We start from the raw sequence: 72,089 nt of genomic DNA, 5'->3' as shown, positions 1-72,089 counted from the left end.
ACCACTCAGATTCCATATGGAAAATTGAAATTTCAAATCAATGTCGATCCTTCCCATCGACCGTCACTCCTATTTAATTCAACTTCCATATTTGTTATAGGAAGTGGCTAAAGATTCCTACGATATCCGATGATCAACTTTCCACCTTTGTAGCAGGTTTTACACTTAAGGCAATTGTATATGCATCCTTATCTGTATCTGTTCACCAAAATTGACATTTGATGTCATGATGTACCTTCTAACCGTTTGATCACACCAAGAAAAATTATAAATTTTCTAGCTCAGTCGCCCGACCGTCATATCATTATTTACAGAAATTACGAAATCCTCCTTGAGTACCTTAAACTCCATCTGAGTAAGGTAACACCGTCTCCAAGGTCAGCTTTAATATTCAAAGTTGACCATCTCAACTACTGTAGTAATAACAAGTGTTATTATTACACCTGCTATAAATGCATCTAATAACTCAACAACTAACCGAAAGATTTAAATATTCTATCATTTGTTGAGAGCATCCATTTACATCATTGCTTCCACCAGATGGAACTTGATATAAAGTGTGAATCACCACTGTAATCCATTTAAACCGTCTCGTGATCCATTCTATTCGTATGAACTAAAGTCCTACCAATTCGAAATAGACAAGAATCAAGTTGACCTAATGTATCAGTCAACCAATATCCCATCCAGAATCCTGACCCTTGTGTAAAATCAGAAATCTCGTAACTAAATCTGTAAAATGCTCTCTCATTTCCACTTTAGTATAGGAAATGGCTGCAAAGGATCTAGTGATCTTTGATGGTCCATCTCTACTATCTAATAAATATTACAAGAGCTAAAAGTTGTGAAACTCAGTCCGTGCATCCTCTATCCAATTTGTCTATAGAAAGTACCGTTAGTCCAGTACCACCAGCTTTCGTCTGTACCCAACGTTTAAATTGGAGCGTCTTCAAAAGCAAATTCTGTAACTAAATCTATCCACTACTGATCTATGATAAATTTGCCGATATTAAAAAATCAATCAGTAATTCCATTTATCAATAGTCAACTATGACTTTAATTCAACAAAAGTCAACAAATTACGACCTTTCCATGCATACCATGCATCTCATCTTTATAAAGGTGTTTGGTCTCACCATCTTGTTTTTGACACACCCTGCTTCTTTAAAACAAGTTAATGACAATCCGACTTCTTTGTCTAACTTCAAAAGAATATGAAATCCTTCCATCCTCTACATAAGTTATCAATTTCCTAGCAACAGCTAATTGTTGCAAATTGTGACCTAAAAAAAAAAAATTCAATATTATTTATGCAAGTGAATAAGACTTAGTTTCCTCCTCTATATGCAACACCGGCAACTCCTCCTAATGACACGCCCTCACGAATAAAATTCTTGATTAAGAATAGACTGATGAATATTTATTTAGTCTACTATCCTCAATCGGTGTCATTCTAATAAGTACCTAAACCCGTACTAAATCCTCCTTTCAACTTAGTAACAACTTCCGAAATTTTTCAAGAAGATGTTCAGCAAATACACACCTCAGATAAATCATCGTGGTGTTACAGTGATCTTTATTTACCACCATCTTACGCATCCCAAAATATTAACAACCACCATTATCATGGTGTTGTAATATGACACAAATCCATACTTAGAGTAAAGTAAATCAAACTAATCATACTAGATTATTTGACTCACAGTGATGGTTTAACTATCCCATCCCAAACAATGTACTAGAATGACGCATGTCCAGGTCTAATAGATTGGCTAGAATTATGTGTATCTATCATATCCTACGACCGCATGCTCACAAATCTAGCGTAAATAGCACTATTACTCCATATTATTAAAAACAATAGTTGGCTGATCACATACTTGTGTCCCCAACTAAGCCATATATCATTAACCGAAATAATCAACGAAAATAAAACACGTATGACAAACACACTAGCACAAAATATACTCCTATTTAGGACATCGTTCTTTTTAGAAAAGAAAGTCTCATTTGAAATCAACACTACCAAATTGTTTCACAATTTCCTTTTATAGTTCGTAGGTAATCATTCAACCTCGAAACATATTCTTTAAACAGAGCTTAAAAGCAACATATGTTTGCCTAAGCAAATACTAAGAGCTTAACCCTCATCTTCCCTACATGCTGAATGTAAACTATCTAACTTGGCTTTATAAAGCGAATTAGAACGTCACAACATAATACCAATACCTTCCTGAATGTGATACAAAATCATACGTTTCGTTCTGATAAGAACTCCATCAAATCCCCAATCTTCTGAAGAGTACTTCTTATATATCTCTTTTAGAGATGATAAGACAGTTTAATTATAGTAGATTAATCAATACCAATTCTACAAATAACATTAGCTATATAAACAGCAAACAAGATCACCCTCGCGCGATCATCCATCTTCCAGATGTAGTACCCTCTCTCTTGGATACACTGAAATCTCCTCCATTAGGATACTCTTTGGACTCTTAATCCCCGCTTGTCTCCTTTTTGAGATCAACTGAAGTCGTATCGGCTCCGATATACGGTGACCTATCATGCACATCTAAATCTTTCCTTGGCTTATACTTTAAAGTAGCTCCAAACGAACTTAAACCTTTGATCCCTAATTCTGCCTTCGGGCAATGAAATCAATACCGTACTCCTTTACTCCTTTGGATCTTTATCGCTGTTGCCTTGGACCCCATCATTTTCCTAGTGCCAACCATTCTGTAACTACAGAATCAAATTGACATCAGTTCCTCCTAACGAACCGTAAATAGAGTACAATGAATCCTAATACGGGCTCTAAGTTTTAAGAGACGTAACGCAGAAGTCACATAATGAAAGACACTCTTAAGGACACTTAAACCTAGAGTGCTCTGATACCAACTGTGATACCCCCCGGATTTCCGAATGCGAGTTGGCCAGGCCTATGCCCGAATACCCGAGGATATCAAAACAAATTGATAATAAACGAACACAGAGTACAAAAGAATGAAGAAGAATAAATAAAATGCTGACAAGAAACTAAAATAATAATCTAATAATAAACCTCAGAATATATTTCCATTAATTAATAAACTCTTCTGATACAACTGATCCTCCAAAATACAACTCAGGAATCCATACTGTGTGGACCCCTAGAAAATCCAAACTAAACAAATGACAGCAATAACTGTCTAAATCAGGAAACTAAATCATAAAGAAACTCCTATGTAGCAACGGAAGAACGAAGTAGACTGATCCCTGCTCAGCACGAACAACCTCTACTCTTGACGAATACCTGAAAAATAATGGTGGGTCAGGCCCACAAACAAGTTTTACTCTACTACAGTCCAAGAAGAGATCCGATACACGTATACATCCTAGTCAATCCAACAGTAACTAGTAGTCCGTATATATATATATACACACACTAAAGGAACCTCACTAGACTATAGGGTTGTCTCAACCTGAATAGTAGGCAACATGCAAAACGCACATATAGTGGGCATGAATACCTAGACCTACCAGGGTATACAACTACACTATATCTAGCTACACATCCTTAGCGATATACGCACCCTAACCACTGATCCTGAGACTCAAGCTCATATCATGGCACTATACTTATATATATATATAATCTAGTAACCATCATATCCGGTATAAATTAATCCTCCATAAGTCATTCAACTTGTTCAGTTGACCTGACTTGAATATAAGCAGGACTTAACATTTTACTTAATCCATTCCCTTATATAATAAATTAATCATCCATAAGTCATTCAACTTGTTCAGCTGACCTGACTTGAATATAAGTAGGACTTAACATTTTAGTTAATCCATTCCCTTATATAAAATAGGTAGGACTTAACTGATAAGTTAATCCGTCCCTAGAATGCCACCGTCCCATACCGGTGCATTAAATCACACAATTCAACAATTGATGTAACGATTAAGGAAATACATCAAACAATCCAGAAATAACTATGATAATATGATATCAAGTTATCACAAAATAGGATGACTTATTATTTATTTAAGTTTCCTATATCATATGTCCTACATAAACTGAATCTTATACATATGATGATATTTTATTATACCGTCAAATAAGCATTCTCCATATCCAATTCATCCTACACATTTAATCTCAATTGTTAAAACATATTAAAAGATTAAATTCATTCGTTTGTTTAAAACATTCAAATAGCAAGCATCATTATGATTGAGTCTATTTAAATTTATTTAAACCCAAACCTAGTTCCTATTTAATGTTTAGGAATCCTAGGCATGTTTCTACGTTCCATCATTCCACAGATATGAAATATACATAATTTAAACATGTAAAAATTCACACCGAAAATCAAATTAAAATCATGCATTTATCAATTCATAACACAAGAACAGATATGAACCAAATTCATAAAACCTATGTTCTAATCCAATTAAACATGCATAATTATTTAATTTTATGTGTTTAATAAATCCTGAAATTTCCTAGGCATGTATAGAAACACGAATCAAAGGGAAAGAGATAGAAGAAGAACTTGCCTTAAACTTTCGGATTGAAAGTTAAACTTCTTCTTCCTTGATCTTCTTTTTAAAGGGTTTTCTCCTCCTTCCTTCCTCTTTCTCCTTCTCTCGCTAACTCTCTCTCTCTAAAATATATTACGTGATATATTTTCATTCCTTTTTCAACCTATAGTTGTGTATTTATAGGCTAAATAATAACCCTATTCCTTTTCCCCATCCAAGTCAACTTAATAAAGAAAAATTAAAAATGAAAATATTAAAAAGGTAACTTAAAATATGTTACGTATATAATATATGTATATCCATATTAATTAAATAAAATATATGCATTAGATTATTTATTAATACTAAAGTTACCATAATATTAAAAGGTAACTTAAAACATGTTACGTATATAATCTATCTGTATCCTCATTAAATAAATAAAATATATACATCAGATTATTATTTATACTAAAGTTACCATAATATTAAAAAGGTAACTTAAAACATGTTACGTATAAAATATATGTTTATCCTTATTATATAAATATATAAAATATATACATTAGATTATTTATTAATACTAAAGTTACTATAATATTAATAAATTACTTTCCTTTTTATATATATCTATATATATATACATATACAACTATTCATGGGTAATTATCCATACCCATCCAACCTCCTATCTAAGTAGTCCACGGGACCCAATTAGTTAGTCCATTACCACTAACCATAACCATAAAATAAAATAAAATAAAACATTTAATCATTTAATTTACAATTAATTACAATTAATCAAATACATCATTTAAGCACACAATCTAATTAAACAAATAATATAAATAACACCTAAACAAAATACAAATAACACATAGATAAGTAGCCAATTAATCAAGTAACACTTAATTCAATTAAACACATAAACAATTAGTCAAATAATCAATTAAACAATTAAAAAAATACAATAAAAATAAATAAATAAATACCGAGACTATCCTTTTAAAATTAGGGGTATTACACTTTATTCTTAACAATTTCAGGACACAGGAAGGAGGTGGCAAATGATAATTCACCACAGGCTTAGACCGGATTGAAGATAGTAATTAGTTATATTTTGTATGAAAACACATACCATATAATTTTTGTAAAATTTTGCAATCATTTTGTATAGCTTTCAGCTGGGGTTTTGTAATATGAAAAATCTGAACCACTTGATGTATAAATGTTTACTTTCACGTAAATGACTTTGAAATTATGTAAAAGTTATGTAAACTTCATGTTTTAAATGTATAAGATGTAGTTTACAATTTTGTAATGGGTTGACACAAGTTTTGGATTAGTTTTAAGGTCTCCATTGAGGCCATTTTTCATTCATGATCAAAATAGCTTAGTTGCAGTAGTTCACACTTTGCAAGGTCATTTCGGTCGACAGAAATGGGCATTTCAGTGGACTGAACATTCCAGTACCTTCAGCTACTATTGGGGTCACAACCAGCCGACTGGAATGGCTATTTCTGTCGACTAGTACATGAGCCATTTCGGACGACCAAAGCTCCACTTCGGTCGGCCAAAATGCTATTGATTTGTGAACCTTATTCCATTTCTTGATATAATTAGCCCAGAGCCTTGTAACCTTGTCTTGAGTCCTCGTGAGGTATAAATATGACTTGATAATGATGTATTGACCCTGGAATTGAAGTTAATTACTTAGGTAACCTCGGGTTCGGGTAAGGATCAACCCGGCTAGCGGTTCAAACCTACGGGTTCGGGTCGTTACATAGACTATCTTCGATTGGCATAAACCATCTACCTAACTACTTTACTCTAGGGTGTAGTATGGTCTATCTTTTCTAGGCATAATCCATAAAATCTTTAACATTATATTCAGAGAAAAACTCATTGTGTAATCATCTTATTCACAACTACAAGAAGTGAATGAGTCGTGTTAAATCACAAGATTCAAATATCTAAGATAAGATATAAAAATATTTGTAATTGAATTAAAATTTTAAAACCGATTTTTATTTAAAAATCAATTAAAAATCCTATAGTTTACACAATCATGCATGATAATAATTATTCTCCAATAAATAAATAAAATCAAACCAATTGTACTAAGCTAGGGCTACATCACAACCCTAGCAAAGCGTTTAGCCAAGCATGATTAGAGTGGAATTCTTCATGGTTGAGGAAGACATTTTCACTACCATGGATTGATCTCTTCTTTCTTCTGAATGCTTCTCCTTTGATCTCTGCTTCAAGCTCCTCTATATGATGCTCTAATGATGTAGAGAACTCTCTTTAAATAAGAGCCGAACAGGCCCAAAGTTCCCTTTTCCATATAGAAGACATATAAGGAAATTTTGCCAAACAAGGACTCCAAAATTCGTATAGACTTCCAGCCCAGTTTTTACAAAGTAAACAACTGTTTTATGAAATCCTTGTGAAATACAAAACTGTAACTCTTTAAATTTCCTTTTAACCTTTGTTGGAATTGAGCTGTTTTGACACTCGAGGAGAGAGATACATACAGATTACCAAAATGGATTCAAATTACCAACTTTGGAGAAAGTTTCCTAGTTGGAGAAGGATTCTTCATTTTCTTCTTCTTTCCATTCTCATCAACTTATTGCTTCTCTTGGACTCTTTTCTAAGTTTAATTAGACTCGGATCTTCAACATTGCTTGGTTCCATGGAATGTTATTTTTTAAAACTCGGAATCACTAGTCTCGACTGATTTTACAATAAAAGTCCTAAAATAAATAAAAACAATAAAACAATGTAAAATCACGAATAAAACTACTACTAAGAGAATAAAACATGCAAGTTAAAGGGATCAAATGTATAACATTCAACGCTTAACACCACCGGGGATGGCAATGTCAACTTATTCATGCTCTGCATCTACCCCCAAGATCTTCACAAATCCACCCTACGTCATCTGACAACTGTGCCAATAGTTGTGCCACGTCACTTACCACGTCAGTTGTCACGCAACAGAGGTGCAAGCAATAGTGCCAAGTCACCTGCCATTTCAATTGACATGTCATCAACCACGTTAGTATCGGTGCCACGTCAACTACAACAGGGTGAAAAGATTGTCTTCAAGCTCAAGATGGCTTCATATAACCCACCTTGACTTTGAGGGACTGTTAGAATATATTGTTACCATATATAGGTTTACCATATAAGGTTTAGGTTTACCATACAGGATTTAGGATTAGTTGCTCTCCACACATATCATCTCCTATATAAATCCCTATGTATTCTTATGTTACATATCAATACAATACAAAGTTTTATACTCTCTCTTTATTTCTAACACATAAGAACTCCAACAAAAGGTTGATCTTAGGTTACACATGCTCCTATTTGATTTGTTTTCCCAAAGCCTTGTAAAGACCCCCAAAAAAAAAAAAAAAAATTAAAGGCCAGAGTAAACTTAGAGATACACAGCTCTTGCAAACACCTTCAACCTTGACTACCATTTTTTGTTGAAAACAGAATCATACAATACACTAACACTGAAAAGGAAAATCCCTCAAAGCAAGCGACATGATGTGATCCGGAATATGCACGAGCTCCACATCACATCAAACATGGCCTTTGGAATGGAAAATTTTGCCACTATATTGGCTACCTCATGATTAATACTGGACAAGAAAATACTCCTAAGCCCCTTTTTGAATATGCACGAGACGATGCCCCTCCTTCCTAACAGCGTCACATACTACCAATGATTTTCTGGTCCTTCAAATTTGTCAATGTGGTCAAGCAGATATTGTTTTACTGACTCACCACTGTCAAAACCTTTGCCAAAAGTTTCATCTGGTCAAACCAACACTCTTCCCATTTGCCATGCCCACTGCATACACTTTGTTAATGCTTCCCATAGGAGCCATACCAACACTGCTCTTGGACACGTACACAACAAAGGACTCAGAGATTCAGGTCCACCATCTCCTTTTTTGTTTTTCTTTTTTCTTCTAACTTATGTAACACTGCTACTTGTTCATTCAAACACCACAAAAAATGTTAAAACATAGGCTTTACCTTCAGACTCCAAAACCCCAGCTCTTTGCATATTACATTCCCTTTCCCACCTTCTAAATTCTTCAACATCATCTCTTTTGACTCTTAAAGCATTCTGATAGCAATTTTGACAGAAAAATCCAATTTTTAGCAAAAAGTCACGCGCCTGTCCTCAAAACTAGAAAAACTGGTTGGAATTTGCAAAAATAGAAAGCACAATCCTTTCGAATGCATGAAAAGCTGTTTTATTAAATCCGCTTTCCATTTCCTTTGCTGTTGATCAATCAACTCAACCAACCACCTTGTAAATTGTAGGAATATGAGGTATGGGAGTCACAAAATGAGGAGTATTCTTATCTGTGATCCACCTATCCTCCCAGCACTTAACTTGTTTACCATCTGCAATCCTCCCTACCAAACCTTTCTCGAGGACCTTTTTGGCTGCAAGAAAGCTCTGCCAAGCCCCGGAAGGATTACAACCCACCCATAACTTCTAAAAATGGACAATGTTGAAATTACTTTCCTTAGAAAACATGGTAAAACAAACATTTTCTTTCAACTTCCATGTCCCTGAACCCTAACCTTCCTTTAGCTTTAGTTTCTGTTCATTGCTTCCACCCCTCTAAAATTTGTGTGGTTGAGACTTCTGAGTTAACACCCTGTACTCAGAAATGCCAAAATGATATATTTTTCATTTCCTACTAATACTATCCGAAAAACATTGGAGAGAAATTCATAAGGTCCTAGAGCCTTTAAAGAATCCATTTCAAATAGAGCTTCCTTTTAACTCTTCCTCAATCCTCATCAGTAATAATTGAATTTGGTGAACAAACAGATCAAAATCAATATTATGAGAGACGACCTATAAAGCCACTGAAAGTAATCCTCAATAATTTCCTTTACTTGATGTACATTTTCCGGTATCTCCACTCCCATGATTGCGTTCTTCCTCCTCTACTGCTGGGCTTTAGCATGAAAGAACCTTGTATTTCTATCCCCTTCCTGGAGCCAATTCACCCGGCTTTTTTGAAATTTTCATTTTCGAAGCCTGGATTCCTAGATGCCAAACACAACATGGAATGGAAAAGTGCACTAATGAAAAACAACCAAATATATATTGAATGAGCTGTGAGGTAGGCAGTGAGAATCTTATTAGTTACCACATTGTTCTTATATTGATTAAACCATCAAAATCATCACTCAGAAATAATTGGTTCAAAATTTAAAATCTGATAGCAAACAACAAAATCTCTCTAATACATATGAAGGAGCACCTCTAAAATAGTTCTCATCCTCTCTCTATATAGACATATATCTAACTAAGTTGCTGGCTTTTCTCAAGTTCATGCAATTAACTCAAAGCCAAAAATCGAAAAAATAAAAAAATAAAAAATTCTGCAAGTGCTTGGTGAGTGTTAAGACCAAACCAAGCCTGGTTTATTTTTACCTTCACAAACTCTGTTCTAGAATCTAAACACAGATTATCAGACCATTCTGCCGAAGGCATAGCATTTAATTTCCTATTATTCCAACACAAATATATCTACCGACTCCCAAATTTGCTCATATCTCATATGTCATTCCAACCTTGAGAAGCCTACTCCTTGGGATCTCCATTCCTTTCCCTCCATGGTTAAAGTTCTTCCTCAGGAAATCATAGAGGTAGTTTACAACAATCTTCTTGAAAACAGTTGAATTCCTTTTCGCTTGCACTTCTGCTTCTCCCAAGAGATAAACCACACCATCTTCCATCGCCTTGTCCACGAATCGTATCTCTTCTTCAGCTGCATCCAAAGTTCTCAAAGAATTAGGTTCTATTTCACGTCTCAGGTGTTCATGCCTGATGAATTCTTTCAAGTTCTCAACCAACTGGTGCTCAAATTCAGTGGCTTCGTCAATGTTGTCATTGTATCCGTATCTCACCACACAGCGGAACATCCTATACTCTCTTGGCTCCACTTGACGGAATAAGAACCTCTCCTCCTGTGCCACTTTGCTGATGGGAATGGACTTTATCGACACAAACACGAGCACGGAATGAATGGAGGGTATATTGGAAATGAAGTGAGGAAATATTGGAGGAATGCCCTGCACAAGCTCAGAGTATAGAAGTCCAATTCCGGGCACCCTGTTGATGTTTGGTCTCTGGACTAAGTCCCTCACGAATTCATTAGAGACCTCGTTCTTGAGCTCAAACATGTATCTTTGTTTGTGCACATAATACCATACTCCCATAATTGCCATCAAGAAAACAGAAAAGGCCAGTGGAAGATAACCACCTTCAATGAATTTGGCCAGAACAGATGACAGATACAACGCCTCCACGACGCCAAATACTACAAAGAAAATAAGTATTTTCCAAATGCTTATCTTCCATATAACAAGCATGATAAGAGTGACCAGACAGGTTGTCAAGAACATTACAAAAACCACAGCAATTCCTGCACCAATAAAAAAATAATAATAAAAACAAATTCATAGTTCTTAATATATTCAAACTGTCAATTATTCATTGCTTATCCAATGGTAATAAAACAATGTCAATAGGCCTTGACTAGTTCACAAGTTTCGTGGAATTGATAGATCAGAGACCAGCTTCAGGAACCGAACCCTATAATTTTACATCCTAGACCTAAACAACAAAATGCAAGACCTTTATGTTTCGAAAGTAATCTGTGAATTTGAAGCGCTTTAAATGAGAGAGCTTACCATATGCATTGCTGAGATTTTCTGTGGTCTTGAAACAAGCAGTGACTAAAACACAACAAATCATAAGTAGGTAATTGATCTCCGGAATATAAACCTGACCCTCGTACTTGGCAGAAGTGTGGACAACTTTAACTCTCGGGAAGCAACCAAGGTTAAGGGATTGGGAGATAATCGCGAATGATCCGGATATCATAGCTTGGCTGGCAATAATGGCAGCAAGAACAGCCACAACAAACATCGGCCAGTAGACCGGACCTTTCATATACAAATAGTACCATTGATGATCAATTCAAATGAAACATAAACAATTGTGTAAGACTGGTAATTTGACAGTGTCTATATATCTCGAGACTTACTTGGAATAGAAGAATAGAAAGTATCAGGCGCTTTGTCAGGGTGTTTGGTGAGGTATGAAGCTTGTCCACAGTATGCTACTATCAATGAAGGAAACACAATTCCAGAAAAACTAATCTGCAATTCCATGAAAAATGAATTAATGATTTAAATTAATTTTGTGACCGTTAATTTAAAAAGATACATGTATGTATAGCATTTACTTACTTGTACTGCTCGGACATTGAAGTGTCCGAGATCAGCAAACATAGCTTCAGCACCTGTTTCATGGATTCATATGATGAATAAATTGAAAAAAATTTAAACATTGAACTACTTGCAGAGACAATATTCACCAACACACCTGTGATACACATAACTACTCCACCAAGGGATGTCCATGCATCCTTGCCATTTCTCTTGAAGTATTCCACAATGTACCATGGATTGATGGCGCGTAATACACTCGGGTCGTATTTGAAAAAGTTATAGATACCGATGAGGGTGATGAACAAGAACCAGACACAGAGAATTGGAGCAAATGACAAGCCCACTTTATCGGTGCCAAATCGTTGGAAAGCAAAGAGACCGACTAGGATTGCAACAGAAATCCCCACAATTGCATCTGTTACATCCAAAAATGTAAACATCAAAATTATAGAAGTATGGAAATGTAATTTGACTAACATATCAAAAAGGATTAATTGTATCATCAGTTATCCAACATGACCATATTTAGGACGGTTTGGCGACCCTTTTTGTTTGGTGTTTTTGTTGTCAAATAGATGAGAAAACATAAACAAATGGCAAAAGTACTTTTACTAAAGTTTTGTTATGTTTTGCACAATACCACATTCATTTCGGGGGAAAAAAAAAATCTAGAAAAAGATGTTTTCACTTATTTTTACTATTATAGTGACAATTTTTTTATTTTAAAAAGACAATGCAATGTAAATACCATAAATTTTAAAATCATTCAAACAAATTTGTTTGCTCTTTTTTGCTTTGAAACATTATACAACAAATTTAGTTATCGGACATGATTCTGCTTTAAAATATATCACAAAATATATCATAGTATAATAATCAGACTATAACCTAGTGGTTTCTTCTCTACCTCCCAAACGGAATGGTGAGGGTTTGAGTACAAATGAATGTCTCAGTTTCTTGCGAATAAAAAATCACAGCACAATATAAACATTGCTTATGTTTAATATGAAATCAAAAAACGCAAAACAAAAAACAGTTGCCAAGCTGGCCCTTAGTAGCTGCACATAGGCGTATACCTGATGTGTATATATACACACACACACAGACATAGACACAAACATGTATGTATATATATTTCTAGTATATTTATGTACCTTTGCTTAACCCCTTGATCCCACTCACAGCAGAAAGGACTGCAAAATAGGCAAAATATTCATTAAATATAATAACAAATTAAAGCTCAATCTTACAAAATTAATGTGTATATGTAAACAAAATGTGTATGTATATATATATATATATATATATATATATATATATATATATATATATATATGTATAAAAGGTTTAAAGAGACCTGAGATGCATGGAGTTAGAATGCCATCACCAATGACCATAGAAACTCCAAGAATGGTGACTAGGAAAAGTGTGATCTGGGCAGCTTTACTATTCTCCAGACTTTGTTTAATCTTTTGAGCTCGTTTCAATTGTTCTGATGGTGTGTCCAGATGGTAGTTGGATAGCTCTTTGTCTTCTGGCTGATGATTTGGAATTAAGCTCACCTTTGCATAACGGCACAACAAGGAATACAATGCAAACGTACCTCCTGAATCAACACACATGTATTGCCATGCATTATAATTTTTATTTTATTATTATAATTTTTTTTTTGTTGGGACAATTAACTCCCACAAAGCATTTGCATAATAGTTTTGATAATGTAATTTGAATATCACTTATAAATCTCTCTCCTAAACTCCACAAACCTCAACCATGTAGTTCAGATCATGTAACGTCATCATTTGGTCAAAGTATCTATGGAAAATTATGTTGCAAGTGGTAGACTTTGACGAGACGATAATATATCTCTGCGGAGTTCAAGAGAAAGATTTGGTTGGAAAAAATCCAAATTTGATCGCATAATGAGTGTTCACCTTTTCAAATTTAGTGTCCCAATTCAAAAGTTGACCTAGTATATTTGACAACATTCCAAATTTACCTTTTTTGCATTGAACTTGTGAAAACAAAATATATGTAGACCCACCATGAATAGATTTGTTAATTCAACCAGGAGCACAAGTGATGTATGGAATGTGCAACACACAAAGAAAAAAAAAAAAAAAACTGAGGTTAGGGGACTAGGGAGAACTCACCATCTCCATTGTCATTTGCCCACAACACTATGAAGACATATTTGATCATGGGAATGAGAAGGATGGTGTAAAAAATGAGGGCCAACACCGCAAGAAGGTCATCTTTGTGGGGAATTCCTTTTGGAAAAATGGTTGCATAAACGTACAGTGGAGATGTCCCAATGTCTCCATAAATTACCCCTATGCTCAAAAATGCCAACACTAACGTTGACTTGAAGTCTTTCTGTTCAAAAGAAACAAAATTATAAAATAAATTATTTAAAAAAAAAAATACATTTATCAAGAACACATAAAACCAAAACTGTTTTCAAATACCTATACGAAAAAAAACAAAAAAAATAAAAAAAATGAGAAGACTTTTTTTAAAACTCCTTTTTAAAAACAACAGCTTTCGAAAACTAACAATCAAACAGATTTTTTACAATTTTTAATTATAGAAAACTTAAAATTGTTTTCAAAAACTGAACCAAAGCGCGCTAAGCAAACACAAACAAAAGATTAAGGGGGAGAAGAAAGGAAATTAAGTACGAACGCTAGTGTCGTAGCATTTAGTGGCTGAAACTCGTCCGGCCTCCAAGTTGAGGGAGTCGACGTGACGTAGCTTTGACGACTTGCCCTCCTTGAGTCTGTTGTTGTTGCTGCTGTTGTTATCGTCTTTCATTTCTGTCATTTCTGTTTCTTAGAAAGAAAAAAAATTGCCACCTTTGGGAGGTGGGTAACACCTATCCTCACCTCCCTTTGGTTGTCTTCCTTGTTGCAACTCCCGGCATTCTTTCATTCTCGTGTCTTATACAATTTGTTAGTTTAATACCAGCGTAAGGAAGGAGAACACGGCTGGTATTGAGGAGAAATTGTGAGAAGGCATGAGACACTGGAATTTCGGATTTGACTTTTCCCATTAGAATTGGAAAGTACAGGTCAGTGTAAGTTTGAGATTTATTAGACTCCACAAGTTTCTTTCTTTTTTATTTATTTTTAATTTATATTTCTCTAATTAAAGTATTTACATTTGATTGGAAACCTTTCCTTCATTTTCTCCTAATTTTCTTTTGTTTATTTACAAATATATATTCCCTCCTAATTTTCATTCCCTCTTGAGAGTAAAGTGGACTGGGTTAAGAGAAAAAGTATTATTATATATACATCAGGCTATGAATTAATGTGCAGTAGTACTATTTTCTCTTTAATTTTCTTTTGCATATTTACAAATATATATTCCCTTTTAATTTTCATTCTCTCTCCAGATGAGCATTTTGCAATATTTCAATTGCCACGTGGACAAATTATTTAAACCAAGTGACAAGAGACCCAAAGCCATTTTGAAGAATAGAGGTCATTTTGGTCATTTTGCATCAAAATTTCAAAATTGCTTAATTAAATTTCATTAAATAGTTTCATGGTTTTGAAACTTGGCTGGCATGGCTGCTGACATGGAAGCCATGTATACCTTTATAACTTCAAATACAAAAATGAAGTGCTACAGTTGATGAATAATGGTATCATATGCACCACTAATTACTTTATTTATGAATTTCATAATAATAAAAATTTGCATATCCTATTGAGATAAAATTTTGTAACTTGTTATACACTTGTTTTTTTATTATTAAAAAAAAAAAGTTTTCTTATTGGATGATCATTTATACTAAACTGAATACGATTCTTCTAGATACTAAAGACTTGCCCTACCATCTAACTGTGCTATTATCAGGACTAACTCGCTATGCTCTTACCTAGCAACAAAAATACAAATTTTGAATTGACATGATATCGGTTGTTCTCGAATGCAAAAAAGATTCACCCCTTAAACAAAGTCGAACTCAGCTTTAGTAATCCATTGCTAACACAACGGAAGAGAGAAACAGAAGTGTAGTGCTATGATTGGAACGACTTAATATCTAAGCCTTGACATACTCGACAACCATGGCTCGTTGTGTCAACCGTGGTGGTCTCCTTCTTTATCCTGACAAGCAACACGCACACCCTACACTTCTAGATTTTTTCTTCCATAAAGTAGTTTTAATCTGTCATGTCTTCCCATTGCTCCTCACAACTCACCACTTCCAATCCCATGTACAAAAAATGGTAGTGTGCATTATTTTCCAGGAACGATTGTTGCTGGGCTTTACTTCCATAGCAATCAAACCATAATTGCTTTGTTCTCGCATTTTTTAATGCCATGAACATGATTGATTGTCCTTTTTAAGCTCGTAAAATTCAGAGTCTCTCTCTACCATGTGTGAAGGCTATGGTGGTTTCTAATCAAAACCATATTTCAAATGGTGTGATTAATTACTATTATCTCATCGGTTGTGATTAATTTCTATATTATCCCATTGGTTGTTATTGATTAAAAGCAAATGACCGCTAATTCTAATATTCTTTCAAAACTCATCACATCTCTTTTTTCTCTCTTTCGCTCAATTTGAATTGGTATATCAAAATTTAAAAGTAAACCCAATAAAGGTTAAAAACACAGCCTATTCATATATTATACACATATACGCATACACACTTCTACGGCTCTCCCTTAAAAGTAAACCCAATAAAGGTTAAAAACACATCATATTCGTACACATGCAAACATGTACACACATATACAAACACATATATATATATATGTGTGTGTGTTCTATTTGATACTCTAAATTTGAATTGGTATATCAAATTTTGAGTAAAGTAAATGCATTCATTGTGTTATTTTTTATGAAGAGCTTTTTAGAGAGAGAAATTTAGAAAGATCTTGTGTAGTGATGGTAGATAAGATAAAAAACAATTATGAAATAAAAAAATTGTAAGAACAAAGTACAAAGCATTGTGCCTTAGGGGACTTTTTTAGAATTTTGTTTTGAGTACTTTGTTAAAGCCCCAGTAACCAAATTTTATACTAATATTATTGTTTATTGTAAAATACATGTGATGTGTGATGCAGGGGGAATTCGTATTCGTGGGTCGTAATCATATCGTGTCAACTTAAAAGTATTATATTAAACAGTACAAGTCGAACACAAAATCTTTAATAATCGTGTCAGAAATTCTAACACTAACCTGACCTATTTATTAAATGGATTACACGTTTAACCCGTTTAATGACTTTTTTATAATATATATATATATATATATATGTATTATTTAAATTATTAATAATACTCAATAAAATAATAAATACTAAAAAATATATAAATTTTAATCAACCAAATTACTAAATAGTTTCTAATTTATTATAAAAGATTAAATTATAAGACACAAGTTTATATAGTAATTTCAAAACTTAAATAGAAATTTATTTACGAGATATATAGTTAAACATGTATAAACAGAATACACAAGTAAACACGACACGATTAACTAAACGGGCTAATCGTGTCCACCCGTTTATGACCCAAACTCGTTTAAAGTCAACCCAAACCTGGTTAAAGTTAATCTAAATCCGTTTAACTCGTGTCGTGTTCAAATCGTATGCGCAAGTGGTGTCAACTTTTGCCGGATGGTGATGATTCTAAAGCTAAGACAATAATTGTAAATTACAAATTCCATAAGATTTATGATGTATCAATTAGTGCAAAAACAGCCAGCTGGAAATCAATAAGCTGACTGACATTTGACTAACTTCTATCAAAATTTACTAGTTTATATTAAAACAAATTTTTAAAAAAAAATATCCTCTTTCACTTTTTCCTCTTTTTAACTCAAACTAGACTGAAAATCCCGCTTAATCCAAACCAAGCTGACAATATGACAATACACACACAAGAAAATAAATAAATAAATAACAGATCGTTTGGGAATTTTTTTTTTTTTCGTTTGCTTCCTGTTCATCCATTTGACAATGTCTTATTTTTATACATAATTCTCACGCCAGATAAATAAACTCTTTCCAGTACCCCAACGCCATCCCAAAAACGGAAAAATAAATTGAATTAAAAATTCCAAGCCACAGAACAAAAAATAAAATCACTGACAAGCAGGAAGTGACAGTAATTTAAAGAGAGTCAACAAATTGATGGGTTTGCCCTAAAACTAACGAAACTATCTCAACAGTTCAGGGAAGATGTACAACAAGGATTCTGAGATCTTCTAGCTCATACCCACATTGTTGCTAAGATCAGTAGCATAAGTTTTGCGACCAAGTAGACATTTAGATCAACCGCCGTTGGTAGATACAGTCCAGCAAGAACAATTCAATGTTTTGTCCTCTTCCATAGGTTCGACGTAAACTCTTGGAGAGGAAATCTCAAAACATCCCCATTTGGAACGCCTCTATATGCAGAGATAGAGAGACAAATTTACTGAAGCATTTCAAGCAACAGGAATTTTGGGTTCACCTAAATTCACGAAAGCCTGTGCACGAGCCATGCGTGCTGCAGCAGCATTCCAAGACACAAGGTGGCTCATGAATGTATTAGCATATTTCGCTTTGTCGTTCTGTTTTGTTTTTGCAAAAATAAAAAAATCCAAGGGATCAATCAGAAAAGGTATCATTTTGAGAAGAGAAATCATAGGAAGGATCACCTACCTTGTAATCCAAATAATAAGCATGCTGCAAAATAGCAAAAGAGGCATCATAAGCACTAATCACACACACGTGCGCGCGTGCACACACACACACAGATCATCAACATACCTCCCACATATCTAAACTGACAAGGGGCTGCACAATATACAATGAAAATAATAGTCAATTTACACGAAAAAAATCATTTCTGCAATTGTAAAGATAAAAGCAGAGCAAAATCAACATAGGCATATTGAATTTGACTTACAAAGTCATCCCATAAAAGAGGGCTAACAGCATTAGTTGTCTTGACCACTTGAAGTTGTTTCTCATTTCTCTTCACTGAAACAATGAAAATTTATAATTAATAGACATCATGAATGCCAAAAACAGCTTATCAAATTATTTACATTGATGCCAACAGCTATCATATCTCCAGAACCCACTCACTCAATATCCGGCTAATCTCTTTCATTTTACATGTGCAGGTTGTGAACTTTGATGGGTTATGCTAAATGTCCTTGGAGGAGGTAATTCAAAAAAAAAAAACTAAAACTAAAGAGCCACTACCAAATTTTGAACACTACTTAAAACCTAAAAGAAGAAAATGACTGCTACAAAAAAGTAAATAAATAAATAAAAATAAAAATACAAAAGCATGTTTTAGAAACAAAATTTATAAAACTTAATTGAAAGATACTTGTAGCAAATTAGCAATATGGTTGAAGTGGCATAAATTCGGGATAACATCAAAATGGTTTGCCCAAGTGCAACAAAAACCAACATCTGTACTGGTAAGAAAGACAACAGGCTACATATTGAGGATAATGCCGGAAGAGAGAAAAGACCTAATCTGAAGTGAGCCGAGCTAGTAAAGAAAGACATCCCAGTAGGCAGGGGCGGAGGGAGGGGTGGGCCAGCAGGGGCCAGGCCCCCCCAAGAATTTCTTTTTATTTTTATTTTTTTTTTACTAAATATAAAAATTATATAATTAATTTAGACTCTATAGTTGGCCCCCACAAAAAATTTAGGGCAGCCGCAAAGAGACTCACTTTCCTCATTCAGACTCGAAGAGCGAAGAGGGTTTCAAACCTTCAACTTCAAGGTCAGAGACTCTCAGGCTCAGAACCATTGAATCATTGGTCGTGATAGGCTAATAGCCTTGGCCCTTGGGCGATGAATGATGATTGCGAACCTCCGGCGCACCTCAAGTTCTTCTTTTCTCTCCCTTCATCTACATGATTACATCTCTCTATTTTTTTTTTCTACAGTATTTTTTCCCTTTTCCTCGTTTTTTTTTTTTTTTTTTTTTTTGGTGTCAATGTTTGCATTTAAGTTATAAACTGAATGCTAGCTTTAGAATTTCTTATTTAGAATTTCAAGTAAGTGGTGGACCAGTGGTAAAAGATTGAAGGGAAAAGTGGAAAACTAGCAAATTAGGTGGTTTTGGATTCAAAACCATGATGAAGCTATGAACTTATAAAGTGAATTACACAACATTTAATGGGTGCTATACATGTTCTGTTGTTAATTCTTAGTACGTAGTAAGTCAGAGCTGGAGCAAAATCAGTTTATAAATTCATGACATATATTACTAATTTACTAACAAATAGAAATGGTTTGGCTCATGAAATAATGAAATAAAAAATAAAATCTAATATGAGAAACAAGCACAAACTCCATCTAATTATTTGTTCACTCTCTTTTAATTCAGGTGATCATTCTGAATATGTCAAAGCAAGGCTCACGGAACTAAGAAAAACTTGGAAAACAAATTCTAAGCTCACAAAGTTCACCGTTACGGTACACTAACTCCATCTAATTATTTAGTTGTCTTATGCACACTACTACACCGGTGCACAATTTTTTGTTGGTGGTAATAATTTATAATTATTAGTTAGTTGTCTTATGCACACTGCACAGGCGCACATTGTCAAGATATGAAGAGTTTAGACACAGCACAACCGCACAATTTATTTTTTAGACACTGCATAGGGGCACAAATTTTTTGGGTGATAATTGTTTTATTTTTAAAATTAGTTGTTTTATGCGTAATGAGGGCGCACTGTTATTTACTACTCAATTATGCTTATTAGGAATTTAGGATGGTTTAAATTACAATGCAAAGCCCTAGATATTAAAAGTTTATATTTGAATTACCCTCTTTAGGTACAATGTTATATGATGGTCAAGCCAAAAAGAACTATTGACTCATTTTTTTTAAAAAAAAATGATGTGCCTTCTGCTTCTGCCTCTAATGTTGACCAAAGTTTGGTTAGATATATTTTTGTACGCATCTAATCGATAATGAAATATTTTTGGCTTAAAATATTATTATATTATATTGGTAAAACTGTTAATACTTCGGCCCCCCCATACTTTGAATCCTGGCTCCGTCCCTTCCAGTAGGTGGTTTAACTAATATATGGTTTTACATGGAATGGAATGGCTATACAAGACTCGTATGCCACAGCTAGTTGGAACAATGTTTTTTAAGAGATCTTGCCAAATACTACCTACATAAAGATTGTGGAAAGCTCAACCAAAAAAATATGGCCTCAAAAGTATCATGAACGAACATCTCGCTCAAAAATGAGATCAAATCTTTTATCTTCGTCAAAATCAGGCACGATATTGTTAACTCATGGCAGAAATACTTTTATAACTCAGAATCAGTGCTCTGAACTCTTTTGCCTCATTTCAGTCCATGAGGTCAAAGTAATGGGAAATATGCTAATCCTAAGAAATTTACTATGAAGAGGAAAAGTTACAATAGTAAGAGGTCTCTCCTGTGGAGGAAAGAGGAGAAACAAACCTGAAAAATTAGTACGGCATACAACAACCAAAACTGAGTAAAGGAATCCCCAATTTATTAGTCCTCGTTTTCGCCAAAAATCTCTCATGTGCCAATTTATGGATCAATTAACGACCGCCTCCTAATTCAAGTCCATAAGTTCATGTACTAAGCACCTATATAGGCTATATTTCCAGGTATCTAGTATCTGAGGAATGGGAATGAGCACAAGCTTCCACGTTAGCACAATTTTTCTACAACTAAATTGGAGAGATTCCGACTTGCACTCCAAAAAGAGATCAAAGAACTGCTAGTAGCTATGGCTGAAGGGCTTTCCATCTCTACAGGCACAAAGACAGAAAGGAAGAAACAAACTTCGCTCATGATCTGTACAAAGTGACAGCAATATCCAACTGATCCAGATTTCTATTAAATTTGATTTTAGTTGGATGCACAGGAGAAAGAAACCCAAATATGAGCGTGGGTGTGAAACGGAACTCGAAATGAGATGCCATTCCTATTTCCTACAATGAAGGAGAAATCAAACTAAAGAGAAGAAAACCCCACAGAGGACCAGTGCCTTTATCCTGACCCAACAAGCAGTACAGGGAGTAAATATATCCTCAAAAGGTCCTTTTATTGCTGCTCTTGAATCCCCAACATAGCAGATAGAAACACATTATTCCACAGCGTCCTGCCACTGCAGCTTCCAAAATCAGCAAAGTATGCACACAATGGAAGTTCATTGGAAGGACCAATAAATGTGCCCTAAATTTTTTTTCCTTAAAGAGAAAGTAAGAGGCTGATGAAAGAATTAAGTGATTCACCACACTGTCTTTGCAAAACATGCACATTTGGGGACAAAGCTTTGTTCTCCGCATCTCTTTTGAAGAAAATCACAGGTATTCACTTTGTGAGTAAAAAATACTCCTATAAAATAAGTGCCTTCACTTTGAGGGGAATATAATGATCCAACTGAGATAAAGCATGGGCACTATTTCCTTCCCCCAAACTGTTTCATTTGCGGAAGAAAATGACACAGATACATCTTGAAAAATATCAAGAAGGAACGAATTTCTCACACTCATGTTCTTTAGGATTAAAAAGGAGCTAATGCTCCAAGCAATGCCAGCTGGAGCAGTAACAAAGACTCAGGAATGAAAGATTAATCATACTAAAAAGGCAAGAAAGGAATTAAAAAGGCCATTCATCCCTGCCAATATCTTTCCAGAATTCATATTTATAAGCATAACAAATAAAATCTCAGATGTTGGACTAAAGAGAGAAAAGGAAAGTTCCAAGGGCATTTGTGAGCCTTTCTGCCAACTAGATTGGATAGTTGCAGAACCTGAATGACACAAATATCAGGAATATCTTAAATTAGAAACTTCAGGAAGGAAGGAACCTGAAAAAAGGATAATGAGCTGTCTGTCTGTTGCCTCACAAGATAAAGATCGAGCTTTTATAAGATTTATTAAATTAAATTGGATGTGTTTAACATGGAAAAGATTGGAATAATTCCAAAAGGATAAAGAACGTAATGGGAATCTAATGACAAATAAAGGATAAAATCAAAAGCAAGTACTTCTGGAATATAAAAAATCATAATAACAGCTGGAGAAAAATAATGGCTATAACCAAAGGACCTCAAGCCCAATGGTATGATCTATCCTCCCCAAAAGGGGAAGTTGAGAGTTTGAGTCCCACTAGGGACATATTGTGGATAATGGTGTGTGTATTTGCCTTAACTTCCAAAAATAAAATTAAAATAATAATAATAATAATGGCCATAAAGATTGTGCACAAAGACACACTGCTACCTTCTGGAAAAACATAAAGAAACAGTCACTTCAAACATATGTTCTCAAATAATTTATAATTTTTATCTATCTTTCCACCACAAATTTTAATTGTTGGAGTACTTACTGCAGTCATAAACACAAGAATAATTCCAAGATAAAATTCAACAAAACAACTGTTTTGCCTAGACCAGGCTACAAATACACATTGCACCTACTAAGCGCTACCCTGAGCAATTAATTAAATATAAAAGAAGCAAAATTAATATGAGATACAATATTTCCAGTTACTATACTATACTACAAGTTATGATACCAAGTAACCAGCAGTATTCATAAAATATACATCCAGGACTAAAATAGAAAAAGAGAAACAAGCACAATATCAATTCTTGAATGCACTGGGCCTGGCTTAAACTATATTGATAGGTCTTAAAAACAAAATGGAGGCAAGGTACAAGACTTGGAAGGCTACACTGAATTTAAGGTCTAGAGAACTGAAATCAATATAGGTGTTGGAGAATAATTATACAAGTGATTTAAGCCCTTCAATCACTCCTTGACAGAATGTTAATGTTGCTATACTTGGGCAACAAGTAGTTGCCATATTTGTATTTGACTTTTTGTGTAATTCATTTATTATAGCGACAAGTCTTCCCAATTCACCTATAAATAGAGGTGGTTATTGTAAACAAAATCAAGAGAGAATATTATAAAGGTGATGTAGCCCTTATGCTATGTTAGGTAGGAAGGAAAGAAAAGGGGTGGAAGGAAAATAGGAAGGAAAGAACAAATTTCCTTCGTTCGATAGAGATGATCTAAGGAAAGAAAGGATAATAGGAAGGATGAGTCATCCTTCCTCCTTCACAAATTTTCATCCGCCCAAATATGGGCGGAAGATAGGATAGAAACAAGTGAGCCTATTATAGAAGTTTTAAATTACTACATCACCATTCATAAATATTTAATAAATTCCATAAATAAAGTAAATGATAGGTTTAATGGTAAAAACAACTTAAAAATTTATCTTTCCTTTTTTACTTCCGATCAAATTAAATTGTCAGTTTTTTCCATTCTCTTCCATCCAACCGAACAAAAAGAGGGAAACGCTTAATCTCTTCCCTAGGGATGTCTCAATCATCCTTTCTTCTCTCCCTTCCATTCAATTTTTTTCCTTCCTACCGAACGGAGCATTAGGGCTTTGTGCGTCTTCCCTCGTGTTCTTCATGTTTTAATTTCTCTATTCAACTTTTATATTTTTCAACATGGTATCAGAACAGGTTTATAATATCATACTCTATACTCTACTCGTCTCGGATTTTCGGATAAACTCGTCTTAGATCTTCGGATCAACTCGTCTCAGATCTTCGGATCAACTTGTCTCAGAGAACTTATCTTTACTTGTCTCAGACTCTCAACAACTTCATATTTAATTTCAAGTTGGACACTTGAGTTAAATCTCCATGTACAAACTTGAGGGGGGTGTTGGAGAATAAGTGTAGAGTGATTTAAGCCCTTAAATCACTCCTTGACAAAATGTTAATGTTGCTATACTTGGGCAACAAGTTGTTGCCATATTTGTATTTGACTTTTTGTGTAATTCCTTTATTATAGCGACAAGTCTTCCCCAATTCACCTATAAATAGAGGTGGTTATTGTAAACAAAATTAAGAAACAATATAACAAAAGGTGATGTAGCCCTTAGGGCTTTGTGTGTCTTCCCTTGTGTTCTTCATGTTTTAATTTCTCTCTTCAACTTTTATATCTTTCAACAATAGGAATATACCAGTATATTGGATACATTTGAATAGTGGTGTAACATGACTACCAGCACATAATAGGTTCAAGAACAAGGTGAATATTAATATAAATATAAATTGATGTGTGTCAACCATACCACTACCATTTTTGTCCTTTCTCATGATCATTGGTGATTATATCATAGATTTCCTTAATAAGTAAATCAAAATTAGAACAATTGGATAACAGAAACAAAAGTAATAACATAAAATAAAATAAATGGTAAAGGAAGAAGGAAAGGGGCACTTAAAACATCATCTCCTATTGTTACTGCTACAGCTACTGCCTTACTCCTACTGCTACTAGTAGTACATCCAAATGCAGATTTAACTTTAGCATATTACACAATCCCAATATATATACATAAGGTGGGCATCCAAGAAAAGATATTTTTACCAAAGGGCCTCTACCCCAATGGTATGATCTCTCCTCCTGGAGAGGTTGAGAGTTCGAGTCCCACTAGGGTAATATTGTGGATAATGGGTGTGTGTGTTTGCTTGAAATTCCAAAAAATGGATAAATATTTTTCTCTTAATTTGAAGGACTCAAACAAGGAAGCTAACTTGCTTGAGAAAGACTTACATACAAGCCAAACCCAGCCAGAACCGAATAATGTGAGAGCTGCTTCAATGAACTTCTCTCTGAAATTAGTAAAAGAACCAAAATCCTTTTCAATCTGCGTAAGAAGACCCAAAATGGGCATGTTACCACCCCCTGGTTGCATGGATTCCCAAAAGAAGTCATGATTCCAAACCTGAAAATGTTGGAAATGAGTTCACATGAAAAAGTTATCAAACCAGGTTCAGATTCAAAAACGATTATTCTACAACAGATGAAACGGAAAAAATTTCTTAGAAAGAACTTCATCTGTGTTAAACTAAATAATAATAATATAGTAAAAGGGAATTATATGCAAAAACTTGACAAGAGATCACCTCAACTCAACTTAACTCAATCAAATAAGCTTTAGGCTTTCTTTAGTAGGGAGGGAAACAAAGGGAGTGAAGCTCCTTCCCTTTAGAACCACAATATCCCTTCTCTCAAAAGTGGGAGGAAGGGAAGAAAGAATATTCCCTCCATTTTCTTATAATATTCGTATTCTTCAAAAGAAAGCACCCCCCTCTCGATCCAACAATGGAAGACTTTAATAGCCAAATCATGCAATATCCCTTCTCATCCTTCCATGTTTCCTTCCCAATCAACCAACAAACAAGAGGGTAAGGTTTCTTCCTTTTCCCTCATACCTTCCTTCCAATTTTTCATACCCAATGGAGCACTGATCTTGACTACTTAGGTAGGACTTGGGAGGAGCTCTCCAATGTGGAGAAGAAAACAAAGAACAAAAGATAGTAATATATGCCAGTCAACTATTACTTACAAAAAAAAATGCAAAATAACTATTGGAAGGCAAAAAAGATGGAATGAGATCAAATTGCAGGATCTCATTGCATTGCTCAAAAATAGATATACATCAGCTTCCAAGTCAACAAAATGTAGTTACCCGGTATGGTCATTGTTAATTAAGGGAGTTGGGAGGGGTAAATTGCATGCAGATAAAACCCTTTGATATTACAAAGTGGTCTCCACTAGACTCGAATTAGTCTTTTTTCCTATGTTACCTGGACTCATCATTTTAGTCCAAGGTGTTCGTGTCAACATGACACAATATGCATACGGACACAGGATAAGGGTCGGACACGTTCTTGCATCTATCAGAAACGACTGAGGGCTGATGAAAAAATGATCATTGAATATTGTTTCGACAGATGCTTGAGAGAGATTTAAATATTTTTCTATGTTTCTTTGTTATATCGAGTCATGCATCATGTTCATAAAACTTTCTGGTTCAGAATGGTATTCATTGCAGCTTGAAGACAGTTGTGATAGTGGAATAGCCAAAAATGCATCAGGACTTTAAACCTCATAAGCCTCAAAAATGCAACATGTATGAATCAACTGTTGGGCCAGACACAGGTAATCATGCAACAGCGGTACCAATTTGTAAATAACAGAGCTTGGAACTGAGGCCAATATACAAATAGAAATATTTTGGCACCAGGGCAATTGGGAGATAAGAAAACTAAGGTAAGAAGGGTGACCTTGGACACGAAGGTCACTATGAATTATTGAAACACAATGAAAATCAGACTAACGAAGTCTTCAATGTATGATTTGCATGAACTATCACTGGTTTCCCCAGCCATTTTTTATTTTTTATTTTTTTTTTCTTTTTTCTTTTCTTTTTTCCGGAAGGGGGGAAGGGGAATCAACCCAAACATACCTGGGCAGCATTGTTAAATTCGGGTGATGGATTCCCATTGTTATACGTCACCTTGACAAGTTCATCCAAGGTGTAGCCATAAAGTATGTCATTCTTTCCAAGTTGTTTATTCAGACCTTCCACATAACCACGATGATGCTCTCCCCAGTGCACTTCAAGCGTACGCTGACTCATGTATGGTTCTAAAGCATCCTAAAAATGCCACCAAAATAAATAATAAAAAAGAAAGAAGAAGAAGAAAGAAAGAAACCAATGAGGAAAGCATTAAAGCAGTAGTAATTTCATGAGAAGCTCCATTCTATCGCATGGGAAAGTATAACTGAAGCACACAATGTGCAGAACATAAGCAGTAGAAATTTTATGAGATGCTCCATTCTATCACATTGGAAAGTATAATTGAAGCGCACAAGGTGCAGAACATAAGGTCAGTGAACGTGTTATGGCATCCCAATCCCAATCCAAATTTTCCAAAATTTCTTTCAAAATATGTGTCAACCAATATTATAATAAGATGAATGTAGCTCTTTCCTCAAATCTCAACAAGTTTTCAGCTACCCTTTCTATTTTCTACATGTTAATTTAGATTTAGAAAGTGATACACACGCGCGCGTGCACACACACAAAGAAGAAAAGAAGAAGAAGGGAGAGGAAGAAGAAGAAGAAGAAAGAAAAGGATGAATAGCCAGATTGATGATATAATCAGATCTTATTTGAAGACCACTCGAGACAAAAGTCAGGGGCCAGCTGGGACCAGCAAACATATATGAGTCCTTGCATTCATAAATGTTTATACCCATATCTTTTTGGTGTCATTTTTCATTTTCACAATGCAAGGCCACAAGATCCGTGACCATCTAACCAGGCCAAATCTGACATAGAGGTTTTTCTAGGTGGAAGGCTTTTAATTCTTGGTCAGAACCTACATTGCATAAAGTTTACAGGAAAAGTCAATTCATAAAATATAGTTGAGCATCTATCTAAATATTAGGTTTAAAAGCAGTCCCAGTTTGAGAGAGAGAGAGAGAGAGAAATTTTTGGTAATTTTAATTGTAGACATTGTCAACAATAACAAATAGGCCTTTTCAAACAAATGACCTTTTGAAAAAAAATTCGTAAAATAATCAAAACAATAACACACAGAATAGTGTTTCATAATAACTAGTGAAAATTATCCTGCTATTAGAGCAATTTTACAGATAAAAGGGAGAATAGTGATTTCATTAATTATTGATCAGGCCATACAAACATTTGCTGAAATCAAGTAGAAGTGGCCCAAATCCTTCAGAGTTTTGTATTTTAAGAAGAAGGAAAATTTGATGGACTTCATTTAAATTGAATACCACCCAACTAACTGAATAACATGCCAAGTTACAAAGGGTATATATTAAGCAAGAAGACAAGCAATCATCCCATCACTATGGACCAGTCTCTTTCTTTACTTTTCCTATTCTTTTCTTTCTCCCATCTCATTTTATAATTACAATGGTTAAAGTTGAAAGGCCATTACCTACTGTTGGACCTTGTTATTTTAGGGTGTTGTGAGGGGACAAGACACAGACCTTACCTTTGGCATTATTTATCTAGAAGTGGTTGCTCACACACTCAAACCCAAATTTCAATGCTTGGCAAACCAAGATCTTACCACTGTACCAAGTAATGACCTTTAACTATAAAAAGTAAAGGAAAAAGCAAATTCACTTACAAGTTTATAAGGCGGGGTTTTCAGGCCGTAGTAAGCAAAAACTTTTGACATTCTTCGGGACCCATGCAACTCTCTATTCTGCCGCTGGCACTGGAGAGAAAAGACTGTCAGGCATGCATTGCATGATAAATCCTATCGAGGAGATTTAAATTATGGTAAACATACTGAAATTTTAAACAGTTACTCGCATCAAGATAGTTACAGACAATAGCAATTCCAGAAACATAATCAATTCAACTAAAAACAACCTTAAATGAACTATCTAAACAGCATGTATCATTGGGCATGTTTTCATTAATACATATTTTATGAAAGTAGCCATAGGAATCCGTCAGAAATAATGAACCACTGTTTGCTCAAACTCTTTTAAGATCATAAATAGCAGTTTGGCAATATTCAATCTTTTCATAGACACCAAGTATATCCTATGACTACTATTCAATTTTTCGGCCACTGGAGGTAATATCTTGAATTGCCAAATGTTACGCTTCAGAAGTAGTAGGATTTAGTTTGTTCATAACATAAAACTCCACGAACAACAAACCCCTCTAGTCAAATCTGTGCTTTCTGATTAAAAAAAAAAAAAAAATCAGTTTCATTTCTATGGAAATCTTGTAAGTCCTTCACTGGAACCACCCACAGAGGGAAATCACTGAGTCTCATAATATAACCATACAATAACATATAATACGGTCCTAATAACCTACCCTTTTTTACCCCATTTTCAAACACGATCACTTTGTCAAGACAATCCTCAGCACATTGATGAACCATAATCCATCCAACCAGTTATTCAGTATGACCAAATGACTTGCTTTCAACATTCAAGGCTTGAAATTTCTCATTTTTGGGGCTCAATCAAATACATTTTAACTAAGATAAATAATAAAATTTAATCATAATTGGAACAAGGAATAATATTAGGACCAGAATATACCAAATGAGGAAGTTTGGGGCTCTTCAATGTCTTAGAGACATCAGTCGTCATAAGAAGATGAGAGCTTGCAGGGAAAATGTTGCTACAACACGACCACCCCAGTCCAAGCATACCGTCTTTCTCGCAACATAATATAATTAAAACATAACATGTAAGACAAATTCTCTAATAGGCATTATTACAAACACATTGTGTGCTTTTTGTGTGAGAAAAGAAACAGATACTTTAGTATATTGTACAAACCTGAAGCAATTACTTTCTCTCTCTTCAGGTTGCTATCTCTCTCTCTTCTGTTACTGTTACACTTTTTCTTCTTTTCTTCGCTCTTGTTGGTGCTACAGTGCTTTGCCGCCAAAGTAACAGATATGAAAAACTTTATCTGATATCGTCTCGAAACTGTGTTAAATAGTGTGCTTTATTTGGATAAACTGCCCAATTTGGAAATGGGGTGGGTATGGTCCGGGTTGCCTTAAACCTTACCCGCACCGAACACGATTAGGTTTTTATGGTAAATCCAACCCTATTGCATAAATGGAGCTCCGCTCGGCCCACTACCTTGAAAAATTGGTCATGACTAATGAGAGGAAAAAGTAAAAAGTATAATAAATATGTGTGTGTGAATATATATATATATATAAAGAGATGGAGAGAGAGATAATCAAAGAGAGAGAGAATGGAATTTTTGTTTTATTCCAACACCACCACGTTGTATACATGAATGCCCATATATATAGGCGCTGTAATTGGCTTCTCAAAGAAGCCACAATTGAAATCTTCTTCTGTAAGCTTTACATGGTGATGTCATAGATGACATACATTTATTATGGGCCCACAATATTACATTATACATAACACTCCCCTTGGGTCCACAATATTACATTAAGAATATGCCTCGTTAAAACCTTGTTAAGGAAAATCTAATGGGACAAAACCCTAACGAAGAAAAAAGAGTATAGTATTCTTATGTATCTGAAAAAGGTATTGCATAGAGTAAAACTGCCTCATTAAAACCTTGCCAGGAAAACCCAGTGGGACAAAACCTGGACGAAGGAAAAAGAGTACAGCATGTCAACACTTCTTTAATCAATTGCTCCCCCTCATTAGATCAACCATGAAGATCCTTTACTTGACGCATTCCAATGTTGTGCACCAACTTCTTGAATGTTGTAGTTGGAAGCGTTTTAGTGAATAGATCTGCTAGATTTTCACATGAACGTATCTTCTAAATATCAATATCACCCTTTTTCTGGAGTTCATGTGCATAAAAAGAATTTTGGTGAGATGTGCTTTGTCCTGTCACTTTTAATATACCTTTCTTTCATCTGTGCAATGCATGCCACATTATCTTCATATAATACTGTTGGGCTTTCTTTTATTGATGAGAGACCACATGTTGTTCAAATATGTTGGATCATTGATCTCAACCAAAAGTATTCCCTGTTTGCCTCATGAATTGCGAGTATCTCAGAATGATTTGAAGAAGTTGCAATCATTGTTTGTTTCATTGATTGCCATGATATAGTAGTGCCGCCACAGGTAAACACATATCCTGTTTGTGAATAAACTTTATGTGGGTCAGAAAGATAGCCCGCATTTGCATATCCAACTAATGGAGACTTTGGTGCCTTCGAATAAAACAAGCCCATATCAGTTATGCCACGAAGATATCGCAGTATGTGTTTAATTCCATTCCAATGTCTGCAAGTTGGTGCAGAACTATACCGTGCTAATAAATTGACTGGAAAAATTATATCAAGTCTTGTGCAATTTGCAAGATACAAAAGAGCACCAATCGCACTGAGATAGGGCACTTCAGGACCAATGAGTTCTTCATCATCTTCTCGAGGATGAAAAGGATCTTTCTTGATGTCAAGTGATCGGACAACCATTGGGGAGCTCAATGGATAGGCTTTATCCATATGAAAACGTTTCAGAATCTTTTCTGTATATGTTGATTGATGGATGAGAATACCGTTCGAAAAATGTTCAATTTGCAGCCTAAGGCAGAATTTTGTTTTTCCGAGATCTTTCATTTCAAATTCTTTCTTTAAATAATTGGTCGTCTTTTCAATCTCGTCCAATGTTCCCACAAGGTTCAGATCATCAACATATACTGCAACAATAACAAAACCAGATTCTGATTTGTTAATAAAAATGCATGGACAAATATGACTGTTCACATACCCTTATTTGAGTAAGTAATCGTTAAGGCGATTATACCACATTCGTCCAGATTGCTTCAATCCATATAAGGATCGTTGTAATTTTATTGAGTGCATATTACGTGGTTTTGTTCAAGCATTTTAAATCCTTCTGGGATTTTCATATAAATATCATTATCTAGTGATCCATATAAATATGTTATAACCACGTCCATTAGATGCATATGCAATCTTTCTGTGACTGCCAAGTGTATTATGAATCTAAAAGTAGTTGCATCAATCACAGAGGAGTATGTTTCCTCATAATCAATACCAGGTCTTTGTGAAAAACTTTGAGCTACAAGTCGGGCTTTGTACCTCACGATTTCATTTTTCTCTTTTCGCTTTCGTACAAACACCCATTTGTACCCAACAAGATTAACACCCTCAGGTGTTTGGACTACTGGTCCAAATACTTCACGTTGAGCTAATGAATTTAGCTCTGCTTGTATCGCTTCTTTCCATTTTGGCCAATCATTTCTTCGTCGATATTTTTCGACGTTTTGAGGTTCCGGATCCTCATTTTCAATATTAAGAGCAATGAGATATGAGAATATGTTGTCGACAACAATTTCATTTCTATTCCATCTCGTTTCATAATTTAATGAGATCTCATCATTTTCAGGTACCTTTGCCTCATCAAGGGCATGTGCCTCATCAAGGGCCATATCATCATTTGTTGCTTTTGCCTCATCAATATTTATGATTTCATCATTTTTAGATACTTGAGACTTATCAAGAGCCTCTACTTTATCAAAAGCTATTATCTCAGATTGATCAATAATATCTATTACTCTTTTTGTGGCCTCTTCAGGAGTGCCAACTTTTCTTTGTGATTTCCTCTTACGAGGAACAATATCTTTTGCACCGACTGGTCTACCACGCTTCAGGTGTGTTTTATATGCATTTGCTGCATTACTGACAGAAGGTCCCTCAGGGACAGCAATTCGTACTGGCACATTTGCAGCTGGTATATGTGATTTTATCACTTTCTTTGTATCAATAAATGCATCAGGTAATTGATTTGCAACATTTTGCAAGTGAATGATCCTTTGAACTTCTCGTTCACATTGGTTTGTACGAGGATCAAAATGAGACAATTGCAGGGCAATCCAAGTAAGATCACGTTGCTGCTATGCCTTTTCTCCCCCTAATGGTGGGAAAACAGTCTCATCAAAATGACAATCAGCAAATCGTGCTTTAAAGACATCACATGTCAGGGGTTCAAGATATCTAATAATAGATGGAGAATCAAAACCAACATAAATTCCAAGTCTACGTTGATGACCCATTTTAGTGAGTTGGAGTGGTGCAATTGGAACATATACAGGACAACCAAAAACTCGTATGTGGGAAATATTTGGTTGTTGACCAAAAACAAGTTGCAATGGTGAGTACTTATGATAAACAGTTGATCGTATACGAACTAATGATGCAGCATGCAATATCGCATGACCCCAGGTAGAAACAGGCAATTTTGTTCGCATAAGCAAAGGACGACCAATTAGCTGAAGTCTTTTAATAAAAGATTCAGCCATACCATTTTGAGTATGAGTGTGTGCAACAGGATGTTCAACATTAATTCCAACTGACATGCAATAATCATCAAAAGCTTGAGAAGAAAATTCAGCAGCATTATCAAGACAGATTGTCTTAATTTGGTAATCAGGAAAGTGTGCCCGTAATTTGATGATTTAAGCAAGAAGTTTAGCAAATGCAACATTACGAGTAGAAAGTAGACAAACATGTGACCATCGTGTTGATGCATCAATTAAGACCATAAAATAACGAAATGGTCCAGAGGGTGGATGAATTGGCCCACATATATCCCTATGAATTCGTTGTAAAAATAGAGGAGACTCAACAATGACTTTTGAAGGGGATAATCTGATAATCAACTTACCTTGTGAGCAGGCGATGCATAGATGATTATTTGGTAAGATGATTTTGTGATCCTTTAGTAGGTGACCATGTGAATTTTTAATAATTCGACGCATCATTGTACTCCCTGGGTGACCAAGTCGACCATGCCAAAGCATAAAAAGTTTTAGGTCACAAGATTTTTTATGGATCATAACATTTGACTCAATTGTTCTAATGGTTGTATAGTATAACCCAGAAGAGAAAACAAAGATTTTTTCTAATATCAATATTTTGCCTGAGGTAATGGAAGTAATGTAGAGATATTCCACATTTCTTTCATTTGTGGTCTCAATATGATACCTATTACAACGCAAATCTTTAAAACTCAACAGATTTCTCCGAGATCTTGTAGAATATAAGGCATCATCGATTTGTAATCTTGTTCCATGTGGTAAAATGATGTTGGCTCGTTTGGAGCCTTCAATCAAGTCGGTGGGACCTGATATGGTACTGACACTGGCATATGTCAGAGTTAGATGAGAAAAAAAATTTTGATCTCGAAGGATTGTATGTGTTGTTTCACTATCTACAAAACATATATCTTCACCATTTATTTTGGGATTAGTCAGATCAATTCCTATTCATGCAAATTTCTTTATCAGAAAAGAAACTTTTATAACAAAGGAAACTTTGATACAAACTAGAAAATAAAAACTTCAATACAAGAAAAATAGAAACATAGTAGACAGAACATGAAAAAAAAAACATAAGATTAACTGGTGTGGACATTTCCATCACCAATCAGGAAGTCTATCCTTCCATCACGATCATAAAAAAAATCTGATACATCCAGATTGGTGATGTTAACTGGCTCATCATGATTAATGAAATTCATTTCCAGATTTGTGGTGTCAATTGGCTCATCATGATCAAAGAAATTTATTTCCTTTTGTTTTCCCTTTTCTTTCATTGAGGCTTGGTAAAGATCAGCCAGATGCTTCGGTGTACGACAAATACTTTGCCAATGCCCTGTCATGTCACACCAATAACAAGTATTATCATAAGGCTTGGAAGGTTGAGCCACATCCTTCCCTTTTACTTATCTCATTTCATTATAATCTTTCCTTTGAGGATATGGTGTGGATCTCTGATTGCGAAAATGTGAGGATTGATATCATTCACGATAATAAGAATGATTTCTACCACGACCATATTCATTATTGTGGTAGTTATTTTTACCACGACCATATTCATTTCTACCACCACGACCACGTCTACGACCACGGGATGAGGTAACATATGTTTTAGGAATCGGTGTCGATCCAGTTGGACGAGACTGGTAGTTTCTTAACAAAAGCTCATTATTTTGCTCTGCCACAAGCAAACATGATATCAGCTCTGAATATTTTTTAAATCTACGCTCTCGATATTATTGTTGCAAGAGTACATTCGAGGCGTGAAATGTGGTGAATGTTTTTTCTAGCAAAAGTTCATCAGTAACAGTATCACCACATAATTTCAATGTAGAGCTGATTTTGAATAGAGCAGAGTTATATTCAGCCACAGTTTTAAAATCTTGCAACCTCAGTTGCAGCCAATCAGCCCTGGCCTTTGGGAGGATGATTGTTTTTTGATGATCATATCTTTCTTTCAAATTATTCCACAAACAAAGTGGATCTCTTTCAGTTAGGTATTCAGTTTTCATTTCCTCACTAATATGGCACCGAAGAAAAATCATGGCCTTTGCTTTATCTTGCAATGATGCCTCATTGTCTTCTTTAATTGTGTCACCAAGGCCCATGACATCCAAATGGATCTGAGCATCTAGAATCCAAGATAAATAATTTTTGCCAGAAATATCCATTTTCAGCTTTGTCAAATTTGACATTTTCAGAATAACTAGATGTGACAATAATATAAAAAAATAATTTAGCATATAAATAAAATGGAATTAAAATAAAATAATAACATAATATAAATTATTTAAACAACAATAATGGTTAATCCGGTCATTATAAATAAATTATTAAACAATAAAGGCGGTAAAACCAGCCATAAAATATTAAATAATAAAGGTGGTAAGACCGACCATAATTAGTAAATTATTGAATAAAAAAAAAAGGTGGTAGAACCGACCATAGTGTATGCATATATATCATTTAAGTGAACAACTTTATTTTACTAACAATAATCCATAATTAAAATTTCCTTACCCTTTGGAGTCAGAAATGTTATTTTCTTCGATAAAGCAAACCAACCCAATAATCTATCAAAACTAATATCACAAAATAGATATATAGTTGGGATAGAAAAAGGGAGAGAAAGCTTTCTTCTTCAAATCTCAGATGGATAGCTCGTGCTGATAACGTATAATAAATATGTGTGTGTGAATATATATATATATATAAAGAGATGGAGAGAGAGAAAATCAAAGAGAGAGAGAATGGAATTTTTATTTTATTCCAACACCACCACGCTGTATACATGAATGCCCATATATATAGGCACTGTAATTGGCTTCTCAAAGAAGCCACAATTGAAATCTTCCTCTGTAAGCTTTACATGGTGATGTCATGGATGACATAACAAAAAGGACAAAATGAGAGTGTTATCTTTGTTTGATTGATTAATGGAAAAGAAAGAAAATGACTTAAATCTTTAATGAATTTCTCACTATGCTATGGTATTTGAATTTTTTCTTCTTCTTCATTTTTTTTTTTTTTTTTTTTAATATAAGGACAAAATCAGTATTAGAAAAGTTTCATTAAATTTTGAAACCCTTTGCTCCTGTTTTTAGAGATAATCTAACCAAATCATCGTGCTCTAAGTCACATAAATGTGGAGTAGAACGTGAAAAGGCAGAATTTAAGTCACACCGAATGAGAATCAGATCAACAGAGTGCGTAAAACGTGAGAGCAGCATCGATTTAGAATAATTATGTGACTTAAATCATGTCTGGTTTGTATCACTCAAAATTCCTCTATTTTCTTTCTTTTTACTCCAAAATTTTATACCATGCTTAGAACTTTTTTATTTTTCTTTTTTCATTTCTCTCTAACAAAGTTTGTGCCTTATAAGTGTATTGTTTAAGGTAAATTATACTGACACCCCCTAAAATTTGTTCTATTGATAGTCATAAACAAGTTAGTCATTTTTTTAATAATGACTCACCCTCAAGTTTGTTAAAGCTAACAATGACACTCCTGCTACCATATTAGTCTTCTAACACAAGGTAAATTGACCTTAATACCCTTTGATTTGTGTATTGATTGTTAAGTGATGAAATTGCCCTCAAAAGAACTGTAATGCAACATATAAAAACTAGCAAAGATTACATGTAAAGACCCACTCCACCATATAGTATGATATTATCCGCTTTGGGCCTGAGCTCCGTGTAATGACCCTTTGGGTGGGTGTGCCGTGGGCGGGTGCGAGACACCATTAGGCTACCACACTGGCGTGTTACGGGTACACAGTCCCACATCGCCTGGGTAAAGTAAAGGTAAAGTGCTTATATGTAAGTGTGTCGTCTCTAATTGGTATGAGGCCTTTTAGGGTAAAGTTCAAGAGCAAAACTGTGTGGGCTCAGGCCAAAACAGACAATATCATACTATGTGATGGAGTGGGTCGTTACAAATGGTATCAGAGCCTAACCCAACAGGAAGTGTGCTGACGGGGACGTCGGACCTCCAAGGGGGGGTAGATTGTGATAACCTTATAGGCGGGTGTGCCGTGGGTGGGTGCAAGAGACACTGACAGGACCCTTTGGGCGGGTGTGCCGTGGGCGGATGCAAAACACCGTCAGGCTACCACACTGACGAGTTACGGGTGCACAATCCCACATCGCTTGGGTAAAGGAAAGGTGAAGTGCTTATATGTAAGTATGTCATCTCCAATTGGTATGAGGCCTTTTGGGGTAAAGCCCAAGATCAAAACCATACGGACTCAGGCCCAAAACGAACAATATCATACCATGTGGTGGAGCGGGTCGTTACAAATGGTATCAAAGCCTGACCCAGCCAGAAGTGTGCCGACGGGGATGTCAGGCTTCCAAGGGGGGTGTATTATGATGATCCCGCACGGTTTTGTTTTTGGGCTTTACCCCAAAAGGCCTTATACCAATTGGAGTGACACACCTACATATAAACACTTCACCTTTCCCTTTCTTAAGCAATGTGGGACTGTGCACTTAAAGCTCACCTAGTGTGGTAGTCTGCCAGTGTCTCACACCCGCCCACAGGGTCATCACAATCTACCCCCCTTGGACCACAGGGTCATCACAATCTACCCCCCTTGGAGGCCCGGAAAATAGCTGCTTCAGCTTTAGCCACTCGAATTTTCGATATTCCTTTTTATTTCTCATCAAACGAATGTCATCTTCTTCTGGAAATCCTAGCTATTCTTACCGTCGGCACACTTCCAGTTGGGTTAAGCTCTGATACCATTTGTAATGAGTCACTGCACCACATGATATGATATTGTCCATTTTGAGCCTGTGCCCCGCACAGTTTTGCTCTTGGGTTTCACCCTAAAGGCCTCATATCAATTGGAGTGACACACCTACATATAAGTACTTCACCTTTCCATTTCTCAGGCGATGTGGGATTGTGCACCCGTAATTCGCCCAGTGTGATAACCTGTCAGTGTCTCGCACCCGCCCACAACACACCCGCCTACAGAGTCATCACATTAAATATTAATTTTTGCAAATTAAAATTAATTAACAATATTTAATTAACAGTGTTAATTGACAAATAAGTACTAAAAATCAGTTAACAAATTAACACGGTTATTAATAAACCACTGATTTTTTGGTACTAAAAAATTAGTATTATTAATAGATAAGTACAGAGTATTACAAATCAGTTAATAAATTAATACTATTATTAATAAACCCTTGTTTTGTTGGTACTAAAAACTCAGTGTTGAGAACACTGATTTAATTAAAATATTTGTGTTCAAATTATAAATAAATAACTCATTTAATTAACAAATCAATGTTCAGATTATTAAGACTTAATAAAAAATAATTAGTGTTCAGAATATTAACACTGATTTATTAACAAATCAATGTTCAGATTAGAAATTTGAACAAATTAGGGTTAGCTCACCCTAATTAAAGAAAATTCCCAACAATTATTTAAAATTCAAGCTATTTACAATAACAATTATTTAAGGGAGTGGGATCCTTAAATTCCTTATATCTTGTATAAATGACTAATCAAAGGGCAAACGTGTTTTTTCAAAGTTATGATATTTTACAATTAAAATTAATTAAATATTGAAGGGCAATATCATTTTTTCGTAATTTTTAAAGGACTACTTGGCTGCAATTTCTGATATGAAGTATCATTGTTAAAAAATAGACTAACTTATATATGATTGTCAATAGGACAAACATTAAAGAATGTGAATGTAAATTACCCTATTGTTTATTATTAAACTAGCCTTGAATGTAGTCTGTTTCAGCCGGTAACATAGAATCAAAATCGTCTCCTGTAATTTTTTTTTTTTTTTTTTTTTTTTAGCATTTTTTTTAATACTATGTGCAATTTCATTGTATAAAAAAATTATTAGATAGTTGTAAATCATAAGTTACCTTATAGTTGAATTCAATCAAAACTCATATTGAAGTTTCTTTATAATATATTATTAAATTTTGGAAGTCTATTTTTTAATTGAAGAATTTTGATTGGACTGTATTATATGGTCAAGAAGAAAAACTTCTTTGTGCCCGTTACACTTTGCAACGGGCACATCTAACCGTTCATTATCGCCGTGTGTAATACATGCATGGACATGTGTGTTAAACGAATAGTCCAAATGCACATGTTACATGGTGCAACAGACGCAATAAATTTTTTCTCATAGTCAGGAATCATATAATAATTTCTTATATATTTATTTTAAAATTTCACCACTTTTAATGGTGAATTTTAATATTTTATCACCATGAACGTCACCAATTTGAAATTCACCGCTTTAAATGGTGAATTCCATTACTTTGATTGGTAAGTAAAAATTAGTAAAATTTCACCATTATAATGGTGAAATTCAATATTGAATGTGATAAAATTTTAAAATAAATGCGATGAAGTTGAAATGTGATTTTTGAAAGTATTGAATAAAATCTTGAAATTAAAATTAAAAAAATAAAAAATTAGTTGAAAGGGTGCTCCAAAAGTTTAATTTGGTTCCCAAAATTCCATCTATAAAACATTGTCTCCATATTCATTTAGTGGGTTTGAGTCACTCGAAGTTTGATGGAAGACATGAATAATGTCCAAACTATAATTGCACCAATTAGTGGCGATGACCAAGACAACCACAATTACATGGCATGCTAGAGTGCTAGCAAATGCATGATCCACTAACTTCCGAAAAAAAAAACAGAAAAAAAATGCATGATCCACTATGCACAGCATGAGTAGGATATCGACGTGGTTTTTCACCAAGTGGGTCCCATCAGGCATCGATCCGATTCATATTTGGCAATATCACTAACTCTTACATGGTGTGCCAAAATTTCCTATATATAGACTAATACATTTGCAGTTTTAGTAATCACACACTCACTCACTCTCACACACACAAAAACACACACTCTCATGGCTCCTCTTTTTGGGTACTACCGAGTCATCTTCCTTGTGATTTTCACATTATTAGCCGCAAGCTCCAAAGTTCAGTCATAAACCTTCAATTCTCTATTTATAATGTATAGTTTCTGATATATATCTATATATATATATATATATATATATATACACACATATATAATATGGTACAGTAAATTCAAATTGGCTGCATTTAATTTAAAATTAATTTGTATATACCAGTTTGCTAATCCAATGTCTAATTTTTTGATTTCATTTTTCAGTGTGAAGTGGACGAGGCCTCTGTTCAAATCGTTTACATGGCCAAATCCAAAACCTCATCAGCCAGTCACATCCAAGCACTTGCTTCAGTTCTCGGAAGGTAGGTACATCAAATGTGCACATATTCAATATCTATTTTATATTTATATTTGTGCATGATCAGAGTAAAAAAGAAAAGATTTCATGAATATAATAAGATGATCACTTAGTATGGTTTAAAAGATTATTATTGTAATTGAAAATTTTCATACCAAAATTCATTTTCAATATGTTAAAGTTTTAATCAAACTTTTATTTTCTCTATCTTTGACATGATTTGACTAAATAAAATTGCCAATTTTTAATTTTTGATGGAATCATTTGAAAAAAATAGTATTTATATAAGTTATTGATGATTTTAACACATTGTTCTTTTTTTTTAAGCAAAACTTAAAATGACTAAAGTATTGTTTGATAAAATAGAAAATTTTAATAGTTGAATTTTAAAGGCTAATTATAAATTTAGAATTTTTTTCCTTTGAATTTTTAGTGTTCGGTGTGATAAAGTACTATTGTCTTTATTATTTGTATTGGGGTAAAGTGCTAAACCACCCCACCCCCTAACTAAAAACTACCCCATGAACTATTAATTTGTAACAATTGAGGACAAACTCATCGTAAAAGACTATTTTACCCTTTCTTATTAAATTTGTCATTTTTTATTATATTTTTATTATCTTTTCTCTTATCTAAATATTAATTTTATTTTATTTTTAGCATCAATTTATCATAAAAATTTTAAAAATAATTTGTAACTTCCATTTTCTAAAATGATTAACTTATTATTAAAATTTTATTATTTATAATAAACTTATTATACCCAATTTAATCATTTTTACTGTAAAAAAATACTCCGTACCTTCTTTTTCATACAATATAATGATGAAAAATTAATAAATTACTTAAATGAAAAAAAACCTTATTTTCATATAATATATTCATGAAAAATTAAGAAATCAATTAAATTATTTTAAAATTTTCTACTTAAGATTTTTATTTAAAAAATTAACGATAATTTTATTCAAATTTAATGAAGAATATGTCATCAAATTAGTATGAATTTTTTTCATAATTTATTTCAATAAAAAAATAGATTAAGTGTAATTCAATAATAAAAAAAGGTATTATGGTCCTTTAATGAAATATAGTTTAGGCATTGGTACATTTTGTAACAAAATGTGATAGTTCAAGGGATATTATGCATAAAATATAGTTCATGAGAATTATTTGTAAATTCAAACATAGTTTAAAGGTTTTTTTTTGCTCTTTATCCTTTAAGTTGCTATCTAATTTCCACTATCAAGGACACTTAATCAAATACACATAAGTTATGTTTGTTGTAAAATAATTTTTTGTGCCAAAAGTAGGACTCTTTCCACAGAATAATTGTCATAAAAGGTGGTTTTCCGCCATGAAAAAAAATTCTTGACCAATATTGGCAACGAAACCCTTTTTTGCGCTTAAAAACAATTCTTCGCAGACTTATGGACATGACATCTCCACAAAATTATTTTTGTGGTGAATAATTTTTACGACAAATAATGGGATTTTAGCCACTAAAATTTTGGTGGCAAAAAAGTCTAGTTGTTGTCACCACTTTGGAAATGGAATGTGAAAAAAATAATTTAAAGTTTGAATTAAATTTTTTTCAATTCCAATTTTAATGTGTCGATTAAGTGTTCCTAAACAAATCAATTCTTTATTCAAAATTAATTACTAAATTTAATTATCAAACAACTCTAAAGTAATTAGGAAACAAAATGGTTTATACATCATGTGACTTGGTTCAAACAAAATGGTTCATGCAGATTCTATGCTACTAAATGCAACATTATAATGTTTTTGGTTTTAAGTTTTAACCCACTAGGAACTTCTAAGATTTAGTTAAGCTTTTCCTTCATCTAGTTTCTAAACTGTGATAAAAAGAATACAAATTAAATATTTTTTGGTCTACGGTTGGAATTGATGCAGTGAAATGGCGGCCAAGAAAGCCATTATTTATGAGTACACAAGAACCATCAACGGATTTGCTGTCAAGCTCACAGCTGACCAGATTAATGCTCTTCTAAGTAAGTTCTTTTCTATGCATAATTTTTTTTTTTTTTTTTTTTTTTTGAAAATATATGATTTTCGATGTTGTTGGTATCGAATCTTTAAGAGCATTCATAATTCATTGTTGAGCACATACAGTCTGTCAGTGCCGTTTTATATATACAGAAATCGAAATTCTTTATGAGGATCCTAAGAAGTTTCAAATGTAATTCTAACTTTTCTAGTTTTTTTTAGTCAGATTAAAACAAACTAGAAAAACAAAAATATCATTAACTTTGATATTATTTTTGGTTTAATAGGTTTGATAATTATGTTTAATAGGTATGATAATTATGTTTCATAAGAAGCCTAAATGTTTGGGAAAATTATAAACACTTCTTATAATTATTTTCATAATTGCAATTTACAAGTATTAGATTTGAGTTTCTTTGGGAACTTGACACGAAAAATTCTATTACAAGAAAATTAAAAAAAAAAAAAAACCTTTTTCTATGGACCAAGAATATTGATGAGTTTTCAAATTATAGAAACCATTTTAGTAAATATAAATTTCAGAAATAAATGGAGTTGGAATATCTGATTTTTGCATTGTAAGTAGCATAACGATGACTGTATATTTGCAGAGCATCCTGCGGTTCTGAAGATACTTCCAGGTGGTACCGAAAATGTTGCTGCTCATGTGTCAACAACTTTGCGAATTCCATGATTTTATAAAATATTTGTATATTTGGTAGACACAAGAGTAACAAGAGTATTTCTGGGTAGAAATTGACATATTAATTTTTATGTATGTGTTAATTTTTGCTTCATTAATTTTATAAAATAATAATATTATGAATAATTTACTTGCTTGCTTACTTCAAATGAGTAATCTCCAATGAGGAGTCATATCATATCAGATTAATGCGACACATGTTGTTTATAATACTATTAAAAAATAGGTTAAATGATGGTGGCTGAGCATTTAATGTGATTTCTCAGATTTATTTTTATTTTTATTTTATATATAAATTATAATACACGGTGACTTATCTCTTGGATCAAATCTAACATAGGAATGATAAAACTTTTTATTATCACTCCCTCAGTCGTAAATTTTTTGTTTTTTATTTTTTATTTTAAAATGTTTCAAAATACATGTTTCATTTTAATAATGAATATATTATTTTTAATAATATTTTAATATTATCTTTTTTAATATTGTCTTGATTGAAGAAATACACTAATTATGAATTATTTCTTTAAATTTAACAAGAATAAATTTAAAAATTCACTCTTATCAATACAATAAATAAAAAAATGTTAAAAATTCGCTACCATAAAAAATTAAATTTCCCAAACACCTAAAAATATTTTGAACTCACTAATCTAGCTATTTGAAATAAAATTTCTAGGATTTTTCTAACAATATATGAGCGCATGGGGTCCTATTTACACTGTCTTAATGTCAGAATTAACAAACAACAATAAAACGATGCTTGACCCAAAATCTTTCATATTCATGAACTTATTTCCTTTTTAGCCCACACAACAATTAGATTATCACAATGACCAAAACACAACTATATCATCATCAGTACTCTATAGAAGATGAATTATTATGAAGCTCAACCACTTCATCAATCATCCGAAAAAGATTATCATTGTTAGAGTCGAGACAAGCATCCTCCCTCTCTTGTAACCATGGGTTAAGGCAGTGACGTAGACAAAAATTTTCGCCGTGGGGTTAATTATAATTATATATATATATATATATATATATATATATATATATATATTATTTGAATCAAAATAATATATGTAAAAATTAAACAGTACTAAATATTTGAGAATATTTTTCATATTTTAAAATTACTTGTCTCCACATTGCAGTATTTGTTTGGATTTTGTGAATTTTTGAAATATTGAAGACTCACCAAAAGAGAAATGTTAAATATTGAAAATGTGATGGAAATTAACAATGCATTTGTTTGTGGTAAAATCAAAAGTGTGAGAAGAATATCTTGTATTTTTGGAGAAAGTGGAAAAGAATAAAATATTTTGAAAAAGTGGAAAAAAAAATATCATATTTTTTGGAAAGATTATATTCCTATGTTTTTTTTTTTTTCAACCGTGAATGGTCATTTGGTTATATATATATATATATATGTGCAATGTTAACTTTTAGTGGGGACAATTATACAAATATAAAAATCTTTCCATATAAAATTAAAAAATTAAAAATTTAGTGGGAACAGTTGCCCTCACTTGTGCCTACGTGGCTACGCCACTGGGTTAAGGGGATTATCCTCCTTAAAAATATAGTCTAGATCGATAGGACTATATTTACTTTCAATCTCCTCTGCACTGCTACAGGTGATGTGTCTAACCTTCAGTCTCAAATTATAATGCAAGTAAACCAATTTTTGAATTCTTTTATACTTCAATCTATTTCTTGTATTGGTGTGGATGACGTTAAATGTGTTCCATTACGTTCACAATTATTATTTTTTAGTTCTGGAGCACTAGTCCCATATAACAACCACCATTTAGCTGCAAAGTACAAAGTGAAAACACAATAATTATATGATGGATTAATAATTTAAGACTTAAAACGATAAATGGATGTGAATATTGTTACCAGGACAAGTGAAATTAATTACATGTTGCGCAGTTTGAGTGCCGAACATCTCATCCTTTTCTTGAAACATAATCAACTGAAAGAAATTATAATTTTGTTTATTTCTCTAGCAATTCTTAAGTATAAATTATATAATTTTTTTTCACTTACTTGAGTCATTGCTTTAACTCTTCTTTGCAAGTTGGGCTCTAATATTTCAATAACTCTTTTGTCCCCTCCATTGTGTCCCAAACTTCATCTTTATACTGATATTGAAGACTTAGAATATAACCTAATAAAAGTAAAATTATTATCATGGCAACAAATAGGAACAAAAATTTAAATTTAAATTTTAAATACCGGCTGCATGTAAGTGATGGTGAAGGGTACTTGTCCATCGAATTTCAAGCATTCTTAAATATTCCTTCCAATATCGACAATTCTCTTTTATCTGCTTTTTCGCACATTCCATGGCTTCATAAATAAAACCCATAGTGGGTTTCTCATTTCCATAAACTAATCTAAGAACTTTCACAAATGGCTCCTGTAATTTCATGATTTCAATGGTTTTTTTTTTCCCCAAAATGAACTACCACTGATAATGTCTCACTTCGTATGAGTCACTAGTTTTTGGCTTTCCCCACCTGAAATTACTCATATTATTAGTAACTAGTAAAGTAGTAACAAAGAAATAAATACTATATTTTTCTTATAAAATAATAAAAACATAAATGAATGATAGTCCTTACTTTGAATTTTAAGTGCATCCGATTGAAACATTGTCCTCAAGGCATCTTTATGCCTGCCAATACTCTATAGGGTAAGGAAATGTGTTGAAAACCGAGTGATGTTTGGGCGAAGCAGCTCCCTATTATTGATGAAAACCCTCGTGTAGTTATGAACCCACCTATGATTCTAAATAAAATGTGTTATCATTTGCACTTGCCTATAGACACCACCAATTCTTTTTTTCTTGAACATCGTCTTCTAGAATGAGATCAATGACATGGGCTGCGCATACAAATGATGCCTATTCTCCAATAATCTTTTCCCAACAGCTTTTAAAATGGACTCATTATCTGTTACGATTTTTACCGCGTAACGTTCACCAATCTCAGTCATAATATCATTGAGCAGATTGTAATAAATGCATCAAATGATTTGTGAAAAAATTTAAATTTATTACAATAAACAAGAAACTTGATATTAATGTATCTGTCAGTCGTACCATTCCACCCATCACACATAGTTGTGACTTCCCTTTCCTCAAAATTGGGCTTATAAACGTTAACACAACTCCTTTATATCCTTATAGGTCTAAATATTTTTCTGCCAGCTCCTACAGAGTGAGACCTTTCATCCCAGGTTCACACTCAGCAACAATATCAAGCACAGGCTAGGTGTATGCAGAATCAATAGTGTTAAATTATATATGGTTATAATAATACCACTTGGCAACCGCCATCCCCATTTTCTCCCTGAGATCTTTATATCTCCCCTGGTCGATATTGTTTTGTTTAGCACTTTTCTCCGGTTGTTCACATTCTCCATTTAATCCGAAAAAAAAAAAGTTTAAAAAAAAAAATTGTTACATGTTAAAATCTACAATTTTTAACAAATATTACTAAAAACAAATTTAATCAAAATAATGAATCAAAACACATACAACAAATAAACAAATGGATTTTTCGTGAGTGGGATCTGACATAATATAAAAATTATAATTCAACAGTGAAATAATAATAATAAAAAAAAACTAATGAACAATAAATCATACAACTTTATAGTTACAAAGTTTAGAGTACTGATTGTTCTACTTCCTTTCTCCTTATTTTCTTGCTTAAAAAAATAAATCTTGATTCCTTGCTTCTTTTTTTCTCGCTTCAAAAGCAAATAAATATATAACAGGCAGTGAGCCTCTTCCACGACTCACTGATTGCTCTATTTTATAGAAATAATATAAATTTATCACTGTGAAAGTTAAGGTGATAAGACCTAATGGACATAAAAACTAGATGTCTGGTGGCTGTAGTTTCAACCAACTAAATAATTTCTAAGTTAAAAGAGGCGAGAAACAAATATTGTATTGTATTGAATTTTTTATTGTGTTGACATGCCTTAACAACAAATCCCTTACACTATATATACCATTCTCCCATAGACCTTTGAACTTTTCAAGACAATTCTCAACCACACATATGATGCATGCACTCCCTTGATACATGTACACACTTGATACATGTACCCTCTTGATACATGTACAATAACAATACATGAATAAACCCAAAATGCATAATGAATATGGCATTAATTTATTTTTAACACACCTCCCTTAATGCCATATTGTGATACCCAACAATTCTCTAAAGTATTCAAACTTATTTTTTGGAAGTGCTTTGGTAAAAATGTCTGCAACTTGATCTTCAGTCTTACAATACTTGAGTTGAATCTCTTCATTCTCCACGGCTTCTCTAATGAAGTGATGCTTGATTGCAATGTGTCTTGTGCGACTATGGAAAATAGGATTCTTTGTCATAGCAATTGCGAATTTGTTGTCACATAAAATTGGAGTAGCTTCTCTTTGCTTCTCACCAACATCTTCAAAAATTCTCCTTAGCCATATTGCTTGTGACGCTGCCAATAATGCTGAAATATACTCAGCCTCAGCAGAAGATTGCGCAACCATTTCTTGCTTTTTAGATGCCCATGAAAATACACCCGAACCAAGACAGAATGCATAACCGGAAGTACTTCTCATATCATCAACACATCTGGCCCAATCACAATCACAAAAACCTAACAACTTTGCATCAACATTTTTCTCATACAAGATGCCAAAATCAAGTGTACCTTGTATATATCTCAATACCCTCTTTGCAGACCCAACATGAATTTGGCTTGGATTGTGCATAAACCGAGATAATAAGCTTGTAGCATACATGATGTCGGGTCTTGAAGATGTCAAATATAATAGACTTCCAACCAAGCTTCTATAGAGAGATGCATCCACTTCTTTACTTCCATCTTCTTTCATCAATTTTTCATTCACAACCAAGGGAGTGCAAACGGATTTGCAATTCAACATTTTGAATTTTTCAAGAAGAGTTTTTGCATACTTCTTTTGACAAATAAAAACTTCTCCTTCTTTTTGATAAATTTCAATGCCCAAGAAGTAATGCAACAAACACAAATCACTCATTTCATTTTTTTTCATCATCTCTCTTTTAAAATCATCAATCATTTTTCCATCACTACCGGTAAATACCAAATCATCAATATAAAAAGAAACAATGTAATGACCCGGATTTTCACGGATATTTTTTTTCCGTTGTCTTTCCTTTCTGAGTTCAGTTCCTCTTCGCTTAATGTCGTCTCGAGTGCTCTGGAGTGATTTCCGAGACTCTTTTATGTGGATTGACAACTTCCTTTAAGGACCGAGTTGTTTCCACATTTTTCGTTTTTTTTATACTATTCACTTTTCGTCCTTTTCCCTATTTCGTCCTTTTCCATATTTTGTCTTTTCCCCGTTTGACACTTTATTGGCGTAACCACACTTCTTGTGTTCGAAGTTGGTTTTTGACTTCATGTATCTCCATCTTGAGTGGTTTCCATGAAATACGTATCTTTACTTTTGCAAGAAAGTACTTTGGTTGCTCCTGGTGTCCATAGGGGCATGTATGCAAAGTTCTTTGAAATTATTTTCTTTTCTTGGGTTATTTTTCGTAAATATCTTTTGAAGATATTTTATTTCAGGGTTTTTAAGAAAATATTTTTGGAAGATATTTTCATTCTGGGCCATTAGTGCAGTTTTTACTTTTTGGAGGGGCCATTGTGCAATTAATGAAAGTTATTGCTAAATGCCTTGTTTTGAGCCTGAATCCTCGTACGGGATTCATTTTCACTTTTCATCAAGTCGTGTACTCTTAGAAATTCCTTCTGGTCATTGTTTTCCAGTTTCAGGGTTTTTGGCCCCAATTAGCGCCAAACTTGTTTGGGACATAACTTTCTGGTCGGGACTCAATTTTTGACGCCGTTTCTTCTGTTATTCATATTTTCTCATTTTGAATCTTTTTTGTTCACAGAGTTTTGTCATTTAAGCGCGTCTGCTCAAATTTTACTTTTTCGGACCCGGCGGGGCCCGTTCGGGGCACTTTTTGAGATTTCTATAAAAGGGGGGTGAGATATTTTATTTTTTCATCTTCTCCACTCTCTTGCACGACCTGAAGCTTCCATGGCAGCCCAAGGGAGGCTGCCACCTTTTCTCTCCGCTTTTGAGCTTCATTCCTTCGTCAAAACATAGAAGGGCCTTTGCGTTTAGTGTTTTTGTTGACTACGCGCTTCTTTCACCCTTATTAGAACCCATTTCTGACAATTCTTTGAGTTTGGGTTTGAAGTCAAGTTGTGATTTTGATGGGGCTTCCTTGGAGGTTATGTGCACGGTGTAGTCCCTGACAAAACCTAGAAGTTTCGTCGGATTCGGAGCGGTTTCCATTTGGTGGCTTTTGAGATTTTCATCTCAAATTGAGGAAGGGGATATTCTAGGCTTTTGTGTGTGTTGTATTGAGTGTTTAGTATGATTATACAACTTAATTGCATGTCTTGTATCAATTCTAGAAAATTAGTATTAATTATTTCTTTGTATGAAATTTAATTCACAAGGATGTGTATAACTTAGAATGGAATTGTGGCATGCTAGAAAATTATGTTTTAATATGTTTGTTAACATATATTAAATTGTGATTAATTGAATAAGAATTGCACTTTTTATTTAATATTTATCTTTGGTGAAAGATTAAATTATTTATCTTTGGTGAAAGATTAAATGTCATGGCCATACTTTTCATGAAATGAACTTGTAGTATGCTTTTAAATTAAGTCTTAGCATGTTTGTTAACATACTTTAATTTGAGAGTATTTTGACAAGTATGAAAATCTAGAGATTTTTAATTAAATGATTAATTAAAATCTATTTAATGGTTCCCTTAGCCCAATTAAGTTTTTTACTTGATAATCATGATGACTAGGACTTGTGTACTAGTATATATTAAATTGGGATCATTTGAAGTTGCTTTGAAATTTAGAAATTTAATTATCATGATATAATTAAATTCTACCTTGTTGTGCCATTGGCCTAATTGAGATTTTAGTGAATGTATGTATATACTATGCTATATTGTATAATATGCATTGATTAGGGGCCATTTGATTGAGATCTGAAAGTTAGGGAATTTAATTAGTTTATTTGATTAAATTCCGTTTCTATTGCTTTAATGATTAAATTCTGAAATTGGCATTGATAGTATGTTTGAAGCATGATTTTAGACTTGTAATAGATTTATAAATTATGTTTTCAATATTGGATTATATTGTTATAGCATGTAGCGAATCGCACACTAAAGAATCGACATGTGATGTTATTATAGCGCGTAACGAATCGCGCTCTGAAGATTTGACATTGTCATCCTATAGTTGTTGTGGATTTAGAGCATGTGTTATGTGGTTACAACCTACTTGTGCATGAAGGTAGTTTCGTGTACTATTTAATACGTATATAAGTTGTTAACTTATTTATTTTGGAGTTGTTTGGGACATTGTTAAGCTGTGATGGCTAGGGTTTGGTTCTAGTACGGGGATAAGAGTCCTCTAAGTCAAAAATTTGCGAGTTGGGTAGGCTACCTGGGGGTTAGTAGCTCCAAATTAGCCCTATAAAGTTTGTGCGTTGGGTAGGCTGCCTGGGGGTTAGTAGCTCCAAATTTGCCTTGTCTATGCGGAAATCTGAGCTGTGATGTCCAAGTCTTCCACTATTTGATTTTGCATTCAATTCCAAGTTGACAACCAATGTTTAATTGTGACTTGTGGTTTTGGTAATTGGCGATTCGATGTTGTTAAGTACATCCATACTAAATTGATATATTTAGTTGATTTCACACTTTTAGATTGCTAGTTGATAACCTAGAGAATCTATGTCTTGATGTGTGGTATTAGATATTCTAATTATGCTAAATTATTATATTTAGTTGATGTTGCATTTTAGACTTCAAGTTGATAACCTTGAGAACCACTATGTTGTTGCTTTGTGTAAGCATGCTCCTATGTTGTTGCTTTGGGTAAGCATGACCCTATGTTGTTAAAATTGCATGAATGAGGTGATTGATGCTAGAAATGATCTTAGGTAGGTAGGATGCTCCCTGAGTCTCACCTTGACATAGACATTAGGTAGAATGAACCACAATAATTAAATCATGCAACTTGTAAAACTTTAGGTCGATGCATGCTCATTTCCTACGAGTAGCTTTATGTTACTCACCCCTACGATACTGGGGCATATTTCAGGTACAGGATACAAGATTGGAGATTGCAATTGCTTGGGTGATTTGCTGAGTTGAGCTTCTTTAGAAGCATTCTTGTTCACATGCAAGTGTTAGCATGTTCATGATTTATCTATGAAATGTAATTTTTCTAACTTGGAGGTTTGACATGTCAAATGTTGTAAATGTATTGTAATGAGGCCATAGGCCATTGTAGCACATCTATTTTATCATATTACATACACTTGCATGCTCACTTTGGCAAACAATACATTCCTTGATGAAACAAAAACTCTAAGTAGCATTTTTAGGGAGTTTTACCCTATTCTGTTCCAGGGGCATTTCGGGTATTTCACAATGCGTTTTTTTCATTTTTCCTCGCGAGTCACGTAGAAAACTCAATTTTGAGGGGGATTTCTTCTTTGTGTTTTTCCAGAAAAATCATCTTGGCCCTCAAAAATCAATATTTTTCCGAAAAATCCTTGCTGCCAGGTTTTTGCAAATTTTTAGTACAAATGTAGTTGGTACTATTCATCGACTTTTTTTTTGAAAATCGTCACGACCGATCCAAAACTTCCGGAGGTCTTGTGGGTGAATTTTAAGATTGAATTTTCAATTTAGGCAATTTAAAAACCTCCCGAAGCCCTATTTCCAAAACTTGGGCAGTAGCTAGGATTAGTTTTTTTCCTCTTGACCTGATTTTCTTGGGGGCATTCTGGGCATTTTACAATACATTTTTTTTTTTGTTTCCGTTCGCAATTGGGGTAGGAAACTTGATTTTAGGGGGGTTTTCTTCTTTAAGTTTTTCCAAAAAAGTCCGTTTAGATACCCGTTTTTACTCTCAGTTGCAGCAGTGGTGGGTTGTCCTCGTCGGGCCGCCACGACATCATTTTTGTTTTTGACCTTTCTCCCCCGTCCGGACTCCAAATTGAGTAATTTTTTTTTTGAACTTGACTAATTTGTCATTGTCTTTCTAGCGGTGTACTCAATAGCACCTGAATCCATATTTTACAAAATGACCATTTTGCCCCTAGGTTCTTTTTGTCCGTTTTTGAAACGACACTTCTGCATTTGTTTCCTTTGGGTTCCGTGACCTCATTGAGGGTCACATTGGTGTCTTAGAGACACATTGTATCTCTAGAGACCATTTTTTCACCTTTCACTTCCGCATTTCGGATCCATTATCGGGTCATCTTTTGGTCATCATTGACGCACCAGGTTTACAAAACTTGGGTCATCACAAACAATAAGAATCCCAGTTTTATCTTGTGTCTTGTAGTACAAGGTTGGCTCACTTTTGCTCCTTTGAAAGCTTTTTTTGATGAAGTAAGAATCAATCTCACTATGCCATGCCCGGGGTGCTTGTTTTAGGCCATACAAAGCATTCTTTAATTTGTAAACTTTCTCTTCTTCTCCTTTTGCAACAAAGCCTTGAGGTTGTTCTATATAGACATCCTCTTTCAAAACACCATTCAAGAAGGCTGATTTTATATCAAGTTGATACAAGGACCAACCATTTTGAGCCGCTAAGGCAATGAGTGCTCTAATTGTGTCAAGACGAGCCACAGGTGAAAAAGTTTCTTGAAAATCAATTCTGGGCTGTTGTGAATACCCTTTTGCTACAAGTCTTGCTTTGTTCTTTTGAATGGAACCATCCGGATTGAATTTTGTTTTAAAAATCCATTTCACACCAATCACATCTTTGTCTTCCGGCTTCTCTACTAACTCCCAAGTCTTGTTCTTCTCAATCACATAAATTTCATCTTCCATAGCTTTCTTCCATGCCTCTTATTTAATTGCTTCTTCAAAGTTCTTCAGTTCAACAACACAAAAATTGCAACTTGCATACACATCACTAAGACTTTTCATTCTTCTTGGAGTTGAACTTGGAGATGAGGAATTTGAGTTTGATGGAGAAGTTGGGATTAATTGTAAGCTAGATACGAGACATTTCTTGTGGAACTTCAAGAAAATCTTCATTTTCATTTTCTTGATTTCCTGATTCTTCATTGAAAATGGAGATTTGATCTTGAACTTTCTTCTCTTTCCAATCCTAAACAGCCTTCTCATTAAAGAAAACATCTCTACAAATAATCAATTTATTCTTCTTCAAATTAAAAAGTCTATAGCCCTTTGATTTTGAGCTATAACCCACAAAAATGCATTTTTCACTAGCTTTATCAAGTTTGTGCCTCACTTCTCTTGGAACATAAGCAAAACAAATACACTTAAAAACTTTCAAGTGGTTTAATGATGGCTTCCTTCCATTCCATGCTTCAAATGGAGTTTTATTCTCCACCGCTTTTGTTGGACTCCTATTCATCAAGTAAACAGCCGTATACACGGTTTCACCCTAAAATGATTTAGGTAGTCCCTTCTCATGAAACATTGATTTTCCCATCTCAATAATTGTTCTATTTTTTCTTTCTGCCACTCCATTTTGTTGTGGAGTGTATCCAACCGTTAATTGCCTCTCCAAGCCTATATCTTCACAAAACTTTTCAAACTCATTTGAGTTGTACTCTCCACCTCTATCACTTCTTAACACTTTGATAAGATGGCCACTTTTCCTTTCAACAAGTTTTTAAATTTTTTTGAAAATAGAGAACACATCTGATTTTTGTCTCATGAAATAAATCCATGTCATTCTTGAAAAATCGTCAACGAAAATAATAAAATACTTGTTACCCGCACGAGTTGGTGTTGTCATCGGTCCACACACATTGGTATGAACAAGCTCCAATGGTGTTTTAGCCCTCCATGCCTTCTCTTTCGGAAATGAGTCTCGGTGATATTTGCCAAGAACACAACCTTCACAAACTTCTTTAACTTCTTGTATTGTTGGTAGCCCATACACCATGCTATTTTGTTGTAAATTTTTTAAGCTTTGGAAATTCAAATGCCCAAGTCTTCTATGCCAAAGCCATGACTCATCAACAACATCCATCTTCAAGGCCATATTTTTTAAACATGAAAAAGTGAGAGGAAAGCTTCTATTTTTCCCCATCTTGATTTTTGCCACAATATGATTTTGTCCTCCCTTGTCATAAATTTTGCAAGAGTCCTCATCAAAATGAATAGAGTACCCATGCTCTACAAGCTGTCCAACACTTAACAAATTTTGCTCCAAATCCGGAACAAGTAACACACCCGAATATGCTTTCTTCCTTTTTTTTTTGTCTCTATGGCAATAATACATTTTCCCTTTGCTTGGACTAAGGCACCGTTTCCCATCCTCACTTGAGAATTTAATGAAGAATCAATCTCCAAGAATATATTTTTATCTCCGGTTATGTGGTTACTACACCCACTATCAAGAAACCACACATCATCCTTTTGTTCCGATGTCGTGTGACAAGCATGAAACATGCTTGCTTCACCTTCTTGCTCTTCGGAAAATTAGCTTGCTGATTTGTTTTCAACCGACAATCTTTTTGAACATGTCCAAATTTCTTGCAATTGAAACATTGAGGTTTTCCCCGAAACCAACAATCTTTGTCAACATGGCTACTTCTGTTGCAAATTCCACAATTTTGTTGAGTGGACTCTATATTTCCACTTCTCTCAAAATTATTTCTTCCTCTTCCTCTTCCTCTTCCTCTTGAATTTCTGTGTCTTCCACCTCTAGAAGATTCACCTTTGGATCGATCAAAACTTGATGGGTATTTTTCTTGATTTTTGGAACTAACATTAAGCTTGGATTGAAAAGCACTCTCAATTGTCTTTTCGGAGCTCCTACTCAACCTTTGCTCAAATGCTTTTATGGAACCCATCAATTTTTCAACACTCAAGTTTTCAAGCTCTTTAGTCTCTTCAATAACAGCAACAATAGAGTCATATTTTTCCGGCAAACTAATTAGAATTTTTTCAACAATTCTTTGATTAGAAATATCTTCCCCATAGGTCTTCATTTGATTTACCACCTCCATAAGTTTAGAAAAATAATCTCTCAACAACTCCATTTCTTTCATCTTCATATTTTCAAAATCTCTTCTCAAAGATTGGAGTTTTATAGTTCTTACCTTCGTGTTGCCTCTATACTCCTTCTCGAGGATATCCCATGCCTCTTTTGCTTTAGAAGCATTGATAATTTTGGGAAAGATTGTATCAGCAACTCCTTGTTGAATCAAGCCTAAAGCTTTTGCATCTTTCTTCTTATGATCTTTCAATTGTTGTCTTTGGGCATTTGTCAAAGTTGTTGTATCCTCCGGCTCATCATACTCATCTTCAACATAATCCCATAAATCATATGTGAGAAAAATGGTCTTCATCTTCACATAACAAAAATTATAATTTTCCCCATCAAAAATGGGAAGTGCTGATTGATAGGCACATTGGTTTTGATTGCCTGTAGTCGCCATCACGATCGATCTTCTTCGGGGTTTGTTTTTCGGTCAATAAGCTTCACACCCAGTTTGCTCTTGATCGAAATCAAGCTTTGATACCACTTATGTTGGCTGTAGTTTCAATCAACTAAATAATTTCTAAGTGAAGAGAGGAGAGAAACAAATATTATATTGTATTAAATTCTTTGTTGTGTTGATATGCCTTAACAACAAATCCCTTACACTATATATACTATTCTCCCATAGACCTTTGAACTTTTCAAGACAATTCTCAACCACACATATGATGCATGCACTCACATGATACATGCACTCCCTTGATACATGTACACACTTGATACATGTACCCTCTTGATACATGTACAATAACAATACATGAATAAACCCAAAATGCATAATGAACATGGCATTAATTTATTTTTAACAACCTCTATACACTACTTCATCAGGCCAATGCTTATCACAAAATTCAAAGAATATATAGAAAGTTAGAGGCTATAAACTATAGCCCTATTTGGATTACACTACTTCATCAGGCCAATGCTTAGCACAAAATTCAAAGAATATATAGAAAGTTAGAGGCTATAGACTATGGCCCTATTTGGATTGGCTTTTTTAATGCGACTTTTGGCTTTTTGTGCTTAGATGCCATTTTGAAGAGTGTTTGAATCGTTATATAGAATAGCAGGTTCAAGAAGCTGGAGGACACGATAGAAGAGCAGGTTCGAGAAGCTGGGGGACATGGGAAGTTGATTAAGGGTTTAATGAAACTTTTAATATGCATGACAAGTGTATCTTTTCCCTTCAGGCAGTGAATAAATAAAATTACAACCTATGACATTATAAAAGATGTGGTTTTCTTCCTAAACACTAAGGACAACTGAAATGACAACATCAATAGACAACAACAATCATCTCTTTTGTTTCAGGCAAGAATCATCTATTTGGTCAGTTTCATTTAGCATCATATCCAGCAAGTTTTTAACAAAAAAAATCATATCCAGCAAGCTAGTAACACTACTTCCTTTCCTGATTCATAGTTGACGACGTTTGCTACATTTTTTTTTTTTCCTTTTACAATGAAAAAGTGATACTTTGGTTCTCTTAGTATATTTATAGTTGCATTAACTTATTGAATCCTATATACCACTGATGTAAAACATGTAATCACCTACTTTGTATATGAATGTCAATTCTATTTTTGTATATGAATGTTGGATATAATCTATGTACCCCTCATTCACATTGTAATATATGGATTGTATGATATTATAAAATGATAATCGCGCTATATACTAGGTTTATTTAGAGATGGATCGTGTGATGTGATATTGATATATTATGTACTAGGTTTTTTTTGGACATGGGTAATGTGATAATCATGTATGATATTCTTATGTGATGTTAATGTATGATATTCTTACTATATGTTTTGATTTATTTTATTTTTTTGGGTACAATTATCTAGATGATGTATCATAAATATATTTTAAAATAATCTCCAACCATCTTTTATATTCCTAATGGTACAAAGTTAAAAATAATATGAAATATTATGTTTATTATTATTATTATTATTATATATTTTTTTAAAAAAAAACAAACATAGTAATCATTATAACAATGCATTATCACTATTAGAAAATTAGTATGAAATATTATACTTCTTTTTATAATATTACACTCTAAAACAAAAGCTTTTTTTTTTTTTTTTCAATTTTGCGATGGAGAATGATAGTGAAATTGAGAACGATATATATGGAACTCAATCACATTATCCTTATAACATCATGTGTAAGTAGTGCGTCATCAAAATAGTTTTTTTTTTAATGAAAAACCCATGCAGAGACTCCCCTCATACAGGATAGAAGTTTATATTGGAGATTCTTTATTGACACAATAGTCGTTGTTATGAAATGTTTCGCATGGAAAAACATGTTTTTATAAAATTATGTGATATATTAAAAAGTTGTGGATTAAAATCCACAAGGGGTATTAAAGGAAACAATGGACATGTTCTTAATGACTTTAGGACGTGGAGTTGGAAATCGAATGATTCAATAACGGTTCCAACATTCAGGTGAAACAGTGAGTAGACAATTTGATCTTGTGCGAGAAGAAATGATTATGTTGGCATCAAATGAGATTAAACCATTTGAAAATTATGATGAATTTCCACATTATATACGATCCAATCCGAAGTACTGGCCATACTTTAAGGTAATTATTCATATATTATTTTTTTATTTGTTTTTTACTTATTAGAAAATTTCATATTTGTCAATGGGTATTTATTATACATGTATACATATCTATATATATTATATTGACATGATTGTATCGTAGCTATAGATGGGACACATATTAGCGCATCACTTCTGGTAATTGATCAAATCCCTTATATTGGTAGGAAGAGATACCTCACTCAACATATAATGGTCGTATGCGGATTTGACATACTATTTACTTTTGTGTGGCCTGGATAGGAGGAAAATGCACATAATACAAAAATATTTTTCAGAGCTTATCAAGACGCAGCTACAAAATATCCTAAACCGCCAAATGATTTTTACAATCTCTTATATATATATATATATATATATTCATTACTATTATATCTATTCGTTACTATTATTATACTGTTTTTATGTATAATAATTTCTCATTATCAGTGAATTTTTTATTTTATAGATAAGTATGATTTGGTTAATGCTGGCTATCCAAATATGAAAGGTTTTTTTAGCCCCCATATAAAGAAGAAATATACCATCTTCCTGAATTTCGACTTATTGAGAAATGTTTAATTAAGCACATTTCTCTTTGCGAAGTGTTATAGAACGAATTTGGTACGTGAAAGGCAAAATGACATATCTTACAAAATATTCCTAATTTTAAGTTTGATAAACAAGTAACTATTGTTAGTACTTTGATGACTCTTCATAATTTTACAAGGAGGGTGGCTATTACCGACATAAAATTTTAAACATATGGTAAAGAGGATTATATACTCACAAGTAGTCATTGTTAGTGCTTCAATGACTGTCTACAATTTTACAAGGAGGGAGGCTATTATTAACATAAAATTTTAAACATATGGTAAAAAAGATTATGTACTCGATGAGGAAATTGGCGAATCCGATATTTCGTACACAAGTGATAATACTACTGAGATGGGAGTTTTCTGGGATAGAATTGCTACAGAGTCAATGCTTAGATAAATATTTTGTTAGTTGATGCTTAGATGAATATTTGGTTTTGTTGTATTAACGATGAGATGGAATTGATGAATTTTTTTTAAGCCAAATGTACTGTTTTTATATATGACAATGTTAGATTGTTTTATTATTAGATGAGTTGTTTATATGTGTTTAGAAAAAAATTGGTATAAAAAATAGATTTACTTTATGATACCAAACAGTCAAAAAAATATTCCATCTAGGGGCAAAATAGTTATTTTAGTATTAGAAGAGATTCAGTAGATTACTTGCCAAACAGATAGAAAAACTCTTTTACCATTAAAAGTTATTCTAAAATACAGTTCCCAAACACTAACAGATATGCAAAATGGAAGTGATAATTTCTGCTTCAATTTTTTGTGTGTGTAAAAACAGAAGCAAAAGTTATGTCAAATGAGCCTTATGAACTATGGGGTATGGGAGTAAGAAGTAAAAGACTCATGGGCCAAAACATTAAAGAATAAAATATATATATTTTTAGAGTAACCTGCAGGGTCATTGTCCTACACTAACAACTTTATTGTAAAGATATGTCCTCATCATTTTCTTTTCTTATTTTATTAAATTCAAAATCTGAATGGTTAAGTCAAAAGACTCAAAACTTATGCTCCATGTACAAAGCTATAATGTTAAATATATATATACAAAGTTATACACTGTCCAATGTATAAAACTTACACAAATGTCCCATGTACAAAACTACACCACTGTAATTTTCAAAAACTCCCATCACACACTATCGAATGTACTCAGCTTTATATAAAGCCGATAACAACACTATGAAAGTTCCATTTTTTTATCCAACAAACTTTCAAATTGAAAAAGACAATATGGCCGGTATGGATAAAAATGTTACATTCCGAAACACCAGTAATGGATGAGTACTGGTTGGTTCATGACATACCAATTAATACTATTGTGAATGACATTACTCACTAGTATATCGGTGAGTATCGATATCGCTATCTTATAAATCCGTGCCAAACCGGCCGGTATGGCGAACCTTGCTGGGTACTTGCGAAAGGGGCATTCGCCCCCTCGGCATTAAGCACATGCCCATTGCTAGATATATGTTCGTTTAACAACTTGAATCAGGTGGATCTAAATCATTAACAGGCAATGAAAATGAATCTAGGTCCTTGTTCGAACTCGAGGCCATACTGGGGTTAGGGGTGGTAATTTGTGTTGGCGTGTCGTGTTCGTGTCGACACAATTACGATACAGACACGATTAGGGTTGACACGAACACGACACGATTATTAATCGTGTCTAAAACCCTTGACACGAACATGACACGATTATTATACGTGTAACATGACACGACATGCATAACCTGTTTAATAAATGGGTCAAGACTTGACACGACACGAAAAGACACATTTAAGTCATTTTTGACACGAATACGATTTATTTATTCTACACGTTTTGCTAAATGGGTCATTTTTTATACAAACATGATACATTTATCTGACACGTTTAGTTAATCAAGTTAATCGTATCATAATTGTAATACCCCTAATTTTAATTATTGTTTTATTGTATTTTTGTGTGATTATTTGCTTAATTGTTTAATTGTTTTATTATTTATTTGAGTTACTTATTTAATTGTGTATTTAAATTGCATTATTTGATTAATTGTTTTATTTAATTGAATTAGTTGCTTAATTGTTTATTTAATGGTATTTTTATTTTCTTTAATTGGATTAATTTAGTATTATTAATTTTAATGGGAAAGTAGGGTTTTATTCTTTTAGGAATCATGTGTTGGCCGACTAGGGTTTGGTTAGGGTTTCTGTCTCTAATTATAATTGGACCTTGGTTTTAGTATTGCCTATAAATATATTGGTATACGTCTGTAAAAGGGTTGGAAAAACCCTATGCACGTACCAGTGATATAGAGAGAAACAGAGAGGGAATTGTGAGAAAAACAGAGAGATTACGGTTGGGGTTTTGGCTGTGGATTAAAAGACGGACCTAAGAGGAGGGAAGGTTAAGCAGTAGGAGGTTGACAGTGAGCGAACGTCGTCGGAAAACTTAGAAGACGGCGACGAGGTTTTTATTCAAAAATCTCATAGGCAAGTTCTATTCTATCTCTCTCCCCTTGACCTGTGTTCTGTGCATACTTAGATGATCTCTAGGATTTTTAATCAGATATTAACTAAATTTTGCATGCTTAGTATATGTTAAATTGCTCGTCTGTATGTGTTTACTTTACTCTGGAATTGTTCTTGCAAACTGGGATTTCAGTGTTTGATCTTTGAGCATGTTAAATCGGTAATTATTTTTATGGTTGTTTTTAATGCAAACTAATTTAAATAAAGGACTGGGATGATACTGGATATGAATTAGACTGTTAAGATCAATATTTAAAAAGAACAGAAGGGTTGGAAACGACCGGAGATGAAGCAAACGAAGGGAAGAAGTTCAGAGCTCTCAGAGAGGGAGAGAGCCGGCTCCATGGAAGTGGGAGCCGGCTCCCTCTTGTGCAAAGTAGGCTCCAGGTGATGGGGAGCCAGCTCCCCTCTTCATAGAGCCGGCTCCAAGGTCTAGGGAGTCGGCTCCATGTGTAATTGAGCCTGCTCTCAACTTTTGAGAGCAGGCTCCCTTGTTTGACACATTCTGGAGGTGTTTTGGGCATTGTTTGGATGAGTTTGGGCTTCCGAACTGTTGTAGGATTTTAAATGGGTGTTCTAATAATTAATTCATGGCGTATTAAAACCCTAGGATGCATAATGTATAGTTATATGCTAATAAAGTGAATAGTATGAAAGTTTAAATAATTGTGCATACCGTTAACGAATATAAGGGATTTAATAGCTTAACTTTATTTTAGCAATTTAATGGAATATAACATGATTATAAACCTTGCTTTGGATGCACAATAGGGTCATTTATTTATCAGACTTGACCTATGCTTGCTCTGGATTCTAATTGCTGAAATAATAAATTCTATTATGCAATTACACGAATTACTATTTTGGTTACTAATTGCTGAACTATTAAACTATGTTATGTCAATTACATGGATGTTATAATTGTATGTACCTGTATGAGACGGTGGCATACTAGGGATGGTTTAGCTCAAAATGCTAAGACCTACCTCATTGGAATAAGGGAATGGATTGTAAAAATTGAATCCTACTTATATTTAAGTCAGATCAACTTAGTAAGTTGAGTTACTACCTGAATTAATTGTTAATTGTGGTTAAGTCAGATCAACTGAATAAGTTGAGTGACTAACTGGATTATAAATCTTATGTCAGATCAACAAATAATTGAATGACATATTATGGTTCTGGACAGACTTTAAATATATGATTATGGTACCACGATATGGGCTTGAGTCTCAGAATCGATGGTTAGGGCGCGTATATGCAGTGGATGCGTAACTGGCTATGATAGGTTGAGGTGTACCCTGTTAGGCTTAGGTACTCATGCCCACTCAGGTGCATTTTGCATGTTGCCTTCTATTCAGGTTGAGACCCCCTTTGTAGTTCAGTGAATGTCCCTTAGTGTGGATAAATATATATGTATGAACTAGATAGATATTGTTGAGATATCTAGGGTGTATTTGCATATCGGGTCACTGTATGGATTGCCGTTAGAATAGAACTTGTTCGTGGGCCTGACCCACTCTTATTTTTTTCAGGTATCGGATGGTTCTAGTCTTAGGGCTTGTTTGGGCTGAGCAGAAATGATCATTCACTCTACCAACGACGTAGGATTTCATTCCATGTTTTAGATTTGGATTTTATCTTCAGTTGATTACTTTTTAGTTGGGATTTTGTTTAGGGGTCCACTAGATGGATTCCCGAGTTGTACTCTTGGAGGTTTTGGAGAGTTGGATTATTTTAATCTTTAATGTTTGAGGATTTTTTATATTAGTAAATCTTTCAGCTTTGTTATTTATTTCTTATTTCATTTTGTATTCTGTGTTCATTTTACATGTTAATTATTTGATATTCCCTCGGGTTCGGGCTTGGGCCTGTTTAACCCATGTCTCGGAGTCGAGGGGTATCACAATAATCGTATTTACAAGGTCAAACACGAACACGACAAGTTTAGTTAGTGGGTTAATCTGTGTTGACATGATTATGACACGAACACGATTAGTCCAAACCCAAACCTGCTTATCTCGTGTCGTGTTCGTGTCGTGTTAGCTTGTCGTGTCAAATATTACCACCCTTAACTGGGGTAAAACGGTCATTTCATGCAAATGAGATGGATAAATTGATTTTGAACTAGTCCAATAAGGTAGAATCAATTCATTTTAATCATTTTATAACATTTTAAGAGGTTCTAAGGGCTATAGACTTAGTTTCCCACAAATACGCACTCCCGATTTGAACGATTTCTCAACACTGTCTCATTAAAACATGACTATCTCCCGGTAGGATTGGGATATGAGAATGGGGTTAGTACAATTGGAAATCTGATGACAAATTATTCAATTTGGGCTTAAAAATGACCCCATTTGGATTTAAATTGAGTAAGTTATGACTGCTACAAAATCGGGTTCCAAAACGAACCGGCAAGCAAAACAGGGATGTGAGCGCTTGCACTATAATGTCTCGGATTTTTCTTTTGTTTATTTTTCGTGCCACTCAGGCCTCGAGGGTCGTTAGGTCATTTTCTCAAGCTAAGAGTTTTAGAAATGCATTTTTATTTATTTTAAGCCAATTGCAAGTGACAGAATTATTTTTAGGACGACTTTTGCGCTCGGGAACTTATCCTGGTTTTACTATTTTCATTGGGGGGTGTTATTGGCATTTCACATGCACACACACACACACACATATACATTGAGGGAGATATTTATGGGACATGGATGGTATTACATTTGTTAAGTGAGGGCATGATGGTAAGTTAGTCAAAAGTTAGAATCATTGGTGGCTTAACAAGTGGCACTTGGAGGACCACATTTTCATTTGGAAGATAAGGCCAAATTTGCCCTCTTCCTCTTCATTCGGCCATATTTTTTTCCCTTTGTGTCTCTTCCCTTTCTCTCTATATCTGTCTATACTTTTAAGCTAATTTTTGAAGGGTTTAGGATATGATTTTGTTAAATCCATAGAAGGAGAAATTGATGAAACTGGCAAAGGCTATAATTTGAGACCAAAATTTCAAGGGTTAGGAGGATTTCAAATTTTAGTGCTAGCTAAGGGCTTGTTTGGCTTGCACATTGAGGTAGGGGATTCCTAATACTCTAAACTTTGTCTTTCATTGAGAAATATTGTTTTGTCCTTCCATTAATATCAAGTTGAATGAAATATTATGAATTTGTTGCTAGTTGAATGTTAATGATGTGTTAATGTGTTCCAAGCATGCTTATGTGAAGGAAAGGTGTCATTCTATGCTAAATGTTAAATGCTAACATAATTGAGACGATGTGAATTGTATGATGAGCATGCTTGTAGTTGGATTATAGAAAATGCCATATTATGATTATATTATAGAAAATGCCATGTTGAGTTCATTTTCTAGAGGATGCTATATTTATGTCATTGTTGTTACATAAATGATATTGAAGTTAAATTGATAAGATTGATGCATATGCATGACATGAAGGACAAACGACAATGCCCTTGCCACGACTAACTCAAGAAAAAATGAAAGTAAGGCATACTCTCAACTAAGAGACCCACAACCTGAAGCTGGGTATACTCATTAACCTATCACACAATACTCATCAAGTGCCTAACCACAGACATCCACTCTTAGCCAAGATGGAGTTGAACTTTTATCACTTAAGGAAGATGAACAACTTAAGCTAACACATGCACAATTTCTAACTCACATAGAAAACTGACCCTTTTTTAGGCGGTCTCGTTGTTCATCAAGACGATACCAAGGCATGCATACAAACAAGTAAATATATAACCATACCACACACTTACTCCCAAGGAAACTACATGTCCTCACATCCGGACCTTAAAATACGATGCTAAGTACGCCACCCTTACAAACGGTATCCCTTCATCTCGACACTATTAGAGTCCTCCACCAATCCTCAAATAAAACATCTTTATCAAAATTACTTCAAAAGGTTCATTAAGAAAAAAAGTCACCCACCTTCCTAAAAGGTCCCAAAGGAATCTACACTAAATTAAGGCACCAACCCTCAGTCACTTCCAAGGTCATTGAGGAAAACGCAACCCTAACTGATCTTAGGTAAGGATTAAGTAATCAAGATCACATCGCAAATTACTTAAACCACTTTTCAAAAGCAACCATAAGACAATGATCAATCATTGTTATCTCACCAGACTCTCGAGTCATACCTCAAGGTCAACCTACTCTGTCTCTAATATCAATCACATCATCGAATTGTCACTACCTACTATCATTACGAACATCTACAAACCTCAAAAGCACATCAAGTACATCAATAATCGATAAAGTCATAACAAGATCACACAAGGTCATCCTCCCCAAATGCATTAACACATGACTCATCTTTACCTAACACTCACGTCAAAACTTTAATTTTCACCTTGATCACACGCTCCACAATAAGGCAAGAAAACCTTTGTCCATCAATAATCACATTCTTAATATTGCAAGATCATACCTAGTTAACCAAGCTAGAATAGGAACTTCACAAAATAGGGTTCACATAACTACAAATCACAATTACCACATTTGAATCAAGAAAACCTCCTATTCAAAAATAGGCTACATTTCCCCCAAAAAAACAATGGATAATTTATGAAATAGTCATTCATCATTCATGTGACCAACTCAACTCCTTATGCCAATCCGTAATCATTAAAAGCAAATAAGTCTCCAAAGGGATCAAAATCAAACTTCCCAAAGCAAGGCAAACAAGATCAATCTCCACAACCAATCCACGATAAGGTAATAACATTCATAAATCTAGTATCCTCGACCGTGCTTACCACAAGGCTATATATATGAATCTAAAACACCATTCAAAGTTCCAACCATGAACATTAAGTCCTCAAATCACAATTCAATCACGTAAACCCCACTTCACCATCCCAAGACTCCAATGGCAAAACTCTCCTGTGACGACAATGCATTTTAAATAACAATAGACTCTGAGAAATGGTCCAACGTACCAACCTCAGCCACAATCCAATTCATGCCCAAACCACTAACTTAGATCCATCTCATATCACACCTAAGCTACCACATCATGCATACATTCTCACGCAAACCGACACTTAAAACTTAGCATGGACAAGTATATAACCGGCTAAACATACTAATAGTAACATTTAATAATGCATCGTAATGCTCATGAGGACATGCTTCATCATAAGACAAAATAACTAACAAGTAGGCACATAGTTGCATAAACAAGATTTCACATTAAACGTTTTAATACATAAGCACATAACAAGATTGATCAAATAAAATTGAGCTTCATAAACTTAAATACATTGCAAGAAGTTAAGTAAGTGTAATACCCCTGATTTTAAAAGGATAGTCCTCGTATTTTTTAATAAAGTATTTAATTGCATTTTTGTTTGTTTACTTGCGCTTTTATTTATTTAATTGTTTATTTGTCTGTTGAGTTGAATTATTTAAATGAATTGTTTTGTTTAAAGGAATTATGTTATTTGTTTTATTCAAGGAAATTACATGTTTAATTTGAGTATTGGTTTAATTGTATATTTTATTTTATTTAAATGAATTAAATGTTTTAATTATTTACCGTTGTTTTATTAATTAGTAGCCGACATAGTTTATAAATTAGGCTTTATTCTATGGGCCGATTAAGTTTTAGTTTAGGGTTTAATTGGACTTAGGTATAGTTGTCTATAAATATATACCATACGTCTACCTAGGATTTTAGAACCCTATTCACGGCACAGTAAAGACAGAGACATAACAGAGGGAGGATTGAGAGAACAGAGGCATCGTAAGGGTTACCAAGGAGGAAAACAGAGAGGACCAAGGAGGTTTTGTTGTGGATTAAACCAGAACAATAGGAGGCTTGACGGTAATCAGTATTGCTGGAAACTTAGAGACGACGCCGAAATTTCATAACTGAAATCACAGGCAAGTTATTTTCTTTGTCTCTCCCATTGGCCTGTACTCTGTGCACCTAGATAGTCTCTAGGAGATTAATTGGACGTTAATTGAATCTAGCATGTGTAATATATGTTAATTTGATTATCTATTGTGTGTTGAATTTTATCTGAATTAATTCTTGCATGTATAGAGTTTGTCATCTATTTTGGTATAACAAGTCGATACTGTGTTAATCATTGTTATTGAGTCTTACTGTTATAAACCAAGGTCTGGAATAACATTAGATGAGATTTAAGACCTTTAGGTTCAATTTAGATGAAGAACGGTAAGGTTGGAAGTGGCCGGAGACGAAGCAGACGGTCGGAAACGAAGGAGGATTGGACCAGAGGCTCTCAGAAGGGGAGAGAGTCGGCTCCATGGAAGTGGGAGCCGACTCCCACACCCTTAGAGCTGGCTCCAAGAGGCATGGAGCTGGCTCCATGCATTAGGGAGCCTGCTCCCAAGTTCATGGAGCAGGCTCTCTCTTTTTTGTATATTCTGGAATTTTTTTTTCGACGAATTGTTCAACATTGTTTGAGTGTTTGGACCGTTCCGATTGGTTTTGGGACTTCACAGAGGGATTAAATATTTAACTTTAATGTTACTAAGACCTCTAATTGCATAAGTTACCCCGTTATATTAATGGAATGAACAGTGTAAAATTTAACAACTTTGCATCCTATTAACAGTTGGAAGGAAATTAATCGCTTAGTTTTAATTTGGCAATTTAATGAGTTATAGCATGTTTCTAATTCTTGTTTTAGATGCACAGTAGGGTCTTTTATTTAATAGATTTGGACCTGTGCATGCTCTGGATTTTAAATTGTTGAAACATTAGTTCTTTTCTGTAATTACATGAATAAGGGATTGGAATTAATTGCTAAGATATTTTACACTATTCTGCAATTAACTGGATTATGGTTTTGAACTAGATTATGGTTTTGGATGTTAATTATTGAAATATTATATATTATTCTGCAATTAACTGGATTATGGTTTCGAGCTGTAATTGCTGAAATATTTTTCACTATTCTGCAATTACCTGGATTATGGTTTTGAACTGGATTATGGTTTTGGACTTTGATTGCTGAACTGTTAATTAGGCTTTGTAGTTAATATAGATGTTGTGGATTGTATGCACTGGTATGGGACGGTGGCATATTAGTGATGGTTTAGCTCAAAACGCTAAGACCTAGCCTATTGGAACAAATGAATGGATTATAAAATATTGAATCCTAATTATGTAAGTCAGATCAACTGACTAAATTGAATGACTTCCTGGATTGGTTGTTTCTAGTTAAGTCATATCAACTGAATAAGTTGAGTGACTAACTGGATTATAAATTGTATATCAGATCGATGAATAATTAAATGACATACTCTGGTTTTGGACGGACTTTAGGTATATGATTATGGTACCACGATGTGAGCTTGAGTCTCATAGTCGTTGGTTAGGGTGCGTATATGCAGTGGATGCGTAACTGGCTATGAGAGGTTGAGGTGTACCCTGTTAGGTCTAGGTACTCATGTCCACCTTTGGGTGTGTTTTTACATGTTCCCTTCTATTCAAGTTGAGACCCCTTCGTAGTCCAGTGAATGTCCCTTAGTGTGGATGTATATGTATTTATGGACTAGATAGATATTGCGAGATATTTAGGATGTATTTATGTATCGGGTCACTGTATGGATTGTAGTTAGATTAGAACTTGTTCGTGGACCTGACCAACTCTTATATTTTTTAGGTATCGGACGGTTCCAATCTTAGGCTTGATCGTGCTGAGCAGAGACTATCATTTACTCTACCGACGACGTAGGATTACAGTCCATGTTTTAGTTTTGGTTTTATTTCCAGTTTTTATGTTCAGTTGGGATTTTATTTAGGGGTCCACTAGATGGATTCCCGAGTTGTACTCTTGGAGGTTTTAGAGAGTTGGGTTTTATAAATCTTTATTTAGAGGATTTTCTATTTAATAAATTCTTTCAGCTTTATTATTTAATTCTGAATTCTTTTTATATTTTATGTTCGTTTTAAAATATTAATTATTTGATATTCCCTCGGGTTTGGGCTTGGGCCTGATTAACCCGTGTCTCGGATCCGAGGGGTATCACAGTAAGCATGCCTCAAACACATAGAACACCTTAGAACAAGCATGCCTCAAACACATAGAACACCTTAGAACACATAAACCCAATATATACAAGTCACACTTCAACTCCACCTAGGCCAACCATACCCGTTGTCCCTAGGTTTCAAACCTAAAGTTCTGATACCATTCTGTAACGACCTAAATCCGGAGGATCCAAATCATTAATGGGTAATGAAAACGAATTCGGGTCCTTTTTCGAACCTGATACCATATTAGGGTAAAATGGTCATTTCATGCAAGGGAGATAGATAGATAAATTGAATTTGAACAAGTATAATAAGGTAGATTCAATTCATTAATCATCTTATAACATTTCAAGAGGTTCTAAGGGCTATAGACTTGGTTTCCCACAAATACGCACTCCCGGTTTGAATGATTTCCTGACACTGTCTCACTAAAACATAAATATCTCCCAATAGGATTGGAAAATGAGAATGTAGTTGGTGCCATTAGAAATCGGATGAAACATGCTTCAATTTGGGCTTGAGAATGGCCTCATTTGAATTTAAATTGAGTAAGTTATGACTGTTACAAAATCAGGTTCCAAAACAGACTGGCAAGCAAAACAGGGGTGCGAGCACTTGCACTAGGAGCACTCGGAATTACCCTAAGATTGCTGGTGAATAGTAAAATTTGCATCCTAAATTCAATTCCCATGGTTAGGGGTGATAGTGGGGTGCCCAAATGCACTAAAATGAACCCATAATGCTCAGAAATAGTTGGTTTAGTCACAATAAGCTACAGATGAGCTAAAGGAGTCATCCTAACAATTCAACCATGCACCAAGACTTTCCCAACATATATATATAGATGAATACAACATATATCTACATTAATATCATGATTTTACATATAATAAAGTCTATTTATTTACATTCCATACATAGTATTATCACAAAACCAATTCATAACACATCCATCATAACACTATACACCTCAACATAATTCAATCTCATGTGAATGCCTCATGTTATGCATGTTCCTACACACCTCCACTTTCATCATTCACTTTCCCTTCAACCTAACCAAAACTTAACCTCACAAGCCAACACGGGTGACCCCTGCTACTACCTAGGAAAAAATGCATAGGTAATGTAATACCCCTAATTTTAAAAGGATAGTCTCGGTATTTATTTTATAGTTTTATTGCATTTTTAAATTCATTATTTGATTATTTGTTTAATTGTTTAATTGTTTACGTGAATTATTTGATTATTTGGTTATTTGTTTAATTGTTTAATTGTTTACGTGAATTATTTGTGTTCATTTAAATTGTATGCTTATGTGAAAATTGAACTAATTGTTTTAAGTGCTAAGCGTTTAGTAGTAATTAATTATTTAAATTAAATGTTTATTCTGGTTATTTTTATTTTAAAAAGGAGTTGGGCTTGGACAATAATAATGGACCAACCGTTTGGGTCTCATGGATTACTTGGATAGGAGATTAATGGGTACAGTTTTATCCATGGATGGTTATACATATATATATATGGGTATATATGTATATAGGGTTAATTTAATTATTAATTATTATTAATGGTTAAATTAAAATCATTTTTCAGTACTTATGTATATTACAATTTTAGGGTTTTATAAATATTTATGAAATCACGAGGTGTGAGATAGCCGACTTAGTTATATATTTATTTTAATTATATTTCATTTTTCTTCTCTCAATATAATTCGAATTGGGTTTTATAAGCCTATGTATATATATATGTATATGTTTGCCAAGGGTTAGAAACCCTATTCACGTGCACATAGAAGCGGAGCTGTACATAGAGAGGTTTGAAGGAAAAAACAGAGAGAATAAGTTAGGGTTTTGGCCAAGAACAAGGGCTGAACTGAGGAGGGGTAATTGAAGTTTGCTTGTGAGTGGAACCAGGAGCAGTAGAGGAGTTGAGAACAGTCAAGGAATTGCCCGAAATCTAGGAAGACGACGTTGAGATTTTAATCCGAAATCTCAAAAGCAAGTTCATATTCTAACTTTCTCCCTTTGAGTCGTGTTCTTTACGTGCCTAAAACAATTGCATAAGTAAATAAACTTTAAATTAATCTTTTATGCATGTTGAATTAGATTTAAGCAGTACGTATATTAACAAATTTGTAATTACTTGATTTTAAGCTTTCTTGCAGGAATACTTGTTTTAATTGGTGTTGTTTAATGCATAATGGATTTGGATATTTTTCTGGAATAATCTGGGACTTAGTTAGGACCGTTAGGGATCTTAACAGATAGGACTATTAAGGATCTTAACAGAGATGAATGGAATGACTGGAAGTCGCCGGAGGTGAAACAGATGGTGCAAAACAGGGGGAGAGCTGGCTTCCTTTTGAAGGGAGACGGCTCCTATTATAAAGATACGGCTCCCCTTGTGGGGAGCCGGCTCTACATGGTGGGGAGATGGTTCCCCTAAGGGGGGAGGCGGCTTTATGAAGGGGGGAGGCAGCTCCTTCCCTATTTGTTGGTTTTTGGCGAAATTTTGGCCACTATGTTGAGGTTTTGAGGTTCCAGGTTTAATTAGAAGCTATAATGGGGGATTTAAATGATTTCTAAGATCGTATTAAAACTCCAGAGTGCATAATAACACATAATAAACCACAAAGAATTAGTATCTT

The 72,089-nt window shown here is 34.0% G+C and overlaps 3 protein-coding genes across 4 annotated transcripts; 1 reads left to right on the top strand and 2 right to left on the bottom strand.

Moving 5' to 3' along the window:
* Window positions 1-9,766: 9,766 nt before the first annotated feature.
* LOC132303306 (potassium transporter 5-like) lies at window positions 9,767-13,461 on the bottom strand. The gene is made up of 7 exons (XM_059800525.1): window positions 13,160-13,461; window positions 12,957-12,995; window positions 11,957-12,217; window positions 11,821-11,873; window positions 11,616-11,730; window positions 11,260-11,514; window positions 9,767-10,991 (listed from the first exon to the last, which is right to left on the bottom strand). Exons 1-7 carry the CDS (start codon window positions 13,422-13,424, stop codon window positions 10,114-10,116), a joined length of 1,866 nt encoding a protein of 621 aa, XP_059656508.1. The 5' UTR covers window positions 13,425-13,461; the 3' UTR covers window positions 9,767-10,113.
* A 4,388-nt stretch (window positions 13,462-17,849) lies between these two features.
* LOC132303305 (superoxide dismutase [Fe] 3, chloroplastic) lies at window positions 17,850-30,452 on the bottom strand. The gene is made up of 9 exons (XM_059800523.1): window positions 30,007-30,452; window positions 29,764-29,879; window positions 28,827-28,916; window positions 27,125-27,316; window positions 25,426-25,597; window positions 18,719-18,792; window positions 18,580-18,606; window positions 18,472-18,495; window positions 17,850-18,380 (listed from the first exon to the last, which is right to left on the bottom strand). Exons 2-9 carry the CDS (start codon window positions 29,872-29,874, stop codon window positions 18,255-18,257), a joined length of 816 nt encoding a protein of 271 aa, XP_059656506.1. The 5' UTR covers window positions 29,875-29,879; window positions 30,007-30,452; the 3' UTR covers window positions 17,850-18,254.
* A 9,933-nt stretch (window positions 30,453-40,385) lies between these two features.
* LOC132303304 (subtilisin-like protease SBT3.17) lies at window positions 40,386-43,635 on the top strand. 2 transcript variants are annotated; one of them, XM_059800521.1, is made up of 4 exons: window positions 40,386-40,508; window positions 40,706-40,803; window positions 42,714-42,811; window positions 43,418-43,635. In XM_059800521.1, exons 1-4 carry the CDS (start codon window positions 40,437-40,439, stop codon window positions 43,498-43,500), a joined length of 351 nt encoding a protein of 116 aa, XP_059656504.1. In that variant the 5' UTR covers window positions 40,386-40,436; the 3' UTR covers window positions 43,501-43,635. The 2 variants fall into 2 exon arrangements, with proteins under 2 accessions (XP_059656504.1, XP_059656505.1); XM_059800522.1 differs by having other exon boundaries at window positions 40,386-40,543.
* Window positions 43,636-72,089: the final 28,454 nt, after the last annotated feature.

This window comes from Cornus florida, unplaced genomic scaffold (assembly GCF_030987335.1).
Source record: "Cornus florida cultivar Cherokee Brave unplaced genomic scaffold, ASM3098733v1 CherokeeBrave_3.0.0_Hap2_Chr04, whole genome shotgun sequence".
Taxonomy (NCBI): domain Eukaryota; kingdom Viridiplantae; phylum Streptophyta; class Magnoliopsida; order Cornales; family Cornaceae; genus Cornus; species Cornus florida.
Note: the sequence above shows the minus strand (reverse complement) of the source record. Positions and strands in the feature narration are given on the sequence as shown.

Bases quoted from the DNA above. Each gene is read 5' to 3' on its own strand.
- LOC132303306 (XM_059800525.1), bottom strand. From the start codon at position 13,424: ATGTGTGTTGATTCAGGAGGTACGTTTGCATTGTATTCCTTGTTGTGC. The intron at 11,731-11,820 runs GTAAGTAAATGC...ATGGAATTGCAG, and splicing joins TCAATGTCCGAGCAGTACAA to ATTAGTTTTTCTGGAATTGT. The intron at 11,515-11,615 runs GTAAGTCTCGAG...TGTATATGAAAG, and splicing joins TTTCTATTCTTCTATTCCAA to GTCCGGTCTACTGGCCGATG.
- LOC132303305 (XM_059800523.1), bottom strand. From the start codon at position 29,874: ATGCTTGGACTGGGGTGGTCGTGTTGTAGCAACATTTTCCCTGCAAGC. The intron at 18,607-18,718 runs GTAAGTCAAATT...TATATTGTGCAG, and splicing joins CTCTTTTATGGGATGACTTT to CCCCTTGTCAGTTTAGATAT. The intron at 18,496-18,579 runs GTATGTTGATGA...GCTATTTTGCAG, and splicing joins TCAGTTTAGATATGTGGGAG to CATGCTTATTATTTGGATTA.
- LOC132303304 (XM_059800521.1), top strand. From the start codon at position 40,437: ATGGCTCCTCTTTTTGGGTACTACCGAGTCATCTTCCTTGTGATTTTC. The intron at 40,509-40,705 runs GTTCAGTCATAA...TTCATTTTTCAG, and splicing joins TATTAGCCGCAAGCTCCAAA to TGTGAAGTGGACGAGGCCTC. The intron at 40,804-42,713 runs GTAGGTACATCA...GAATTGATGCAG, and splicing joins CTTGCTTCAGTTCTCGGAAG to TGAAATGGCGGCCAAGAAAG.